General features: G+C 42.4%; 6 protein-coding genes across 6 annotated transcripts; all 6 read right to left on the bottom strand.

Moving 5' to 3' along the window:
* Positions 1-5,105: 5,105 nt before the first annotated feature.
* LOC110259120 (olfactory receptor 5AN1-like) lies at positions 5,106-6,044 on the bottom strand. The gene has a single exon (XM_021082433.1). The coding sequence runs from the start codon at positions 6,042-6,044 to the stop codon at positions 5,106-5,108; it is 939 nt and encodes a 312-aa protein (XP_020938092.1).
* Positions 6,045-14,778: 8,734 nt separating this feature from the next.
* On the bottom strand, positions 14,779-15,717 carry LOC100516417 (olfactory receptor 5AN1-like). The gene has a single exon (XM_003122694.3). The coding sequence runs from the start codon at positions 15,715-15,717 to the stop codon at positions 14,779-14,781; it is 939 nt and encodes a 312-aa protein (XP_003122742.1).
* An 8,764-nt stretch (positions 15,718-24,481) lies between these two features.
* LOC100623139 (olfactory receptor 5AN1-like) lies at positions 24,482-25,420 on the bottom strand. Its single transcript, XM_003353847.1, has one exon. It carries the CDS (start codon positions 25,418-25,420, stop codon positions 24,482-24,484), a length of 939 nt encoding a protein of 312 aa, XP_003353895.1.
* A 7,257-nt stretch (positions 25,421-32,677) lies between these two features.
* On the bottom strand, positions 32,678-33,616 carry LOC100523228 (olfactory receptor 5AN1-like). Its single transcript, XM_021082437.1, has one exon. The coding sequence runs from the start codon at positions 33,614-33,616 to the stop codon at positions 32,678-32,680; it is 939 nt and encodes a 312-aa protein (XP_020938096.1).
* An 8,699-nt stretch (positions 33,617-42,315) lies between these two features.
* Positions 42,316-46,930, bottom strand: LOC100523589 (olfactory receptor 5AN1-like). Its single transcript, XM_021082436.1, has 3 exons — positions 46,845-46,930; positions 44,364-44,484; positions 42,316-43,263 (listed from the first exon to the last, which is right to left on the bottom strand). Exons 1-3 carry the CDS (start codon positions 46,928-46,930, stop codon positions 42,316-42,318), a joined length of 1,155 nt encoding a protein of 384 aa, XP_020938095.1.
* Positions 46,931-50,473: 3,543 nt separating this feature from the next.
* LOC110259124 (olfactory receptor 5AN1-like) lies at positions 50,474-55,250 on the bottom strand. The gene is made up of 2 exons (XM_021082435.1): positions 55,149-55,250; positions 50,474-51,421 (listed from the first exon to the last, which is right to left on the bottom strand). The coding sequence occupies exons 1-2, from the start codon at positions 55,248-55,250 to the stop codon at positions 50,474-50,476; spliced, it is 1,050 nt and encodes a 349-aa protein (XP_020938094.1).
* Positions 55,251-57,250: the final 2,000 nt, after the last annotated feature.

Genomic DNA, 57,250 nt, shown 5'->3' with positions numbered 1-57,250 from the left:
AGAAGTCAACAGGTGTCCCTCACTCCAGAGTGACACCTGACATTCAGGTCACAGATTCATATTTCCAGACAGAAACTCCGAGGAAGAGCCGAAGTGGAGGGTGTGGAATAAGGGAGAAGGGATAGTGGAAGAAGGAGAAAGAGACTGAGGATGACAAACCTGGCTCCTTGAACTCCAGCTGGAAGACTCACATTAGAGCTTTCCTTTAACACCCTGGGAGTTCATTTGAGCTGAAGGGACATAGTGATGACTTAGGCCAAATACCTTCAATTTCCAAGGTTTGGAGGACCTGAAGCCAGTGGAGTGGAGTTAAGAGACTTGCCCAGGTGAAACAGCTAGCTGGTGTAGTGTGATATACTAAATCAGATTGTGGACACACCCTGCTTACACGGCACCTTTCATTTTTATATATATCCATACACATATCTCCTTTTTTAATGTTCTATTGATTTTTAATTTTTCCCATTATACTTGGTTTACAGTGTTCTGTCAAGTTCTATGTACAGCAAAGTGAACCAATCTCACACACATGCTCATACATATATATATATATATGTATAATATATAATGTATATATTCTTTTTCTTTTCTCACATTTTCTTCCAACATGTTCCATCACAGGTGACTAATATAGTTTCCTATGCTATACAGCAGGATCATATTGCTTCTCCTCTCCAAATGCAGTAGTTTGCATCTATGAACCCCAAGCTCCCAGTCCATCCCACTCCCTCCCGTCCCCCTTGACAACCACAAGTCTGTTCTCCAAGCCCATGAGTTCTTTTCTGTGGAAGATTCATTTGTGTCGTATATGAGATCCAGATAAAACGATATCATATGGTATTTGTCTTGCTCTTTTGACTGCTTCACTTAGGATGAGAGTCTCTCGTTCCATCCATGGTGCTGCAAGTGGCACTATTTTGTTCTTTTTATGGCTGAGTAGCATTCCATTGCCATACACATATCTTCTTAATTACCTGATCTAAATCAATCATCACTGCAGCCATGAGGCAAACATGCATTACTTCTATGCTACGTGAACAAATCAAGGCAATAAGGACTACAGTGAACTATTCATGAGAAGGCCACAATTTATTGTGCTTACATCATGTGCTTTTGTTCAGAAAATGGATCGAATAGTATCTCTTCCACTTGAGGATTCTGAGCTTGACCAAATGTGCTTCTCCAAACCTTGGTATTGTCACCTATAAAATAGGACCGATAATGGGGTTGAATTTCAGATCCCTTTTTAGGCTATTGTCAGAATATGCAGTCCACGCCTTGCCTTCTATTAATACCAGGTGTAATTTATGTGTTCTGAATTGGAGTTCAATCCAACATATTCTGCAGCATTACTAATTCTCCATTAAAAATGTCAAAGATCATTCCAAAAATTGTCATTTTGGGGGGTCCTTTTTAAATTGGGCTCAGGTACCCCGCCATTACTATGGATATTGAGGTGTTCAGGAAGGTCTCGTTCTTGATTGGATCAACCTCAGCTAACCTTACTGCCAGGGAGAAACAAGTGTGTGTGGACAATGAGTGAATTACATGATTTAACTCCGGCTAATAGGCTGGTACTTACATGTTCTTCTGATGAAAACTATAATACTTTCATCTGTTAAACGGAAAAGATTCTTAAAATAGTGTTGCAGATATCAGACCAAAACATAGAAGTGGTGCTTCACAGGCAAGCCATAGAGGATATGTTTTCTGGTCAGTTCGAAAAAAACATTTAGTTCCACAAATCGCATTTTGTGAAATTGAAGACGAGCTGTTGCTGCACGAAGAAGAATATGGCAGACTTCAATATGCCTAAAAGTTCTATCTGTAAAAGGCATAATTTGAACCTGCCAACCCCATATGCTAATAGAAAGAAGTCACATCTTTGCAATGTAACTCTATGAATACAAAATGTAGTATAAATACCAACATGATATGTATGAAATCTAGTCCATAATATCCTATCTGAAAAAAAAAAGAAAGCTTTCTTTAAAACTCTTTTTTAACTCTCTTGATTGAACTCTGGGATTCCATGGTAATTCCATGTCAGGTGGCTCTATTCCTCCTGGTCAGACTTAAGTCCTGGATCCTCTGAGGGATGCAGATCACTGGACTTCACGCCCAACCCACGAGACACACCACAAGAGCCTTTATTTCCAAGGTCTTGCCTGGTCTCTGGGAAGCTACCAGAGAGCATGCTCCAACCGGTCCAACGTATGCCCAGGAATTGATGACTTTGACGTCTTTCTAACCCTCTGAACATTTCCCTAATCTCAACCTTGAAGGTTGAGACATGTGGCGATGAGGTTAAAGGGTACAAACTTGCAATTAGAAGATGAATAAGTTCTGGAGGTCTAATGCATAGCATAGGAGTTATCACAAACTAGATGGTGTTATAAAAACACAGCAGAGGCTTCTCTCAACTGAAGCGCTCAGAGCCTGTTAGAAACAGATGTCTGATGTTGCCAAAATCGGATCTGGCTCCCTGCTGCAGGGATATCTGCTCTTTCTGTTGTTGTTGTTGTTGGCTTCTCCAGGGCCACACCGTGGCATGTAGAGGTTCCCAGGCTAGGGGTCTAATAGGAGCTGTAGTTGCCGGCCTACAGCACAGCCCAGCAACGCCAGATCTGAGCCGTGGCAACGCCAGACCCTTAACCCACTGAGCAAGGCCAGGGATTGAACCCTCAACCTCATGGTTCCTAGTCAAATTCATTAACCGCTGAGCCACGATGGGAACTCCAAGGGTAGCTGCTTTTATTCAGAATGCCAGCCATCTTAGGGAGATGGTGATTTGGGTCAGTCCAAAAACCAGATCTGTAGACTCTGCTTGACCATGAAAGGTTTTAAAGGGAAAAAGGGAAGTAATCTCAGTTAATCCTTCAGATACGGAATCAGACTCCTTTGGTTCAGGGGAGGGCCACACATGTAGCACGTGGACGTTCCCTGGCCATGGATTGAACCCTCACCACAGCAGCGACCCAAGCCACTGCAGTGACAACACTGGATCCTTAACCTGCTGCACCACAAGGGAACTCCAGAGACCAGACTCCTCACCATCTCCCACTGCATGCATCTCCTGACCTTCAGGCTTGTCAACATCTTGTGATCTTTCCTTCGATGTGATCTCGTTCGCACAGCTGATTCGTGAGATTGCTGCAATGTGGAAGCTAAGGAAGAGATCTGATCATCTTCTAAGTTCTTCTTCTTCAGTTCTACCTCTTTGATCTATGGAAAGAAACTACAGGCTAGGCAAGGTATTGCTTGATCAAAAGATGTGAAAGGTGTGCTTGGGCCTGAGATGAGTAGAACGGGAAGGGGCCTGCTTTAAGGTTACTTATAATACATCTCTGCTACAAGGATGAAACAAAGGGGCTTCCTGCTGAGGGCCGCTTCCTGCAAAGAGCTTCTTACACACACACACACACACACACACACACACACACACACACACACACACACACATTCTCACACATTGTTAAAGAGCAATGCTTAAGAAGATGTACCTATACCTGGGTGGGGGTGAGGTGGGCACACGACTTTCATTCACATTGCACTATTTCTTTGGCAGGTACTAACCCCTCACACACGCTCCCAGGTGTTCAACAATTCCTCTTCTCTCAACTGTGTCCCCGTGCAAACTCATGGAGAATTTGAAAAAGGCTTCAAATGTCTCTCCAGTTACAGTTGCTCAACAGAATGATTCATGTGACCTTGAAACTGAGACCCCCAAACAACTCTAAGAATCCAATGGCTCTCAAAGGGTAATATGTAAGCTAATAATATGCTTGAATCAGTGGGTCAAAGTTGGGAAATCTGGAAACTCAGCAGTCAGGAACACACCTTACTCTGTTTCTTAACCAAACAGCAAGGACCACAAATTTACATCCTCTTTCTGAAGACAAAAATTGGCGAGCCTTGACAACACTGCTGAGCCCACAGTCTGTTTCCTCTCCTACCCCTTCAGGTTACCTGGAAAGCATCAGCATTCCAATATCTCTAACCATTCTACTCAAGCCATTATATAATGCCCATACCACCGTAAATTTCTAGGACATAAAACGTTGGCCACATTCTCTAGGAAGGAAAGTGCATTAGTTTTCCATCTTAGCTCTTTCTCTGCAACATGGACTATAAGTAAAGAATTCCATGTGGCCATGAATTCTCACGCAAATCTCATCACATGGAAAATGTTAATGTTTGAAGGGGCCAAAGCAATTTGGTAGGATGCTCCTGTTGGGTATGTTCCCCAGCGGTAAATATTCCAAATTTAATGGGAGCGAGGCTTGAATCCCACAATATGAGAGATTACCAGGGACTGTGACATGGGTATTTGGATACCATCTCCAACAGAAATCCCCACTGGACACTAGAGGCAAAAAATTACACCGGCGAACTCATAAGTAAATACCCCTGAAGGGACTGCATATATCATTCCATTCCTCGTCATGATTCAGATCACCTCCTCCCCCTTCCTCAGACTGCAGCTGGTGGAGATTCGGAGGTGACCAGAGACTTAGCAGACAATAACCACTGAAAGAGCCCTTAACACAAATGTAGGCTATCTCAGAGGAACCTCCACCGGAGGCACGATCAGGCCAATTGAACACTTTGTTTCTGTCCAATGGTATACTCCCTCTCTGGGTTCATTCTCATTCTGGTCAGAAACACAGAATGAACATTGGTCACAGTCATGTCTAGGTTATGCTGCATCACAGTATTTGGGAGGAAAGTCTTCTACAATCCTGGGACTTCTGTCACGTGGCTCTCTTTAAGGTCATATCTAAGATTGAACAGACGTCATCTTGGGGATAAAAAGGAAGCAACAAAGTTCTAAATCATAATGACTCATGAATACTTGCTGACAGATGAGTAAATGTTGAAGCCACGTCACAAATAGAATGAAAATAATGGGCCTCAAGGACTGAAAGATATTTTGATTGTGCACTGTGATTCCGCTGTGGGTCCATTTTCGTATATTATCTGTGTCAAATTCAAACTTTTCTCCAAGGCAGTGTGAATTTTGATATTCTCCACTCATATGAATATCATTGCATGGTAAAGTGATTCTAACAGGACAAACGTGTCAGACATCACAATCTGTTACCTCAGCAACACTCTTTCCTCTTTTTCAGTCGCTTCAAGGCATCTTTGATGTCTTTGTTCCTCAGACTGTATATCAAAGGGTTCAACATGGGAATCACCACAGTGTAGAACACTGCGGCAAATCTGTCAAGGCCAGAGGACCCACCAGAGCTGGAACTTAAATAGACAAAGATACCTGAGGTGTAGAAGAGGGTAACTGCTGTCAAGTGAGAAGCACAGGTGTTGAAAGCCTTGGACCAGCCTTTTGCGGAAGTGATCTTCATGATGGAGATGACAATGTAGACATAGGACATCATGATAACCAGGGCATTTATTATCCCAAAGATCATAGTTAATACAATAGTCAAGAGTTGTAAGAAGAACGTGTCAGAGCAGGAAAGAACCAATAGCTGAGGCATGTCACAGAAGAAGTGGTGGATGACATTAGGCCCACAGAAGTGGAGCTGAAGCATGGCACACACTTGGGACAGAGAAGCAGAAAGTCCAGCCATATAGGACCCCAGCACCATCCGACCACAGAGAGAGGGTGACATGATGGATGAATAGAGGAGTGGGTTACAAATGGCAGCATAGCGGTCATAAGCCATGACTGTCATGAGACCACACTCGCTCAGTCCCATGGTTGAACACACAAAGTATTGAATGGCACAACCCACAACGGTGATAGTTGGCTTTGCCTGGAAGAAGTCGTAGAGCATCTTGGGGGCTGTAGAGCTCACATAGCAGATGTCTATAAAGGACAGATTACTGAGGAAGAAGTACATGGGTGTGTGGAGGTGGGAATCCATCCTTATCAGGACAATGAGACACAGATTCCAAGTCAGAGTCAAAATATATATCACCAGGAACACCACAAAGAGGGCTGCTCTGATATGGGGAAAATCTGAGAATCCCAAGAGGACAAAATCGGTGATATTCGTAGTATTGTCTCCCCCGGTCATTGGCTTTGTAGTCCTGAAGTCAGAAAAGAGACAAGAGAATGCACTGCTGACTCAGGTGAAAGGGTAACTTTACAAAGCTAATACATACCATGCATTCCCTCCATGGAGAACTGGAAAAGAAGAAAATGCTTCACGGTCTTCAGGTCAAGACTTCAGGTTTTTATCTTGAATTGTCAGCAAGAACCTTCTCAGTGCTTCGGGTTCTCCGTTATTTCATGAGGTCTCATGATCATTTATAAAGAGATTTTAAAGTTTGACTGAAAAGCTTTAAGAAAGCAATATGAATTCTGTGATTATTATATAAAAGACTACATCATTGATTAAAATTATAGGTTTCAAAAAAGAGTGTATATATACATATGACTGAGTCACTCTGCTGTACAGCAGAAATTGGCACAACATTATACCTCATAGATATGATAAAATTAAATAATTAAGAGATTTTTTAAGGACCTCTGATAATTCAGGGGATAACTGCTGCATTATAAAAGTACTCCATAAGTAGCATCATTTCACAATAATTTTGAAAGAGCTCTTCTCTCCCAAATGACCATCTAGATATAGTCTTATATTCTCTTCTTTTACTCATAAGAAAAATTACTCTGTTTATACTACCTTCTCAAGATTCCTGCAAATGTATTCAATCAAACAGTTCCTAGGTGGCCTAGGAAATTACAACTAGATTTAGAATCCTTATAATATTTTGGAGGGGCACAGTCTGTCTGCCCCAATATGTTATGAAAAAAGTCTTCTTAGGGAAGACTTCATACAAAATATCCCAAAGGGAAGCCAGTATGACTCACTACTGGCCTCAACTTTTGATCTAATTGCAGGAATTTTTCATTTTACGAAGCAACATCAAACTCTGGTTAAGGGTTAAGAGTTTAGATTTTAAGTTCTGAGTGTCATAATCAATATAGCAACATAGACTATTCCTGAATTCAGTCCTCCTCACCAGAAAAAAAAAAAAAAAAAAAACTCTAGCAACTATTCATAGGCAAGATACCAATGTTAAAATTCTAAAACAAAGGATGAAGGTAGAGCATCCCCCCTGGGCCACAGAGACCACCAAGGACCACATGAAAAGAATAGAGGAGCAGCTACACTCTGACCTCACTGCCCCTCCCCTCTGCTGCTTCAGGGCTCCACCAGAGTGGCCCCTCAGTGCCCAAGGTTTTCCACCACATTGGACAGCACAGAAGAAGCAGATACATTTCTAGACACATACAACCTAGGAAAACTGAATCAGAAAAACAGAATAGACAGTCTGAACAGAACAACAACTAGCAAGGAGACTGAATGAGTAATCAGAAACCTCCCCACAAAGAAAAGCCCTGGACAAGAAGGCTTCATCGTAAATTGCACCCAACATTTAAGGAAGAATTAATGCCAATCCTTTTCAAACTCTTCCCAAAAAACTGAAGAGAAAGGAACCTTTCCAAAGGCATTTTACAAAGCCAATATTACTTTGACGGCAAAGCAAGATAAGGACACTACCAGGGAAGAAAACTACGGGTCATTATCCTTGGTTACTACAGATTTTTAAAGTCTCAGTGAAATACTAGCAAACAAAATTCAGCAGCACATACAAAGGATCATACCATGACCAGGTAGGGTTCGTTCTTGGGATGCAAGAATGGGTCAACATACACAAAGCAATAAATGTGACACATTACATCAACAGAATGAAATATAAAAAATCATAAAATCCTCTCAATAAATGCACTAAAAGCTTTGGACAAATTCAACTTGCAATCATGATCAAAACTCTCAGCAGTGAGGTAGGAGGAATTTACCTCAACATAGTAAAGGCCATGAGAACATGCCTGCATCTAACACCACACTCAGTGGTAAATGATTGAAAGCTTTTCTCCTAAGACAGGAGATAAGACAAGGGTGACCACTGTACACATTCCTACACAACATTGTACTAGAAGTCCAAGCCAGGCCAATCCAGCAAGAAGGAAGGAAGGAAGGAAGGAAGGAAGGAAGGAAGGAAGGAAGGAAGGAAGGAAGGAAGGAAGGAAGGAAGGGATAGATGGCATCAGAATTGAAATTTCTCCTGCTTGCAGATGATATGATTTTTTAATATAGACAGTCTTAAAGACTCCACTCAAAACCTGTCAGATTAAACAAGCCAAATATTGTCATGGAATCACAAATACCCTAAACAGACTAAATAATCCTGAGAAAGAGAACACAGCTGGAGGCATTAAGCTTCCTGACTTCTACCTCCTGGCTCTGTGACCCTTAGCAAGTTATTCACATTTCTGTGCCTTCGTTGCCTCATTTATCAATAGGCGTAATAGGATTTACCACCTCGGAGTTCCTGCTGAGACTCAGTGATAACACACCCATGAGGATGTGGGTATCCATGAGGATGTGGGTTCGATCCTTGGCCCTTCTCAGTGGTTAAGGATCCTGTGTTGCCAAGAGCTGCAGTGTATGTCACAGACATGCCATTGCTGTGGTGTAGGCTGACATCTGCAGCTCCGATGCCCTAGACCAGGATGTTCCATATGCCACAGCTGCATTCCTAAAAAACAAAGATTTACCACCACATGGGGGGTGGTGTTTCAGGGACTCAATTACCTAAAGACCTTAGCAAAACCTTTTCCAAATCGGACCTACTAAGGACATGGTCACTTGTGAGGTTGTGCAGGGCACAAAATCAGCTCAAGAAAGCCAGGAATGTTGCTGGATGAAAATAAACAATATTAGATAAAAGAAGATTTAAAGGGACGGGTATACCAACACTACCTGGGCTCAGAATGGGGGCTTCTCTGATATCTGTGTTACCCACGGTAGAGTCTCCAGACACCCACGTTCTCCAAAGATAATTTCTTTAAGAGGTCAATGAAATTCTACATATTTGTTCATATCGTTATCAGCAACCTGCTTGACTTAGCTGTACAAAAATTATGAATCAAAGCTGTATGTTTAAATGGAAATCAGATGAATGATTAGTACATAAAAACAGATCTGCAACTAAACATATTGAATTCTAAGTGTCCTTGGGATGAATAAAGATGAACAGTGTAAATAAGCATGATTTGGTTTATTCTCCTGAAATTCAGTACATTCTTAATCTTAACATTCAGTTAGCTTTTACCATACATTAAGCTATACAGACATGTCCTTCGATTCTAAATAATGACTTACCCCCATTTTACACGTGGAAAACAGAAGGCTGCACAGGTCAAGATTACATCCCCAAGACACTGCAGAACCAGACGTCAACATGTGAACCTCACTCCAGAGTGACACCTGACATTTCAGGTCACAGATTCTTATTTTCCAGGAAAGTGGGAGACAGAAAACTCCAGGAAGAGCCCGAAGTGGAGGGTGTGGACATAAGGGAGAAGGGATAGTGGAAGAAGGAGAAAGAGACTGAGGACGACCAACCTGGCTCCATGAAGGTCCAGCTGGAAGAATCACATAGCTATAGAGATAGCACAGAATCCACTGTTCTCTATGAATCTTGCCCTCTCACCTTGACTCAGGGCCCAGGAAGGCAGAGTTCTTGACAAAGGGTAAAATTGTGGATGTCTTTTGCAAAGAGATTTTCCAGGTGGGCATGCTGCACTTCAGTATGGAGACTTTGGACCATGGACTTGGCTGTCCACTCAGCCAGAGGGATGCCCATATGAGAGCCTCTTCTATGTGTCATCAAGGGCAGAGTGAACAGAAACAAACAGTTCGGCAAGAACGCTCTCCAGGTACTTGTTCTCTGGAGTCAGGGTTGTCATGGAGATTTTGTCCCTTCTAATTTCATGTCCCACTTTGCCATGCCCCTCCTGATTGAGTTCCCCACTCCCCTGTGGTCCTATCAAGATCTGATAATTAGAGCTTTTCCTTTAACACCCTGGGAGTCATTTGAGCTGGAAGGGACATAGTGATCACCTCGGCCAATACCTTCAATTTCCAGGTGGGGACCTGAACTTAGTGGAGTAACGAGACTTGCCCAAGGTGAAACAGCTAGCTGGTGAGAGTGTGAATATACTAAATCAGGTATGTGGACACACCCTGCTTACAAGGCACCTTCATTTATAAATATCCATATGCATATCTTCTTTTGTTAATGTTTTAATGACTTTTATTTTTTCCATTATAGTTGGTTTACAGTGTTCTGTCAGTTTTCTACTATATAGCAAAGTGACCCAGTCTCACACACACACACACACGTATATATATTCTTTTTCTTTTTCTCACATTTTCTTCCATCAAGTTCCATCACAGGTGACTAATATAGTTTCCTATGCTATACAGCAGGATCATTGCTTCTCCTCTCCAAATGCAGTAGTTTGCATCTATGAACCCCAAGCTCCCAGTCCATCCCACTCTCTTCCCTTCCCCCTTGCCAACCACAAGTCTGTTCTCCAAGCCCATGAGTTTCTTTTCTGTGGAAAGATTCATTTGTGTCGTATATGAGATCCCAGATATAAGCGATATCATATGGTATTTGTCTTGCTCTTTCTGACTTGCTTCACTTAGGATGAGAGTCTCTCGTTCCATCCATGGTGCTGCAAGTGGCACTATTTTGGTCTTTTTATGGCTGAGTAGCGTTCCATTGCCATACATGCATCTTCTTAAATACCTGATCTAAATCAATCATCACTGCAGCCATGAGGCAAACATGGCGTTACTTCCTATGCTACGTGAACAAATCAAGGCAATAAGGACTACAGTAAAACTATTCATGAGAAGGCCACAATTGTGGTTACAACCACACACTTTCGTGTCAGAAAACCTGGATTGAGTAGCATCCTTCTACTTGAGGATTCTATGATCTTGACCAAAGGCACTTCTCTAAACCTTGGTATTGTCACCTATAAAATAGAACCGATAATGGGGTTGAATTTCAGATCCCTTTTTAGGCTATTGTCAGAATATGCAGTCCACGCCTTGCCTTCTATTAATACCAAGTGTAATTTATGTGTTCTGAATTGGAGTTCAATCCAACATATTCTGCAGCATTACTAATTCTTCATTTAAAATGTCTAAGATCATTCCAAAAATTGTCATTTTGGGGGGTCCTTTTTAAATTGGGCTCAGGTACCCCACCATTACTATGGATATTGAGGTGTTTCAGGAAGGTCTCGTTCTTGATTGGATCAACCTCAGCTAACCTTACTGCCAGGGAGAAACAAGTGTGTGTGGACAATGAGTGAATTACATGATTTAACTCCGGCTAATAGGCTGGTACTTACATGTTCTTCTGATAAAAACTATAATACTTTCATCTGTTAAACGGAAAAGATTCTTAAAATAGTGTTGCAGATATCAGACCAAAACATAGAAGTGGTGCTTCACAGGCAAGCCATAGAGGATATGTTTCTGGTCAGTTCGAAAAAAACATTTAGTTCCACAAATCGCATTTTGTGAAATTGAAGACGAGCTGTTGCTGCACGAAGAAGAATATGGCAGACTTCAATATGCCTAAAAGTTCTATCTGTAAAAGGCATAATTTGAACCTGCCAACCCCGTATGTTAATAGAAAGAAGTCACATCTTTGCAATGTAACTCTATGAAATACAAAATGTAGTATAAATACCAATACGATATGTATGAAATCTAGTCCATAATATCCTATCTGAAAAAAAAAAAGAAAGCTCTCTTTAAAACTCTTTTTTTAACTCTCTTGATTGGTATCTGAGATTCCACGGTAACTGCATGTCAGGTGGCTCTATTCCTCCTGGTCAGACTTAAGTCCTGGATCCTCTGAGGGATGCAGATCACTGGAGTTCAGGCCCAACCCCACGAGACACACCACAAGAGCCTTTATTTCCAAGGTCTTGCCTGGTCTCTGGGAAGCTACCAGAGAGCATGCTCCAACCGGTCCAACGTATGCCCAAGAATTGATGACTTTGACGTCTTTCTAACCCTCTGAACATTTCCCCTAATCTCAACCTTGAAGGTTGAGACATGTGGCGATGAGGTTAAAGGGTACAAACTTGCAATTAGAAGATGAATAAGTTCTGGAGGTCTAATGCATAGCATAGGAGTTATCACAAACTAGATGGTGTTATAAAAACACGGCAGAGGATTCTCTCCAACTGAAGCACTCGGAGCCTGTTAGAAACAGATTTCTGATGTTGCCAAAATCGGGTCTGGCTCTCTGCTGCAGGGATAGCTGCTCTTTCTGATGTTGTTGTTGTTGTTGTTGTCTTTTCTAGGGACACACCGTGGCATGTAGAGGTTCCCAGGCTAGGGGTCTAATAGGAGCTGTAGTTGCCGGCCTACACCACAGCCCCAGCAACGCCAGATCTGAGCCGTGGCAACGCCAGACCCTTAACCCACTGAGCAAGGCCAGGGATTGAACCCTCAACCTCATGGTTCCTAGTCAAATTCATTAACCACTGAGCCAAGATGGGAACTCCAAGGGTAGCTGCTTTTAATCAGAATGCCAGCCATCTTAGGGAGACGGTGATTTGGGTGTGTCCAAAAACCAGATCTGTAGACTCTGCTTGGCCATGAAAGGTTTTAAAGGGAAAAAGGGAAGTAATCTCAGTTAATCCTTCAGATACGGAATCAGACTCCTTTGGTTCAGGGGAGGGCCACACATGTGGCACGTGGACGTTCCCTGGCCATGGATTGAACCCTCACTACAGCAGTGACCAAAGCCACGGCAGTGACAACACTGGATCCTTAACCTGCTGCACCACAAGGGAACTCCAGAGACCAGACTCCTCACCATCTCCCACTGCATGCATCTCCTGACCTTCAGGCTTGTCAACATCTTGTGATCTTTCCTTCGATGTGATCTCGTTCGCACAGCTGATTCGTGAGATTGCTGCAATGTGGAAGCTAAGGAAGAGATCTGATCATCTTCTAAGTTCTTCTTCTTCAGTTCTACCTCTTTGATCTATGGAAAGAAACTACAGGCTAGGCAAGGTATTGCTTGATCAAAAGATGTGAAAGGTGTGCTTGGGCCTGAGATGAGTAGAACGGGAAGGGGCCTGCTTTAAGGTTACTTATAATACATCTCTGCTACAAGGATGAAACAAAGGGGCTTCCTGCTGAGGGCCGCTTCCTGCAAAGAGCTTCTTACACACACACACACACACACACACACACACACACACACACATTCTCACACACTGTTAAAGAGCAATGCTTAAGAAGATGTACCTATACCTGGGTGGGGGTGAGGTGGGCACATGACTGTCATTCACATTGCACTATTTCTTTGGCAGGTACTAACCCCTCACACACGCTCCCAGGTGTTCAACAATTCCTCTTCTCTCAACTGTGTCCCCGTGCAAACTCATGGAGAATTTGAAAAAGGCTTCAAATGTCTCTCCAGTTACAGTTGCTCAACAGAATGATTCATGTGACCTTGAAACTGAGACCCCCAAACAACTCTAAGAATCCAATGGCTCTCAAAGGGTAATATGTAAGCTAATAATATGCTTGAATCAGTGGGTCAAAGTTGGGAAATCTGGAAACTCAGCAGTCAGGAACACACCTTACTCTGTTTTTTAACCAAACAGCAAGGACCACAAATTTACATCCTCTTTCTGAAGACAAAAATTGGCGAGCCTTGACAACACTGCTGAGCCCACAGTCTGTTTCCTCTCCTACCCCTTCAGGTTACCTGGAAAGCATCAGCATTCCAATATCTCTAACCATTCTACTCCAGCCATTATATAACGCCCATACCACCGTAAATTTCTAGGACATAAAACGTTGGCCACATTCTCTAGGAAGGAAAGTGCATTAGTTTTCCATCTTAGCTCTTTCTCTGCAACATGGACTATAAGTAAAGAACTCCATGTGGCCATGAATTCTCACGCAAATCTCATCACATGGAAAATGTTAACGTTTGAAGAGGCCAAAGCAATTTGGTAGGATGCTCCTGTTGGGCATGTTCCCCAGCGGTAAATATTCCAAATTTAATGGGAGCGAGGCTTGAATCCCACAATATGAGAGATTACCAGGGACTGTGACATGGGTATTTGGATACCATCTCCAACAGAAATCCCCACTGGACACTAGAGGCAAAAAATTACACCGGCGAACTCATAAGTAAATACCCCTGAAGGGACTGCATATATCATTCCATTCCTCGTCATGATTCAGATCACCTCCTCCTCCTTCCTCAGACTGCAGCTGGTGGAGATTCGGAGGTGACCAGAGACTTAGCAGACAATAACCACTGAAAGAGCCCTTAACACAAATGTAGGCTAGCTCAGAGGAACCTCCACCGGAGGCACGATCAGGCCAATTGAACACTTTGTTTCTGTCCAATGGTATACTCCCTCTCTAGGTTCATTCTCTTTCTGGTCAGAAACACAGAATGAACATTGGTCACAGTCATGTCTAGGTTATGCTGCATCACAGTATTTGGGAGGAAAGTCTTCTACAATCCTGGGACTTCTGTCACGTGGCTCTCTTTAAGGTCATATCTAAGATTGAACAGACGTCATCTTGGGGGTAAAAAAGAAGCAACAAAGTTCTAAATCATAATGACTCATGAATACTTGCTGACAGATGAGTAAATGTTGAAGCCACATCACAAATAGAATGAAAATAATGGGCCTCAAGGACTGAAAGATATTTTGATTGTGCACTGTGATTCCGCTGTGGGTCCATTTTCGTATATTATCTGTGTCAAATTCAAACTTTTTCTCCAAGGCAGTGTGAATTTTGATATTCTCCACTCATATGAATATCATTGCATGGTAAAGTGATTCTAACAGGACAAACCTGTCAGACATCACAATCTGTTACCTCAGCAACACTCTTTCTTTTTTTTCAGTCTCTTCCAGGCATCTTTGATGTCTTTGTTCCTCAGACTGTATATCAAAGGGTTCAACATGGGAATCACCACAGTGTAGAAGACTGCAGCAAATCTGTCAAAGCTGGAGGAACCACCAGAGCTGGAACTCAAATAGACAAACATACTTGAGGTGTAGAAGAGGGTAACTGCTGTCAAGTGAGAAGCACAGGTGTTGAAAGTCTTGGACCAGCCTTTTGCGGAAGTGATCTTCATGATGGAGATGACAATGTAGACATAGGACATCATGATAACCAGGGCATTTATTATCCCAAAGATCACAGTTAATATAATAGTCAAGAGTTGTAAGAAGAACGTGTCAGAGCAGGAAAGAACCAATAGCTGAGGCATGTCACAGAAGAAGTGGTGGATGACATTAGGCCCACAGAAGTGGAGCTGAAGCATGGCACACACTTGGGACAGAGAAGCAGAAAGTCCAGCCATATAGGACCCCAGCACCATCCGACCACAGAGAGAGGGTGACATGATGGATGAATAGAGGAGTGGGTTACAAATGGCAGCATAGCGGTCATAAGCCATGACTGTCATGAGACCACACTCGCTCAGTCCCATGGTTGAACACACAAAGTATTGAATGGCACAACCCACAACGGTGATAGTTGGCTTTGCCTGGAAGAAGTCGTAGAGCATCTTGGGGGCTGTAGAGCTCACATAGCAGATGTCTATAAAGGACAGATTACTGAGGAAGAAGTACATGGGTGTGTGGAGGTGGGAATCCATCCTTATCAGGACAATGAGACACAGATTCCAAGTCAGAGTCAAAATATATATCACCAGGAACACCACAAAGAGGGCTGCTCTGATGTGGGGAAAATCTGAGAATCCCAAGAGGACAAAATCGGTGATATTCGTAGTATTTTCTCCCCTGGTCATTGGCTTTGTACTCCTGAAGTCAGAAAAGAGACAAGAGAATGCACTGCTGACTCAGGTGAAAGGGTAACTTTACAAAGCTAATACATACCATGCATTCCCTCCATGGAGAACTGGAAAAGAAGAAAATGCTTCACGGTCTTCAGGTCAAGACTTCAGGTTTTTATCTTGAATTGTCAGCAAGAACCTTCTCAGTGCTTCGGGTTCTCCGTTATTTCATGAGGTCTCATGATCATTTATAAAGAGATTTTAAAGTTTGACTGAAAAGCTTTAAGAAAGCAATATGAATTCTGTGATTATTATATAAAAGACTACATCATTGATTAAAATTATAGGTTTCAAAAAAGAGTGTATATATACATATGACTGAGTCACTCTGCTGTACAGCAGAAATTGGCACAACATTATACCTCATAGATATGATAAAATTAAATAATTAAGAGATTTTTTAAGGACCTCTGATAATTCAGGGGATAACTGCTGCATTATAAAAGTACTTCATAAATAGCATCATTTCACAATAATTTTGAAAGAGCTCTTCTCTCCCAAATGACCATCTAGATATAGTCTTATATTCTCTTCTTTTACTCATAAGAAAAATTGCACTGTTCATTATACCTTACCAAGAGTTTTGCAAATGTATTCAATCAAACAGCTCCTAGGTAGCCTAGGAAATTACACCATGATTTAGAATCCTGTTAATATTTTGGAGGGGCACAGTCTGTTTGCCCCAATATGTTATGAAAAAGTCTTCTTAGGGAAGACTTCATACAAAATATCCCAAAGGGAAGCCAGTATGACTCACTACTGGCCCCAACTTTTGATCTAATTGCAGGAATTTTTCATTTTACGAAGCAGCATCAAACTCTGGTTAAGGGTTAAGCGTTTAGGTTTTTAGTTCAGAGTGTCATAATCAATATAGCAACATAGACTATTCCTGAATTCAGTCCTCCTCACCAGAAAATAAAAAAAACTCTAGCAACTATTCATAGGCAAGATACCAATGTTAAAATTCTAAAACAAAGGATGAAGGTAGAGCATCCCCCCTGGGCCACAGAGACCACCAAGGACCACATGAAAAGAATAGAGGAGCAGCTACACTCTGACCTCACTGCCCCTCCCCTCTGCTGCTTCAGGGCTCCACCAGAGTGGCCCCTCAGTGCCCAAGGTTTTCCACCACATTGGACAGCACAGAAGAAGCAGATACATTTCTAGACACATACAACCTAGGAAAACTGAATCAGAAAAACAGAATAGACAGTCTGAACAGAACAACAACTAGCAAGGAGACTGAATGAGTAATCAGAAACCTCCCCACAAAGAAAAGCCCTGGACAAGAAGGCTTCATCGTAAATTGCACCCAACATTTAAGGAAGAATTAATGCCCAATCCTTTTCAAACTCTTCCAAAAAAACTGAAGAGAAAGGAACCTTTCCAAAGGCATTTTACAAAGCCAATATTACTTTGACGGCAAAGCAAGATAAGGACACTACCAGGGAAGAAAACTACGGGTCATTATCCTTGGTTACTACAGATTTTTAAAGTCTCAATGAAATACTAGCAAACAAAATTCAGCAGCACATACAAAGGATCATACCATGACCAGGTAGGGTTCGTTCTTGGGATGCAAGAATGGGTCAACATACACAAAGCAATAAATGTGACACATTACATCAACAGAATGAAATATAAAAAATCATAAAATCCTCTCAATAAATGCACTAAAAGCTTTGGACAAATTCAACTTGCAATCATGATCAAAACTCTCAACAAGTGAGGTAGGAGGAATTTACCTCAACATAGTAAAGGCCATGAGAACATGCCTGCATCTAACACCACACTCAGTGGTAAATGATTGAAAGCTTTTCTTCCTAAGACAGGAGATAAGACAAGGGTGACCACTGTGCACATTCCTACACAACATTGTACTAGAAGTCCAAGCCAGGCCAATCCAGCAAGAAGGAAGGAAGGAAGGAAGGAAGGAAGGAAGGAAGGAAGGAAGGAAGGAAGGAAGGAAGGAAGGAAGGAAGGAAGGAATAGATGGCATCAGAATTGAAATTTCTCCTGCTTGCAGATGATATGATTTTTTAATATAGACAGTCTTAAAGACTCCACTCAAAACCTGTCAGATTAAACAATCCAAATATTGTCATGGAATCACAAATACCCTAAACAGACTAAATAATCCTGAGAAAGAGAACACAGCTGGAGGCATTAAGCTTCCTGACTTCTACTTCCTGGCTCTGTGACCCTTAGCAAGTTATTAACATTTCTGTGCCTTCGTTGCCTCATTTATCAATAGGGCTAATAGGATTTACCACCTATGAGTTCCTGCTGAGACTCAGTGATAACACACCCATGAGGATGTGGGTATCCATGAGGATGTGGGTTCGATCCTTGGCCCTTCTCAGTGGGTTAAGGATCTTGCATTGCCAAGAGCTGCAGTGTATGTCACAGACATGCCATTGCTGTGGTGTAAGCTGATAGCTACAACTCTGATGCCCTAGACCAGGATGTTCCATATGCCACAACTGCATTCCTAAAAAACAAAGATTTACCACCACATGGGGGGTGGCATTTCAGGAACACAATGACCTAAAGAGCTTATCCAAACCTTTTCCAAATCAGACCTACTAAGGACATGGTCACTTGTGAGGTCGTGCAGGGCACAAAAACAGGTCAGAAAAACCATAAAAGTTGTTGGATGAAGACTAACAATGTTAAGCAAAAGAAGATTAAAAGGGACACTTAGACCAACACTACCTGAGCTCGGACGGGGGCATCTCTGATATCTCTGACACCCACCTTCGAGTCTCCAGACACCCACATTCTCTAAGGATAATTACTGTAAAGGGCCAATGGAATTATATATGATATTTGTTCATATCTTTATCAGCAACCTGTGTGGCTTACCTGTACGGAAATTATGAATCAAAGCTATATGTTTAAATGGAAATCAGATGAATGATTAGTACATAAAAACAGATCTGCAACCAAACATATTGAATTCTAAGTGTCCTTGGGATGAATAAAGATGAACAGTGTAAATAAGCATGATTTGGTTTATTCTCCTGAAATTCATAAATTCTTAATCTTAACATTCAGTTAGCTTTTACCATACATTAAGCTATACAGACATGTCCTTCGATTCTAAATGATGATTTACCCTCATTTTACACGTGGAAAACAGAAGGCTGCACAGGTCAAGATTAATTCCCCAAGACACGGCAGAACCAGAAGTCAACAGGTGTCCCTCACTCCAGAGTGACACCTGACATTTCAGGTCACAGATTCATAGTTTCCAGGAAAGTGGGAGACAGAAAACTCCAGGAAGAGCCCAAAGTGGAGGGTGTGGACATAAGGGAGAAGGGATAGTGGAAGAAGGAGAAAGAGACTGAGGATGACAAACCTGGCTCCTTGAAAGTCCACCTGGAAGAATCACATGGCTATAGAGATAGCACAGAATCCACTATCTCTATGAGTCTTGCCCTCTCACCTTAACTCAGGGCCCAGGAAGGCAGAGTTCTTGACAAAGGGTAAAATTGTGGATGTCTTTTGCAAACAGATTTTCCAGGTGGGCATGCTGCACTTCAGTATGGAGACTTTTGACCATGGACTTGGCTGTCCACTCAGCCAGAGAGATGCCCATATGAGAGCCTCTTCTATGTGTCATCAAGGGCAGAGTGAAAGCAAAAAGACAGTTGGGCAAGAACGCTCTCCAGGTACTTGCTCTCTGGAGTCAGGGTTGTCATGGAGATTTTGTCCCTTCTAATTTCATGTCCCACTTTGCCATGTCCCTCCTGATTCAGTTCCCCACTTCCCCTGTGGTCCTATCAAGATCTGATAATTAGAGCTTTTCCTTTAACACCCTGGGATTCATTTGAGCTGGAAGGGACATAGTGATCACCTAGGCCAATACCTTCAATTTCCAGGTGGAGACCTAAAGCCAGTGGAGTTAAGAGACTTGCCCAAAGTGAAACAGCTAGCTGGTGAGAGTGTGAATATACTAAATCAGATATGTGGACACACCCTGCTTACAAGGCACCTTCATTTTAGATATATTCATACAGATATCTCCTTTTTTAATGTTTTATTGATTTTTATTTATTCCCATTATACTTGGTTTACAGTGTTCTGTCAAGTTCCTACTGTACAGCAAAGTGAACCAATCTCACACACACGCTCATATATATATATATATATATATATATATATATATATATATATATATATATTCTTTTTCTTTTTCTCACATTTTCTTCCATCATGTTCCATCACAGGTGACTAATATTGTTTCCTATGCTATACAGCAGGATCATATTCCTTGTACTCTCCAAATGCAGCAGTTTGCATCTATGAACCCCAAGCTCCCAGTCCATCCCACTCCCTTCCCTTCCCCCTTGGCAACCACAAGTCTGTTCTCCAAGCCCATGAGTTTCTTTTCGGTGGAAAGATTCATTTGTGTCGTATATGAGATCCCAGATATAAGCGATATCATATGGTATTTGTCTTGCTCTTTCTGACTTGCTTCACTTAGGATGAGAGTCTCTCGTTCCATCCATGGTGCTGCAAGTGGCACTATTTTGGTCTTTTTATGGCTGAGTGGTGTTCCATTGCCATACACGCATCTTCTTAAATACCTGATCTAAATCAATCATCACTGCAGCCACGAGGCAAACATGGCATTACTTCCTATGCTACGTGAACAAATCAAGGCAATAAGGACTACAGTGAAACTTTTCACGAGAAGGCCACAATTTATTGTGCTTACATCCATGTGCTTTTGTGTCAGAAAAACTGGATTGAATAGTATCTCTTCCACTTGAGGATTCTGAGCTTGACCAAATGCACTTCTCTAAACCTTGGTATGGTCACCTATAAAATAGGACTGATAATGGGGTTGAATTTCAGATCCCTTTTTAGGCTATTGTCAGAATATGCAGTCCACGCCTTGCCTTCTATTAATACCAAGTGTAATTTATGTGTTCTGAATTGAAGTTCAATCCAACATATTCTGCAGCATTACTAATTCTTCATTTAAAATGTCTAAGATCATTCCAAAAATTGTCATTTTGGGGGGTCCTTTTTAAATTGGGCTCAGGTACCCCGCCATTACTATGGATATTGAGGTGTTTCAGGAAGGTCTCGTTCTTGATTGGATCAACCTCAGCTAATCTTACTGCCAGGGAGAAACAAGTGTGTGTGGACAATGAGTGAATTACATGATTTAACTCCGGCTAATAGGCTGGTACTTACATGTTCTTCTGATAAAAACTATAATACTTTCATCTGTTAAACGGAAAAGATTCTTAAAATAGTGTTGCAGATATCAGACCAAAACATAGAAGTGGTGCTTCACAGGCAAGCCATAGAGGATATGTTTCTGGTCAGTTCGAAAAAAACATTTAGTTCCACAAATCGCATTTTGTGAAATTGAAGACGAGCTGTTGCTGCACGAAGAAGAATATGGCAGACTTCAATATGCCTAAAAGTTCTATCTGTAAAAGGCATAATTTGAACCTGCCAACCCCGTATGTTAATAGAAAGAAGTCACATCTTTGCAATGTAACTCTATGAAATACAAAATGTAGTATAAATACCAATACGATATGTATGAAATCTAGTCCATAATATCCTATCTGAAAAAAAAGAAAGCTCTCTTTAAAACTCTTTTTTTAACTCTCTTGATTGATATCTGAGATTCCATGGTAACTGCATGTCAGGTGGCTCTATTCCTCCTGGTCAGACTTAAGTCCTGGATCCTCTGAGGGATGCAGATCACTGGACTTCACGCCCAACCCCACGAGACACACCACAAGAGCCTTTATTTCCAAGGTCTTGCCTGGTCTCTGGGAAGCTACCAGAGAGCATGCTCCAACCGGTCCAACGTATGCCCAGGAATTGATGACTTTGACGTCTTTCTAACCCTCTGAACATTTCCCCTAATCTCAACCTTGAAGGTTGAGACATGTGGCGATGAGGTTAAAGGGTACAAACTTGCAATTAGAAGATGAATAAGTTCTGGAGGTCTAATGCATAGCATAGGAGTTATCACAAACTAGATGGTGTTATAAAAACATGGCAGAGGATTCTCTCCAACTGAAGCCTTCAGGGCCTATTAGAAACAGATTTCTGATGTTGCCAAAATTAGGTCTGGCTCTCTGCTGCAGGGATAACTGCTCTTTCTGATGTTGTTGTTGTTGTTTTTTCTAGGGCCACACCGTGGCATGTGGTGGTTCCCAGGCTAGGGATCTAATAGGAGCTGTAGTCGCCAGCCTACGCCACAGCCCCTGCAATGCCAGATCCGAGCCGTGGCAACGCCAGACCCTTAACCCACTGAGCAAGGCCAGGGATTGAACCCTCAACCTCATGGTTCCTAGTCAAATTCATTAACCACTGAGCCAAGATGGGAACTCCAAGGGTAGCTGCTTTTAATCAGAATGCCAGCCATCTTAGGGAGACGGTGATTTGGGTGTGTGCAAAAACCAGATCTGTAGACTCTGCTTGGCCATGAAAGGTTTTAAAGGGAAAAAGGGAAGTAATCTCAGTTAATCCTTCAGATACGGAATCAGACTCCTTTAGTTCAGGGGAGGGCCACACATGTGGCACGTGGACGTTCCCTGGCCATGGATTGAACCCTCACTACAAGAGTGACCAAAGCCACTGTAGTGACAACACTGGATCCTTAACCTGCTGCACCACAAGGGAACTCCAGAGACCAGACTCTTCACATCTCCCACTGCATGCATCTCCTGACCTTGTCAACATCTTGTGATCTTTCCTTAGATATGATCTCGTTCGCACAGCTGATTCGTGAGATTGCTGCAATGTGGAAGCTAAGGAAGAGATCTGATCATCTTCTAAGTTCTTCTTCTTCAGTTCTACCTCTTTGATCTATGGAAAGAAACTACAGGCTAGGCAAGGTATTGCTTGATCAAAAGATGTGAAAGGTGTGCTTGGGCCTGAGATGAGTAGAACGGGAAGGGGCCTGCTTTAAGGTTACTTATAATACATCTCTGCTACAAGGATGAAACAAAGGGGCTTCCTGCTGAGGGCCGCTTCCTGCAAAGAAGCAGGAAGAGCTTCTTACACACACTCACACACACACACACACACACACACATTCTCACACATTGTTAAAGAGCAATGCTTAAGAAGATGTACCTATACCTGGGTGGGGGTGAGGTGGGCACACGACTTTCATTCACATTGCACTATTTCTTTGGCAGGTACTAACCCCTCACACACGCTCCCAGGTGTTCAACAATTCCTCTTCTCTCAACTGTGTCCCCGTGCAAACTCATGGAGAATTTGAAAAAGGCTTCAACTGTCTCTCCAGTTACAGTTGCTCAACAGAATGATTCATGTGACCTTGAAACTGAGACCCCCAAACAACTCTAAGAATCCAATGGCTCTCAAAGGGTAATATGTAAGCTAATAATATGCTTGAATCAGTGGGTCAAAGTTGGGAAATCTGGAAACTCAGCAGTCAGGAACACACCTTACTCTGTTTCTTAACCAAACAGCAAGGACCACAAATTTACATCCTCTTTCTGAAGACAAAAATTGGCGAGCCTTGACAACACTGCTGAGCCCACAGTCTGTTTCCTCTCCTACCCCTTCAGGTTACCTGGAAAGCATCAGCATTCCAATATCTCTAACCATTCTACTCCAGCCATTATATAACGCCCATACCACTGTAAATTTCTAGGACATAAAACGTTGGCCACATTCTCTAGGAAGGAAAGTGCATTAGTTTTCCATCTTAGCTCTTTCTCTGCAACATGGACTATAAGGAAATAACTCCATGTGGCCATGAATTCTCACGCAAATCTCATCACATGAAAAATGTTAATGTTTGAAGAGGCCAAAGCAATTTGGTAGGATGCTCCTGTTGGGTATGTTCCCCAGCGGTAAATATTCCAAATTTAATGGGAGCGAGGCTTGAATCCCACAATATGAGAGATTACCAGGGACTGTGACATGGGTATTTGGATACCATCTCCAACAGAAATCCCCACTGGACACTAGAGGCAAAAAATTACACCGGCGAACTCATAAGTAAATACCCCTGAAGGGACTGCATATATCATTCCATTCCTCGTCATGATTCAGATCACCTCCTCCTCCTTCCTCAGACTGCAGCTGGTGGAGATTCGGAGGTGACCAGAGACTTAGCAGACAATAACCACTGAAAGAGCCCTTAACACAAATGTAGGCTATCTCAGAGGAACCTCCACCGGAGGCACGATCAGGCCAATTGAACACTTTGTTTCTGTCCAATGGTATACTCCCTCTCTGGGTTCATTCTCATTCTGGTCAGAAACACAGAATGAACATTGGTCACAGTCATGTCTAGGTTATGCTGCATCACAGTATTTGGGAGAAAAGTCTTCTACAATCCTGGGACTTCTGTCACGTGGCTCTCTTTAAGGTCATATCTAAGATTGAACAGACGTCATCTTGGGGGTAAAAAAGAAGCAACAAAGTTCTAAATCGTAATGACTCATGAACACTTGCTGACAGATGAGTAAATGTTGAAGCCACACCACAAATAGAATGAAAATAATGGGCCTCAAGGACTGAAAGATGTTTTGATTGTGCACTGTGATTCCGCTGTGGGTCCATTTTGGTATATTATCTGTGTCAAAATCAACCTTTTTCTCCAAGGCAGTGTGAATTTTGATATTCTCCACTCATGTGAATATCATTGCGTGGTAAAGTGATTCTAACAGGACAAACCTGTCAGACATCACAATCTGTTACCTCAGCAACACTCTTTCCTCTTTTTCAGTCGCTTCAAGGCATCTTTGATGTCTTTGTTCCTCAGACTGTATATCAAAGGGTTCAGCATGGGAATCACCAGAGTGTAGAACACTGCAGCAAATCTGTCAAGGCCAGAGGACCCACCAGAGCTGGAATTCAAATTGACAAAGATACCTGAGGTGTAGAAGAGGGTAACTGCTGTCAAGTGAGAAGCACAGGTGTTGAAAGCCTTGGACCAGCCTTTTGCGGAAGTGATCTTCATGATGGAGATGACAATGTAGACATAGGACATCATGATAACCAGGGCATTTATTATCCCAAAGATTACTGTAAATACAGCAGTCAAGACTCGAACAAAGAATGTGTCAGAGCAGGAAAGACCTAACATCAAGGGCATGTCACAGAAGAAGTGGTGGATGACATTAGGCCCACAGAAGTGGAGCTGAAGCACGGCACACACTTGGGACAGAGTAGCCGAGAGTCCAGCCATATAGGACCCCAGCACCATCCGACCACAGAGAGAGGGTGACATGATGGATGAATAGAGGAGTGGGTTACAAATGGCAGCATAGCGGTCATAAGCCATGACTGTCATGAGACCACACTCGCTCAGTCCCATGGTTGAAAACACAACGTATTGAATGGCACAACCCACAACGGTGATAGTTGGCTTTGCCTGGAAGAAGTCGTAGAGCATCTTGGGGGCTGTAGAGCTCACATAGCAGATGTCTATAAAGGACAGATTACTGAGGAAGAAGTACATGGGTATGTGGAGGTGGGAATCCATCCTTATCAGGACAATGAGACACAGATTCCAAGTCAGAGTCAAAATATATATCACCAGGAACACCACAAAGAGGGCTGCTCTGATGTGGGGAAAATCTGAGAATCCCAAGAGGACAAAAGCAGTGATATTCGTAGTATTTTCTCCCCCGGTCATTGGCTTTGTAGTCCTGAAGTCAGAAAAGAGACAAGAGAATGCACTGCTGACTCAGGTGAAAGGGTAACTTTACAAAGCTAATACATACCATGCATTCCCTCCATGGAGAACTGGAAAAGAAGAAAATGCTTCACGGTCTTCAGGTCAAGACTTCAGGTTTTTATCTTGAATTGTCAGCAAGAACCTTCTCAGTGCTTCGGGTTCTCCGTTATTTCATGAGGTCTCATGATCATTTATAACGAGATTTTAAAGTTTGACAGAAAAGTTTTAAGAAAGCAATATGAATTCTGTGATTATTATATAAAAAACTATATCATTGATTAAAATTATAGGTTTCAAAAAAGAGTGTGTATATATATATATATACATACATACATATGACATAGTCACTGTGCTGTACAGCAGAAATTGGCACATTATACCTCAAATATATGATAATATTAACTAATTAAGAGGTTTTTAATGACCTCTGATAATTCAGGGGATAACTGCTGCATTATAAAAGTACTGCATAAATAGCATCATTTCACAATAATTTTGAAAGAGCTCTTCCCTCCCAAATGACCATCTAGTTATAGTCTTATATTCTCTTCTTTTACTCATAAGAAAAATTGCACTGTTCATTATAACTTACCAAGAGTTTTGAAAATATATTCAATCAAACAGCTCCTACGTGGCCTAGGAATTTACACCATGATTTAGAATCCTGATAATATTTTGGAGGGACACAGTCTGTCTGCCCCAATAAGTTATGAAGAATTTCTTCTTAGGGAAGACTTCATACAAATTATCCCAAAGGGAAGCCAGTACAAATCACTATTGGCCCCAACTTTTGTCCTAATTGCAGGAATTTTTCATTTTACGAAGCAGCATCAAACTCTGGTTAAGGGTTAAGCATTTAGGTTTTTAGTTCAGAGTGTCATAATCAATACAGCAACATAGATTTCTCCTGACGTCAGTCCAACTCACCAGAAAATTAAAAAAAAAAACTAGTAACTATTCATAGGCAAGATACGAATGTTAAAATTCTAAAGCAAAGGATGAAGGTAGAGCATCCCCCCTGGGCCACAGAGTCCACGAAGGACCACATGAAAAGAATAGAGGAGCAGCTACACTCTGACCTCACTGCCCCTCCCCTCTGCTGCTTCAGGGCTCCACCAGAGTGGCCCCTCAGTGCCCAAGGTTTTCCACCAGATTGGACAGCACAGAAGAAGCAGATACATTTCTAGACACATACAACCTAGGAAAAATGAATCAGAAAAAAAAAAAAAACAGAACAGAAAGTCTGAACAGAACAATAACTAGCAAGGAGACTGAATCAGTAATCAGAAACCTCCCCACAAAGAAAAGCCCTGGACAAGAAGGCTTCATCGTAAATTGCACCCAACATTTAAGGAAGAATTAATGCCCAATCCTTTTCAAACTCTTCCCAAAAAACTGAAGAGAAAGGAACCTTTCCAAAGGCATTTTACAAAGCCAATATTACTTTGACGGCAAAGCAAGATAAGGACACTACCAGGGAAGAAAACTATGGGTCGTTATCCTGGGTTACTAGAGAAGTTTAAAGTCTCAACGAAATACTAGCAAACAAAATTCAGCAGCACATACAAAGGATCATACCATGACCAGGTAGGGTTCGTTCTTGGGATGCAAGAATGGGTCAACATACGCAAAGCAATAAATGTGACACATTACATCAACAGAATGAAATATAGAAAATCATAAAATCCTCTCAATAAATGCACTAAAAGCTTTGGACAAATTCAACTTGCAATCATGATCAAAACTCTCAACAAGTGAGGTAGGAGGAATTTACCTCAACATAGTAAAGGCCGTGAGAACATGCCTGCATCTAACATCACACTCAGTGGTAAATGATTGAAAGCTTTTCTCCTAAGACCAGAAATAAGACAAGGGTGACCACTGTGCACATTCCTACACAACATTATACTAGAAGTCCAAACCAGGCCAATCCAGCAAGAAGGAAGGAAGGAAGGAAGGAAGGAAGGAAGGAAGGAAGGAAGGAAGGAAGGAAGGAAGGAAGGAAGGAAGGAAAGAAGGGAGGAAGGGAGGGAGGGAGGAAGGAAGGAAGGAAGGAAGGAAGGAAGGAAGGAAGGAAGGAAGGAAGGAAGGAAGGGATAGATGGCATCAGAATTGAAATTTCTCCTGCTTGCAGATGATATGATTTTTTAATATAGACAGTCTTAAAGACTCCACTCAAAACCTGTCAGATTAAAGAATCCAAATATTGTCATGGAATCACAAATACCCTAAACAGACTAAATAATCCTGAGAAAGAGAACACAGCTGGAGGCATGAAGCTTCCTGACTTCTACCTCCTGGCTCTGTGACCCTTAGCAAGTTATTCACATTTCTGTGCCTTCGTTGCCTCATTTATCAATAGGGCTAATAGGATTTACCACCTCGGAGTTCCTGTTGAGACTCGCTGGTAACAAACCCATGAGGATGTGGGTTTCCATGAGGATGTGGGTTCGATCCTTGGCCCTTCTCAGTGGTTAAGGATCCTGTGTTGCCAAGAGCTGCAGTGTATGTCACAGACATGCCATTGTTGTGGTGTAGGCTGACAGCTGCAGCTCCAATGCCCTAGACCAGGATGTTCCATATGCCACAACTGCAGTCCTAAAAAATCAAAGATTTACTACCACATTAGGGGGTGGTGTTTCAGGGACTCAATGACCTAAAGACCTTAGCAAAACCTTTTCCAAATCGGACCTACTAAGGACATGGTCACTTGTGAGGTCATGCAGGGCACAAAATCAGCTCAAGAAAGCCAGGAATGTTGCTGGATGAAATAAACAATATTAGGTAAAAGAAGATTTAAAGGGACGGTTAGACCAACACTACCTGGGCTCAGAAGGGGGCTTCTCTGATATCTGTGTTACCCACGGTAGAGTCTCCAGACACCCACGTTCTCCAAAGGTAATTTCTTTAAGAGGTCAATGAAATTCTACATATTTGTTCATATTTTTATCAGCAACCTGTGTGTCTTAGCTGTACAGAAATTATGAATCAAAGCTGTATGTATAAATGGAAATCAGATGAATGATTAGTACATAAAAACAGATCTGCAACTAAACATATTGAATTATAAGAGTCCTTGGGTTGAATAAAGATGAACAGTGTAAATAAGCATGATTTGGTTTATTCTCCTGAAATTCATAAATTCTTAATCTTAACATTCAGTTAGCTTTTACCATACATTAAGCTATACAGACATGTCCTTCGATTCTAAATGATGACTTACCCCCAATTCACAGGTGGAAAACAGAAGGCTGCAGAGGTCAAGATTACATCCCCAAGACATGGCAGAACCAGAAGTCAACTGGTGTCCCTCACTCCAGAGTGACACCTGACATTTCAGGTCACAGATTCATATTTTCCAAGAAAGTGGGAGACAGAAAACTCCAGGAAGAGCCCGAAGTGGAGGGTGTGGACATAAGGGAGAAGGGATAGTGGAAGAAGGAGAAAGAGACTGAGGACGACCAACCTGGCTCCATGAAGGTCCAGCTGGAAGGCTCACATGGCTACAGAGAGAGCACAGAATCCACTATCTCTATGAATCTTGCCCTCTCACCTTGACTCAGGGCCCAGGAAGGCAGAGTTCTTGACAAAGGGTAAAATTGTGGATGTCTTTTGCAAACAGATTTTCCAGGTGGGCATGCTGCACTTCAGTATGGAGACTTTGGACCATGGACTTGGCTGTCCACTCAGCCAGAGAGATGCCCATATGAGAGCCTCTTCTATGTGTCATCAAGGGCAGAGTGAAAGCAAAAAGACAGTTGGGCAAGAACGCTCTCCAGGTACTTGCTCTCTGGAGTCAGGGTTGTCATGGAGATTTTGTCCCTTCTAATTTCATGTCCCACTTTGCCATGTCCCTCCTGATTCAGTTCCCCACTTCCCCTGTGGTCCTATCAAGGTCTCATAATTAGAGCTTTTCCTTTAACACCCTGAGAGTCATTTGAGCTGGAAGGGACATAGTGATCACCTAGGCCAATACCTTCAATTTCCAGGTGGAGACCTGAAGCCAGTGGAGTTAAAAGACTTGCCCAAGGTGAAACAGCTAGCTGGTGATAGTGTGAATATACTAAATCAGATATGTGGACACACCCTGCTTACAAAGCACCTTCATTTTAGATATATTCATACACATATCTCCTTTTTTTAATGTTTTATTGACTTTTGTTTTTTTCCCATTATACTAGGTTTACACTGTTCCGTCAAGTTCCTACTGTACAGCAAGTTGAACCAATCTCACACATGCTTATATATATATATATATATATATATATATATATATATATATATATATTCTTTGTCTTTTTCTCACATTTTCTTCCATCATGTTCCATCACAGGTGACTAATATTGTTTCCTATGCTATACCGCAGGATCATATTCCTTGTCCTCTCCAAATGCAGCAGTTTGCATCTATGAACCCCAAGCTCCCAGTCCATCCCACTCTCTTCCCTTCCCCCTTGGCATCCACAAGTCTATTCTCCAAGCCCATGAGTTTCTTTTCTGTGGAAAGATTCATTTGTGTCGTATAAGAGAACCCACATATAAGAGATATCATATGGTATTTGTCTTGCTCTTTCTGACTTGCTTCACTTAGGATGAGAGTCTCTCGTTCCATCCATGGTGCTGCAAGTGGCACTATTTTGGTCTTTTTACAGCTGAGTAGTGTTCCATTGCATGTGGAGGTTCCCAGGCTAGGGGTCTAATAGGAGCTGTAGTTGCCAGCCTACGCCACAGCCCCAGCAACGCCAGATCCGAGCCGTGGCAACGCCAGACCCTTAACCCACTGAGCAAGGCCAGGGATTGAACCCTCAACCTCATGGTTCCTAGTCAAATTCATTCACCGCTGAGCCACGATGGGAACTCCAAGGGTAGCTACTTTTAATCAGAATGCCATCCATCTTAGGGAGATGGTGATTTGGGTGTGTCCAAAACCCAGCTCTGTAGACTCTGCTTGGCCATGAAAGGTTTTAAAGGGAAAAAGGGAAGTAATCTCAGTTAATCCTTCAGATACGGAATCAGACTCCTTTGGTTCAGGGGAGGGCCACACATGTGGCACGTGGACGTTCCCTGGCCATGGATTGAACCCTCACCACAGCGGCGACCCAAGCCACTGCAGTGACAACACTGGATCCTTAACCTGCTGCACCACAAGGGAACTCCAGAGACCAGACTCCTCACCATCTCCCACTGCATGCATCTCCTGACCTTCAGGCTTGTCAACATCTTGTGATCTTTCCTTAGATGTGATCTCGTTCGCACAGCTGATTCGTGAGATTGCTGCAATGTGGAAGCTAAGGAAGAGATCTGATCATCTTCTAAGTTCTTCTTCTTCAGTTCTACCTCTTTGATCTATGGAAAGAAACTACAGGCTAGGCAAGGTATTGCTTGATCAAAAGATGTGAAAGGTGTGCTTGGGCCTGAGATGAGTAGAACGGGAAGGGGCCTGCTTTAAGGTTACTTATAATACATCTCTGCTACAAGGATGAAACAAAGGGGCTTCCTGCTGAGGGCCGCTTCCTGCAAAGAGCTTCTTACACACACACACACACACACACACACAAACACACACACACATTCTCACACACTGTTAAAGAGCAATGCTTAAGAAGATGTACCTATACCTGGGTGGGGGTGAGGTGGGCACACGACTTTCATTCACATTGCACTATTTCTTTGGCAGGTACTAACCCCTCACACACTCTCCCAGGTGTGCAACAATTCCTCTTCTCTCAACTGTGTCCCCGTGCAAACTCATGGAGAATTTGAAAAAGGCTTCAACTGTCTCTCCAGTTACAGTTGCTCAACAGAATGATTCATGTGACCTTGAAACTGAGACCCCCAAACAACTCTAAGAATCCACTGGCTCTCAAAGGGTAATATGTAAGCTAATAATATGCTTGAATCAGTGGGTCAAAGTTGGGAAATCTGGAAACTCAGCAGTCAGGAACACACCTTACTCTGTTTCTTAACCAAACAGCAAGGACCACAAATTTACATCCTCTTTCTGAAGACAAAAATTGGCGAGCCTTGACAACACTGCTGAGCCCACAGTCTGTTTCCTCTCCTACCCCTTCAGGTTACCTGGAAAGTATCGGCATTCCAATATCTCTAACCATTCTACTCCAACCATTATATAACGCCCATACCACCGTAAATTTCTAGGACATAAAACGTTGGCCACATTCTCTAGGAAGGAAAGTGCATTAGTTTTCCATCTTAGCTCTTTCTCTGCAACATGGACTATAAGTAAAGAACTCCATATGGCCATGAATTCTCATGCAAATCTCATCACATGAAAAATGTTAACGTTTGAAGAGGCCAAAGAAATTTGGTAGGATGCTCCTGTTGGGTATGTTCCCCAGCGGTAAATATTCCAAATTTAATGGGAGCGAGGCTTGAATCCCACAACATGAGAGATTACCAGGGACTGTGACATGGGTATTTGGATACCATCTCCAACAGAAATCCCCAATGGACACTAGATGCAAAAAATTACACCGGCGAACTCATAAGTAAATACCCCTGAAGGGACTGCATATATCATTCCATTCCTCGTCATGATTCAGATCACCTCCTCCTCCTTCCTCAGACTGCAGCTGGTGGAGATTCGGAGGTGACCAGAGACTTAGCAGACAATAACCACTGAAAGAGCCCTTAACACAAATGTAGGCTATCTCAGAGGAACCTCCACCGGAGGCACGATCAGGCCAATTGAACACTTTGTTTCTGTCCAATGGTATACTCCCTCTCTGGGTTCATTCTCATTCTGGTCAGAAACACAGAATGAACATTGGTCACAGTCATGTCTAGGTTATGCTGCATCACAGTATTTGGGAGGAAAGTCTTCTACAATCCTGGGACTTCTGTCACGTGGCTCTCCTTTAAGGTCATATCTAAGATTGAACAGACGTCATCTTGGGGGTAAAAAGGAAGCAACAAAGTTCTAAATCGTAATGACTCATGAATACTCGCTGACAGATGAGTAAATGTTGAAGCCACACCACAAATAGAATGAAAATAATGGGCCTCAAGGACTGAAAGATGTTTTGATTGTGCACTGTGATTCCGCTGTGGGTCCATTTTGGTATATTATCTGTGTCAAATTCAAACTTTTTCTCCAAGGCAGTGTGAATTTTGATATTCTCCACTCATATGAATATCATTGCATGGTAAAGTGATTCTAACAGGACAAACCTGTCAGACCTCACAATCTGTTACCTCAGCAACACTCTTTCCTCTTTTTCAGTCTCTTCCAGGCATCTTTGATGTCTTTGTTCCTCAGACTGTATATCAAAGGGTTCAACATAGGAATCACCACAGTGTAGAAGACTGCGGCAAATCTGTCAAGGCCAGAGGAACCACCAGAGCTGGAACTCAAATAGACAAAGATAATTGAGGTGTAGAAGAGGGTAACTGCTGTCAAGTGAGAAGCACAGGTGTTGAAAGCCTTGGACCAGCCTTTTGTGGAAGTGATCTTCATGACGGAGATGACAATGTAGACATAGGACATCATGATAACCAGGGCATTTAGTATCCCAAAGATCACTGTTAATACAAGAGTCAAGAGTTGTAAGAAGAACGTGTCAGAGCAGGAAAGAACCAATAGCTGAGGCATGTCACAGAAGAAGTGGTGGATGACATTAGGCCCACAGAAGTGGAGCTGAAGCATGGCACACACTTGGGACAGAGAAGCAGAGAGTCCAGCCATATAGGACCCCAGCACCATCCGACCACAGAGAGAGGGTGACATGGTTGATGAATAGAGGAGTGGGTTACAAATGGCAGCATAGCGGTCATAAGCCATGACTGTCATGAGACCACACTCGCTCAGTCCCATGGTTGAACACACAAAGTATTGAATGGCACAACCCACAACGGTGATAGTTGGCTTTGCCTGGAAGAAGTCGTAGAGCATCTTGGGGGCTGTAGAGCTCACATAGCAGATGTCTATAAAGGACAGATTTCTGAGGAAGAAGTACATGGGTGTGTGGAGGTGGGAATCCATCCTTATCAGGACAATGAGACACAGATTCCAAGTCAGAGTCAAAATATATATCACCAGGAACACCACAAAGAGGGCTGCTCTGATTTGGGGAAAATCTGAGAATCCCAAGAGGACAAAATCGGTGATATTCGTAGTATTTTCTCCCCTGGTCATTGGCTTTGTACTCCTGAAGTCAGAAAAGAGACAAGAGAATGCACTGCTGACTCAGGTGAAAGGGTAACTTTACAAAGCTAATACATACCATGCATTCCCTCCATGGAGAACTGGAAAAGAAGAAAATGCTTCACGGTCTTCAGGTCAAGACCTCAGGTTTTCATCTTGAATTGTCAGCAAGAACCTTCTCAGTGCTTCGGGTTCTCCGTTATTTCATGAGGTCTCATGATCATTTATAAAGAGATTTTAAAGTTTGACTGAAAAGTTTGAAGAAAGCATTATGAATTCTGTGATTATTATATAAAAGAATATATCATTGATTAAAATTATAGGTTTCAAAAAAGAGTGTATATATACATATGACAGAGTCACTGTGCTGTACAGCAGAAATTGGCACAACATTATACCTCATAGATATGATAAAATTAAATAATTAAGAGATTTTTTAAGGACCTCTGATAATTCAGGGGATAACTGCTGCATTATAAAAGTACTCCATAAGTAGCATCATTTCACAATAATTTTGAAAGAGCTCTTCTCTCCCAAATGACCATCTAGATATAGTCTTATATTCTCCTCTTTTACTCATAAGAAAAATTACTCTGTTTATACTACCTTCTCAAGATTCCTGCAAATGTATTCAATCAAACAGCTCCTACGTGGCCTAGGAAATTACAACTAGATTTAGAATCCTGATAATATTTTGGTGGGGCACAGTCTGTTTGCCCCAATATGTTATGAAAAAAGTCTTCTTAGGGAAGACTTCATACAAAATATCCCAAAGGGAAGCCAGTATGACTCACTACTGGCCTCAACTTTTGATCTAATTGCAGGAATTTTTCATTTTAGGAAGCAGCATCAAACTCTGGTTAAGGGTTAACAGTTTAGATTTTAAGTTCTGAGTGTCATAATCACTATAACAACATAGACTATTCCTGAATTCAGTCCTCCTCACCAGAAAATAAAAAAAAAAAAACTCTAGCAACTACTCATAGACAAGATACCAATGTTAAAATTCTAAAACAAAGGATGAAGGTAGAGCATCCCCCCTGGACCACAGAGTCCACGAAGGACCACATGAAAAGAATAGAGGAGCAGCTACACTCTGACCTCACTGCCCCTCCCCTCTGCTGCTTCAGGGCTCCACCAGAGTGGCCCCTCAGTGCCCAAGGTTTTCCATCACATTGGACAGCACAGAAGAAGCAGATACATTTCTAGACACATACAACCTAGGAAAACTGAATCAGAAAAACAGAATAGACAGTCTGAACAGAACAACAACTAGCAAGGAGACTGAATCAGTAATCAGAAACCTCCCCACAAAGAAAAGCCCTGGACAAGAAGGCTTCATCGTAAATTGCACCAAATATTTAAGGAAGAATTAATGCCAATCCTTTTCAAACTCTTCCCAAAAAACTGAAGAGAAAGGAACCTTTCCAAAGGCATTTTACAAAGCCAATATTACTTTGACGGCAAAGCAAGCTAACGACACTACCAGGGAAGAAAACTACGGGTCATTATCCTTGGTAACTAGAGATTTTTAAAGTCTCAGTGAAATACTAGCAAACAAAATTCAGCAGCACATACAAAGGATCATACCATGACCAGGTAGGGTTCGTTCTTGGGATGCAAGAATGGGTCAACATACGCAAAGCAATAAATGTGACACATTACATCAACAGAATGAAATATAGAAAATCATAAAATCCTCTCAATAAATGCACTAAAAGCTTTGGACAAATTCAACTTGCAATCATGATCAAAACTCTCAACAAGTGAGGTAGGAGGAATTTACCTCAGCATAGTAAAGACCGTGAGAACATGCCTGCATCTAACACCACACTCAGTGGTAAATGATTGAAAGCTTTTCTCCTAAGACCAGAAATAAGACAAGGGTGACCATGTACACATTCCTACACAACATTGTACTAGAAGTCCAAGCCAGGCCAATCCAGCAAGAAGGAAGGAAGGAAGGAAGGAAGGAAGGAAGGAAGGAAGGAAGGAAGGAAGGAAGGGATAGATGGCATCAGAATTGAAATTTCTCCTGCTTGCAGATGATATGATTTTTTAATATAGACAGTCTTAAAGACTCCACTCAAAACCTGTCAGATTAAACAAGCCAAATATTGTCATGGAATCACAAATACCCTAAACAGACTAAATAATCCTGAGAAAGAGAACACAGCTGGAGGCATGAAGCTTCCTGACTTCTACCTCCTGGCTCTGTGACCCTTAGCAAGTTATTCACATTTCTGTGCCTTCGTTGCCTCATTTATCAATAGGCGTAATAGGATTTACCACCTCGGAGTTCCTGCTGAGACTCAGTGATAACACACCCATGAGGATGTGGGTATCCATGAGGATGTGGGTTCGATCCTTGGCCCTTCTCAGTGGTTAAGGATCCTGTGTTGCCAAGAGCTGCAGTGTATGTCACAGACATGCCATTGCTGTGGTGTAGGCTGACATCTGCAGCTCCAATGCCCTAGACCAGGATGTTCCATATGCCACAGCTGCATTCCTAAAAAACAAAGATTTACCACCACATGGGGGGTGGTGTTTCAGGGACTCAATGACCTAAAGAGCTTATCAAACCTTTTCCAAATCGGACCTACTAAGGACATGGTCACTTGTGAGGTTGTGCAGGGCACAAAATCAGCTCAAGAAAGCCAGGAATGTTGCTGGATGAAAATAAACAATATTAGATAAAAGAAGATTTAAAGGGACGGGTATACCAACACTACCTGGGCTCAGAATGGGGCTTCTCTGATATCTGTGTTACCCACGGTAGAGTCTCCAGACACCCACGTTCTCCAAAGATAATTTCTTTAAGAGGTCAATGAAATTCTACATATTTGTTCATATCGTTATCAGCAACCTGCTTGACTTAGCTGTACAGAAATTATGAATCAAAGCTGTATGTTTAAATGGAAATCAGATGAATGATTAGTACATAAAAACAGATCTGCAACTAAACATATTGAATTCTAAGTGTCCTTGGGATGAATAAAGATGAACAGTGTAAATAAGCATGATTTGGTTTATTCTCCTGAAATTCAGTACATTCTTAATCTTAACATTCAGTTAGCTTTTACCATACATTAAGCTATACAGACATGTCCTTCGATTCTAAATAATGACTTACCCCCATTTTACAGGTGGAAAACAGAAGGCTGCACAGGTCAAGATTAATTCCCCAAGACACTGCAGAACCAGACGTCAACATGTGAACCTCACTCCAGAGTGACACCTGACATTTCAGGTCACAGATTCATATTTTCCAGGAAAGTGGGAGACAGAAAACTCCAGGAAGAGCCCGAAGTGGAGGGTGTGGACATAAGGGAGAAGGGATAGTGGAAGAAGGAGAAAAAGACTGAGGATGACAAACCTGGCTCCATGAAGGTCCAGCTGGAAGAATCACATGGCTACAGAGATAGCACAGAATCCACTGTTCTCTATGAATCTTGCCCTCTCACCTTGACTCGGGGCCCAGGAAGGCAGAGTTCTTGACAAAGAGTAAAATTGTGGATGTCTTTTGCAAACAGATTTTCCAGGTGGGCATGCTGCACTTCAGTATGGAGACTTTGGACCATGGACTTGGCTGTCCACTCAGCCAGAGAGGTGCCCACATGAGAGCCTCTTCTATGTGTCATCAAGGGCAGAGTGAACGGAAAAAAACAGTTGGGCAAGAACGCTCTCCAGGTACTTGCTCTCTGGAGTCAGGGTTGTCATGGAGATTTTGTCCCTTCTAATTTCATGTCCCACTTTGCCATGTTCCTCCTGATTCAGTTCCCCACTTCCCCTGTGGTCCTATCAAGGTCTCATAATTAGAGCTTTTCCTTTAACACCCTGAGAGTCATTTGAGCTGGAAGGGACATAGTGATCACCTAGGCCACTACCTTCAATTTCCAGGTGGGGACCTGAACTTAGTGGAGTAAAGAGAGTTGCCCAACGTGAAACCGCTAGCTGGTAAGAGTGTGAATATACTAAATCAGATATGTGGACACACCCTGCTTACAAGGCACCTTCATTTATAAATATCCATACACATATCTTATTTTGTTAATGTTTTAATGATTTTTATTTTTTCCATTATAGTTGGTTTACAGTGTTCTGTCAGTTTTCTACTATATAGCAAAGTGACCCAGTCTCACACACACACACACACATATATATATTCTTTTTCTTTTTCTCACATTTTCTTCCATCAAGTTCCATCACAGGTGACTAATATAGTTTCCTATGCTATACAGCAGGATCATATTGCTTCTCCTCTCCAAATGCAGTAGTTTGCATCTATGAACCCCAAGCTCCCAGTCCATCCCACTCTCTTCCCTTCCCCCTTGGCAACCACAAGCCTGTTCTCCAAGCCCATGAGTTTCTTTTCTGTGGAAAGATTCATTTGTGTCGTATATGAGATCCCAGATATAAGCGATATCATATGGTATTTGTCTTGCTCTTTCTGACTTGCTTCACTTAGGATGAGAGTCTCTCGTTCCATCCATGGTGCTGCAAGTGGCACTATTTTGGTCTTTTTATGGCTGAGTAGCGTTCCATTGCCATACATGCATCTTCTTAAATACCTGATCTAAATCAATCATCACTGCAGCCATGAGGCAAACATGGCGTTACTTCCTATGCTACGTGAACAAATCAAGGCAATAAGGACTACAGTAAAACTATTCATGAGAAGGCCACAATTGTGGTTACAACCACACACTTTCGTGTCAGAAAACCTGGATTGAGTAGCATCCTTCTACTTGAGGATTCTATGATCTTGACCAAAGGCACTTCTCTAAACCTTGGTATTGTCACCTATAAAATAGAACCGATAATGGGGTTGAATTTCAGATCCCTTTTTAGGCTATTGTCAGAATATGCAGTCCACACCTTGCCTTCTATTAATACCAAGTGTAATTTATGTGTTCTGAATTGGAGTTCAATCCAACATATTCTGCAGCATTACTAATTCTTCATTAAAAATGTCTAAGATCATTCCAAAAATTGTCATTTTGGGGGGTCCTTTTTAAATTGGGCTCAGGTACCCCACCATTACTATGGATATTGAGGTGTTTGAGGAAGGTCTCATTCTTGATTAGATCAACCTCAGCTAACCTTACTGCCAGGGAGAAACAAGTGTGTGTGGACAATGAGTGAATTACATGATTTAACTCCGGCTAATAGGCTGGTACTTACATGTTCTTCTGATAAAAACTATAATACTTTCATCTGTTAAATGGAAAAGATTCTTAAAATAGTGTTGCAGATATCAGACCAAAATATAGAATTGGTGCTTCACAGGCAAGCCATAGAGGATATGTTTCTGGTCAGTTCGAAAAAAACATTTAGTTCCACAAATCACATTTTGTGAAATTGAAGACGAGCTGTTGCTGCACGAAGAAGAATATGGCAGACTTCAATATGCCTAAAAGTTCTATCTGTAAAAGGCATAATTTGAACCTGCCAACCCCGTATGTTAATAGAAAGAAGTCACATCTTTGCAATGTAACTCTATGAAATACAAAATGTAGTATAAATACCAACATGATATGTATGAAATCTAGTCCATAATATCCTATCTGAAAAAAAAAAAGAAAGCTCTCTTTAAAACTCTTTTTTTAACTCTCTTGATTGAACTCTGGGATTCCATGGTAATTCCATGTCAGGTGGCTCTATTCCTCCTGGTCAGACTTAAGTCCTGGATCCTCTGAGGGATGCAGATCACTGGAGTTCAGGCCCAACCCCACGAGACACACCACAAGAGCCTTTATTTCCAAGGTCTTGCCTGGTCTCTGGGAAGCTACCAGAGAGCATGCTCCAACCGGTCCAACGTATGCCCAGGAATTGATGACTTTGACGTCTTTCTAACCCTCTGAACATTACCCCTAACCTCAACCTTGAAGGTTGAGACATGTGGCGATGAGGTTAAAGGGTACAAACTTGCAATTAGAAGATGAATAAGTTCTGGAGGTCTAATGCATAGCATAGGAGTTATCACAAACTAGATGGTGTTAAAAAACACGGCAGAGGATTCTCTCAAACTGAAGCACTCGGAGCCTGTTAAAAACAGATTTCTGATGTTGCCAAAATCGGATCTGGCTCTCTGCTGCAGGGATAGCTGCTCTTTCTGATGTTTTTGTTGTTGTTGTTGTCTTTTCTAGGGACACACCGTGGCATGTAGAGGTTCCCAGGCTAGGGGTCTAATAGGAGCTGTAGTCGCCGGCCTACGCACAGCCCCAGCAAAGCCAGATCCGAGCCATGGCAACGCCAGACCCTTAACCCACTGAGCAAGGCCAGGGATTGAACCCTCAACCTCATGGTTCCTAGTCAAATTCATTAACCACTGAGCCAAGATGGGAACTCCAAGGGTAGCTGCTTTTAATCAGAATGCCAGCCATCTTAGGGAGACGGTGATTTGGGTGTGTCCAAAAACCAGCTCTGAAGATTTGGCTTGGCCATGAAAGGTTTTAAAGGGAAAAAGGGAAGTAATCTCAGTTAATCCTTCAGATACGGAATCAGACTCCTTTGGTTCAGGGGAGGGCCACACATGTGGCACGTGGACGTTCCCTGGCCATGGATTGAACCCTCACCACAGCGGCGACCCAAGCCACTTCAGTGACAACACTGGATCCTTAACCTGCTGCACCACAAGGGAACTCCAGAGACCAGACTCCTCACCATCTCCCACTGCATGCATCTCCTGACCTTCAGGCTTGTCAACATCTTGTGATCTTTCCTTAGATGTGATCTCGTTCGCACAGCTGATTCGTGAGATTGCTGCAATGTGGAAGCTAAGGAAGAGATCTGATCATCTTCTAAGTTCTTCTTCTTCAGTTCTACCTCTTTGATCTATGGAAAGAAACTACAGGCTAGGCAAGGTATTGCTTGATCAAAAGATGTGAAAGGTGTGCTTGGGCCTGAGATGAGTAGAACGGGAAGGGGCCTGCTTTAAGGTTACTTATAATACATCTCTGCTACAAGGATGAAACAAAGGGGCTTCCTGCTGAGGGCCGCTTCCTGCAAAGAAGCAGGAAGAGCTTCTTACACACACACACACACATTCTCACACACTGTTAAAGAGCAATGCTTAAGAAGATGTACCTATACCTGGGTGGGGGTGAGGTGGGCACACGACTTTCATTCACATTGCACTATTTCTTTGGCAGGTACTAACCCTCACACACGCTCCCAGGTGTTCAACAATTCCTCCTCTCTCAACTGTGTCCCCGTGCAAACTCATGGAGAATTTGAAAAAGGCTTCAAATGTCTCTCCAGTTACAGTTGCTCAACAGAATGATTCATGTGACCTTGAAACTGAGACCCCCAAACAACTCTAAGAATCCACTGGCTCTCAAAGGGTAATATGTAAGCTAATAATATGCTTGAATCAGTGGGTCAAAGTTGGGAAATCTGGAAACTCAGCAGTCAGGAACACACCTTACTCTGTTTTTTAACCAAACAGCAAGGACCACAAATTTACATCCTCTTTCTGAAGACAAAAATTGGCGAGCCTTGACAACACTGCTGAGCCCACAGTCTGTTTCCTCTCCTACCCCTTCAGGTTACCTGGAAAGTATCAGCATTCCAATATCTCTAACCATTCTACTCCAGCCATTATATAACGCCCATACCACCATAAATTTCTAGGACATAAAACGTTGGCCACATTCTCTAGGAAGGAAAGTGCATTAGTTTTCCATCTTAGCTCTTTCTCTGCAACATGCACTATAAGGAAATAACTCCATGTGGCCATAAATTCTCACGCAAATCTCATCACATGAAAAATGTTAATGTTTGAAGGGGCCAAAGCCATTTGGTAGGATGCTCCTGTTGGGTATGTTCCCCAGCGGTAAATATTCCAAATTTAATGGGAGCGAGGCTTGAATCCCACAATATGAGAGATTACCAGGGACTGTGACATGGGTATTTGGATACCATCTCCAACAGAAATCCCACTGGACACTAGAGGCAAAAAATTACACCGGCGAACTCATAAGTAAATACCCCTGAAGGGACTGCATATATCATTCCATTCCTCGTCATGATTCAGATCACCTCCTCCTCCTTCCTCAGACTGCAGCTGGTGGAGATTCGGAGGTGACCAGAGACTTAGCAGACAATAACCACTGAAAGAGCCCTTAACACAAATGTAGGCTAGCTCAGAGGAACCTCCACCGGAGGCACGATCAGGCCAATTGAACACTTTGTTTCTGTCCAATGGTACACTCCCTCTCTGGGTTCATTCTCATTCTGGTCAGAAACATAGAATGAACATTGGTCACAGTCATGTCTAGGTTATGCTGCATCACAGTATTTGGGAGAAAAGTCTTCTACAATCCTGGGACTTCTGTCACGTGGCTCTCTTTAAGGTCATATCTAAGATTGAACAGACGTCATCTTGGGGGTAAAAAAGAAGCAACAAAGTTCTAAATCGTAATGACTCATGAATACTTGCTGACAGATGAGTAAATGTTGAAGCCACACCACAAATAGAATGAAAATAATGGGCCTCAAGGACTGAAAGATGTTTTGATTGTGCACTGTGATTCCGCTGTGGGTCCATTTTGGTATATTATCTGTGTCAAAATCAACCTTTTTCTCCAAGGCAGTGTGAATTTTGATATTCTCCACTCATGTGAATATCATTGCGTGGTAAAGTGATTCTAACAGGACAAACCTGTCGGACCTCACAATCTGTTACCTCAGCAACACTCTTTCCTCTTTTTCAGTCTCTTCAAGGCATCTTTGATGTCTTTGTTCCTCAGACTGTATATCAAAGGGTTCAGCATGGGAATCACCACCGTGTAGAACACTGCGGCAAATCTGTCAAGGCCAGAGGACCCACCAGAGCTAGAACTTAAATAGACAAAGATACCTGAGGTGTAGAAGAGGGTAACTGCTGTCAAGTGAGAAGCACAGGTGTTGAAAGCCTTGGACCTGCCTTTTGCGGAAGTGATCTTCATGACGGAGATGACAATGTAGACATAGGACATCATGATAACCAGGGCATTTATTATCCCAAAGAAGACTGTAAATATAGCAGTCAAGACTTGAACAAAGAACGTGTCAGAGCAGGAAAGACCTAACATCAAGGGCATGTCACAGAAGAAGTGGTGGATGACATTAGGCCCACAGAAGTGGAGCTGAAGCACGGCACACACTTGGGACAGAGTAGCAGAGAGTCCAGCCATATAGGACCCCAGCACCATCCGACCACAGAGAGAGGGTGACATGATGGATGAATAGAGGAGTGGGTTACAAATGGCAGCATAGCGGTCATAAGCCATGACTGTCATGAGACAACACTCGCTCAGTCCCATGGTTGAACACACAAAGTATTGAATGGCACAACCCACAACGGTGATAGTTGGCTTTGCCTGGAAGAAGTCGTAGAGCATCTTGGGGGCTGTAGAGCTCACATAGCAGATGTCTATAAAGGACAGATTACTGAGGAAGAAGTACATGGGTGTGTGGAGGTGGGAATCCAGCCTTATCAAGACAATGAGACACAGATTCCACGTCAGAGTCAAAATATATATCACCAGAAACACCACAAAGAGGGCTGGTCTGATGTGGGGAAAATCTGAGAATCCCAAGAGGACAAAATGGATGATAGTTGTAGTATTGTCTCCCCCATTGGCTTTGTACTCCTGAAGTCAGAAAAGAAAGAGAATGCACTGCTGACTCAGGTGAAAGGGTAACTTTACAAAGCTAATACATGCATTCCCTCCATGGAGAACTGGAAAAGAAGAAAATGCTTCACGGTCTTCAGGTCAAGACTTCAGGTTTTTATCTTGAATTGTCATCAAGAACCTTCTCAGTGCTTCGGGTTCTCCGTTATTTCATGAGGTCTCATGATCATTTATAAAGAGATTTTAAAGTTTGACTGAAAAGTTTTAAGAAAGCAATATGAATTCTGTGATTATTATATAAAAGACTATATCATTGATTAAAATTATAGGTTTCAAAAAAGAGTGTGTATATATATATATACATACATACATATGACAGAGTCACTGTGCTGTACAGCAGAAATTGGCACATTATACCTCAAATATATGATAATATTAAATAATTAAGAGGTTTTTAATGACCTCTGATAATTCAGGGGATAACTGCTGCATTATAAAAGTACTGCATAAATAGCATCATTTCACAATAATTTGAAAGAGCTCTTCCCTCCCAAATGACCATCTAGATATAGTCTTATATTCTCTTCTTTTACTCATAAGAAAAATTGCACTGTTCATTATAACTTACCAAGAGTTTTGAAAATATATTCAATCAAACAGCACCTACGTGGCCTAGGAATTTACACCATGATTTAGAATCCTGATAATATTTTGGAGGGACACAGTCTGTCTGCCCCAATAAGTTATGAAGAACATCTTCTTAGGGAAGACTTCATACAAAATATCCCAAAGGGAAGCCAGTATGACTCACTACTGGCCCCAACTTTTGTCCTAATTGCAGAATTTTTCATTTTAGGAAGCAGCATCAAACTCTTGTTAAGGGTTAAGCACTTAGGTTTTTAGTTCAGAGTGTCATAATCAATACAGCAACATAGATTTCTCCTGACATAAGTCCAACTCACCAGAAAATTAAAAAAAAAACTAGTAACTATTCATAGGCAAGATACGAATGTTAAAATTCTAAAACAAAGGATGAAGGTAGAGCATCCCCCCTGGGCCACAGAGTCCACGAAGGACCACATGAAAAGAATAGAGGAGCAGCTACACTCTGACCTCACTGCCCTCCCCTCTGCTGCTTCAGGGCTCCACCAGAGTGGCCCCTCAGTGCCAAGGTTTTCCACCACATTGGACAGCACAGAAGAAGCAGATACATTTCTAGACACATACAACCTAGGAAAACTGAATCAGAAAAAAAAAAAAAAAACACAGAACAGAAAGTCTGAACAGAACAATAACTAGCAAGGAGACTGAATCAGTAATCAGAAACCTCCCCACAAAGAAAAGCCCTGGACAAGAAGGCTTCATCGTAAATTGCACCCAACATTTAAGGAAGAATTAATGCCAATCCTTTTCAAACTCTTCCAAAAAACTGAAGAGAAAGGAACCTTTCCAAAGGCATTTACAAAGCCAATATTACTTTGATGGCAAAGCAAGATAAGGACACTACCAGGGAAGAAAACTATGGGTCGTTATCCTGGGTTACTAGAGAAGTTTAAAGTCTCAATGAAATACTAGCAACCAAAATTCAGCAGCACATACAAAGGATCATACCATGACCAGATAGGGTTCGTTCTTGGGATGCAAGAATGGGTCAACATACGCAAAGCAATAAATGTGACACATTACATCAACAGAATGAAATATAGAAAATCATAAAATCCTCTCAATAAATGCACTAAAAGCTTTGGACAAATTCAACTTGCAATCATGATCAAAACTCTCAACAAGTGAGGTAGGAGGAATTTACCTCAACATAGTAAAGGCCGTGAGAACATGCCTGCATCTAACATCACACTCAGTGGTAAATGATTGAAAGCTTTTCTCCGAAGACCAGAAATAAGACAAGGGTGACCACTGTGCACATTCCTACACAACATTGTACTAGAAGTGCAAACCAGGCCAATCCGGCAAGAAGGAAGGAAGGAAGGAAGGAAGGAAGGAAGGAAGGAAGGAAGGAAGGAAGGAAAGAAGGAAGGAAGGAAGGAAAGAAGGGAGGAAGGGAGGGAGGGAGGGAGGGAGGGAGGGAGGAAGGAAGGAAGGAAGGAAGGAAGGAAGGAAGGAAGGAAGGAAGGAAGGAAGGGATAGATGGCATCAGAATTGAAATTTCTCCTGCTTGCAGATGATATGATTTTTTAATATAGACAGTCTAAAAGACTCCACTCAAAACCTGTCAGATTAAACAATCCAAATATTGTCATGGAATCACAAATACCCTAAACAGACTAAATAATCCTGAGAAAGAGAACACAGCTGGAGGCATTAAGCTTCCTGACTTCTACCTCCTGGCTCTGTGACCCTTAGCAAGTTATTCACATTTCTATGCCTTCGTTGCCTCATTTATCAATAGGGCTAATAAGATTTACCACCTCGGAGTTCCTGTTGAGACTCGCTGGTAACAAACCCATGAGGATGTGGGTATCCATGAGGATGTGGGTTCGATCCTTGGCCCTTCTCAGTGGTTAAGGATCCTGTGTTGCCAAGAGCTGCAGTGTATGTCACAGACATGCCATTGCTGTGCTGTAGGCTGACAGCTGCAGCTCCAATGCCCTAGACCAGGATGTTCCATATGCCACAACTGCAGTCCTAAAAATCAAAGATTTACTACCACATTAGGGGGTGGTGTTTCAGGGACTCAATGACCAAAAGACATTAGCAAAAAATTTTCCAAATCGGACCTACTAAGGACATGGTCACTTGTGAGGTCATGCAGGGCACAAAATCAGCTCAAGAAAGCCAGGAATGTTGCTGGATGAAAATAAACAATATTAGGTAAAAGAAGATTTAAAGGGACGGTTAGACCAACACTACCTGGGCTCAGAATGGGGCTTCTCTGATATCTGTGTTACCCACGGTAGAGTCTCCAGACACCCACGTTCTCCAAAGATAATTTCTTTAAGAGGTCAATGAAATTCTACATATTTGCTCATATCTTTATCAGCAACCTGTGTGTCTTAGCTGTACAGAAATTATGAATCAAAGCTGTATGTTTAAATGGAAATCAGATGAATGATTAGTACATAAAAACAGATCTGCAACTAAACATATTGAATTCTAAGTGTCCTTGGGTTGAATAAAGATGAACAGTGTAAATAAGCATGATTTGGTTTATTCTCCTGAAATTCAGTACATTCTTAATCTTAACATTCAGTTAGCTTTTACCATACATTAAGCCATACAGACATGTCCTTTGATTCTAAATGATGACTTACCCCCAATTCACAGGTGGAAAACAGAAGGCTGCCAAGGTCAAGATTACATCCCCAAGACATGGCAGAACCAGAAGTCAACTGGTGTCCCTCACTCCAGAGTGACACCTGACATTTCAGGTCACAGATTCATATTTTCCAAGAAAGTGGGAGACAGAAAACTCCAGGAAGAGCCCGAAGTGGAGGGTGTGGACATAAGGGAGAAGGGATAGTGGAAGAAGGAGAAAGAGACTGAGGACGACAAACCTGGCTCCTTTAACGTGCAGCTGGAAGACTCACATGGCTCTAGAGATAGCACAGAATCCACTATCTCTATGAATCTTGCCCTCTCACCTTGACTCAGGGCCCAGGAAGGCAGAGTTCTTGACAAAGAGTAAAATTGTGGATGTCTTTTGCAAACAGATTTTCCAGGTGGGCATGCTGCACTTCAGTATGGAGACTTTGGACCATGGACTTGGCTGTCCACTCAGCCAGAGAGGTGCCCACATGAGAGCCTCTTCTATGTGTCATCAAGGGCAGAGTGAACGGAAAAAAACAGTTGGGCAAGAACGCTCTCCAGGTACTTGCTCTCTGGAGTCAGGGTTGTCATGGAGATTTTGTCCCTTCTAATTTCATGTCCCACTTTGCCATGTCCCTCCTGATTCAGTTCCCCACTTCCCCTGTGGTCCTATCAAGATCTGATAATTAGAGCTTTTCCTTTAACACCCTGAGAGTCATTTGAGCTGGAAGGGACATAGTGATGACTTGGGCCAATACTTTGAATTTCCAGGTGGAGACCTGAAGCCAGTGGAGTTAAGAGACTTGCCCAAGGTGAAACAGCTAGCTGGTGGTAGTGTGAATATACTAAATCAGATATGTGGACACACCCTGCTTACAAAGCACCTTCATTTTAGATATATCCATACACATATCTCCTTTTTTTAATGTTTTATTGACTTTTGTTTTTTTCCATTATACTTGGTTTACACTGTTCCGTCAAGTTCCTACTGTACAGCAAGTTGAACCAATCTCACACATGCTCATATATATATATATATATATATATATATATATATATTCTTTGTCTTTTTCTCACATTTTCTTCCATCATGTTCCATCACAGGTGACTAATATTGTTTCCTATGCTATACCGCAGGATCATATTACTTATCCTCCCCAAATGGAGGTGTTTGCATCTATGAACCCCAAGCTCCCAGTCCATCCCACTCCCTTCCCTTCCCCCTTGGCATCCACAAGTCTGTTCTCCAAGCCCATGAGTTTCTTTTCTGTGGAAAGATTCATTTGTGTTGTATATGAGAACCCACATATAAGCGATATCATATGGTATTTGTCTTGCTCTTTCTGACTTGCTTCACTTAGGATGAGAGTCTCTCGTTCCATCCATGGTGCTGCAAGTGGCACTATTTTGGTCTTTTTACAGCTGAGTAGTGTTCCATTGCATGTGGAGGTTCCCAGGCTAGGGGTCTAATAGGAGCTGTAGTTGCCAGCCTACGCCACAGCCCCAGCAACGCCAGATCCGAGCCGTGGCAACGCCAGACCCTTAACCCACTGAGCAAGGCCAGGGATTGAACCCTCAACCTCATGGTTCCTAGTCAAATTCATTCACCGCTGAGCCAAGATGGGAACTCCAAGGGTAGCTGCTTTTAATCAGAATGCCAGCCATCTTAGGGAGATGGTGATTTGGGTGTGTCCAAAACCCAGCTCTGTAGACTCTGCTTGGCCATGAAAGGTTTTAAAGGGAAAAAGGGAAGTAATCTCAGTTAATCCTTCAGATACGGAATCAGATCCTTTGGTTCAGGGGAGGGCCACACATGTGGCACGTGGACGTTCCCTGGCCATGGATTGAACCCTCACCACTGCGGCGACCCAAGCCACTTCAGTGACAACACTGGATCCTTAACCTGCTGCACCACAAGGGAACTCCAGAGACCAGACTCCTCACCATCTCCCACTGCATGCATCTCCTGACCTTCAGGCTTGTCAACATCTTGTGATCTTTCCTTAGATGTGATCTCGTTCGCACAGCTGATTCGTGAGATTGCTGCAGTGTGGAAGCTAAGGAAGGGATCTGATCATCTTCTAAGTTCTTCTTCTTCAGTTCTACCTCTTTGATCTATGGAAAGAAACTACAGGCTAGGCAAGGTATTGCTTGATCAAAAGATGTGAAAGGTGTGCTTGGGCCTGAGATGAGTAGAACGGGAAGGGGCCTGCTTTAAGGTTACTTATAATACATCTCTGCTACAAGGATGAAACAAAGGGGCTTCCTGCTGAGGGCCGCTTCCTGCAAAGAGCTTCTTACACACACACACACACACACACGTTCTCACACACTGTTAAAGAGCAATGCTTAAGAAGATGTACCTATACCTGGGTGGGGGTGAGGTGGGCACACGACTTTCATTCACATTGCACTATTTCTTTGGCAGGTACTAACCCTCACACACGCTCCCAGGTGTTCAACAATTCCTCCTCTCTCAACTGTGTCCCCGTGCAAACTCATGGAGAATTTGAAAAAGGCTTCAAATGTCTCTCCAGTTACAGTTGCTCAACAGAATGATTCATGTGACCTTGAAACTGAGACCCCCAAACAACTCTAAGAATCCACTGGCTCTCAAAGGGTAATATGTAAGCTAATAATATGCTTGAATCAGTGGGTCAAAGTTGGGAAATCTGGAAACTCAGCAGTCAGGAACACACCTTACTCTGTTTTTAACCAAACAGCAAGGACCACAAATTTACATCCTCTTTCTGAAGACAAAAATTGGCGAGCCTTGACAACACTGCTGAGCCCACAGTCTGTTTCCTCTCCTACCCCTTCAGGTTACCTGGAAAGTATCAGCATTCCAATATCTCTAACCATTCTACTCCAGCCATTATATAACGCCCATACCACCATAAATTTCTAGGACATAAAACGTTGGCCACATTCTCTAGGAAGGAAAGTGCATTAGTTTTCCATCTTAGCTCTTTCTCTGCAACATGCACTATAAGGAAATAACTCCATGTGGCCATAAATTCTCACGCAAATCTCATCACATGAAAAATGTTAATGTTTGAAGGGGCCAAAGCCATTTGGTAGGATGCTCCTGTTGGGTATGTTCCCCAGCGGTAAATATTCCAAATTTAATGGGAGCGAGGCTTGAATCCCACAATATGAGAGATTACCAGGGACTGTGACATGGGTATTTGGATACCATCTCCAACAGAAATCCCCACTGGACACTAGAGGCAAAAAATTACACCGGCGAACTCATAAGTAAATACCCCTGAAGGGACTGCATATATCATTCCATTCCTCGTCATGATTCAGATCACCTCCTCCTCCTTCCTCAGACTGCAGCTGGTGGAGATTCGGAGGTGACCAGAGACTTAGCAGACAATAACCACTGAAAGAGCCCTTAACACAAATGTAGGCTAGCTCAGAGGAACCTCCACCGGAGGCACGATCAGGCCAATTGAACACTTTGTTTCTGTCCAATGGTATACTCCCTCTCTGGGTTCATTCTCATTCTGGTCAGAAACATAGAATGAACATTGGTCACAGTCATGTCTAGGTTATGCTGCATCACAGTATTTGGGAGAAAAGTCTTCTACAATCCTGGGACTTCTGTCACGTGGCTCTCTTTAAGGTCATATCTAAGATTGAACAGACGTCATCTTGGGGGTAAAAAAGAAGCAACAAAGTTCTAAATCGTAATGACTCATGAATACTTGCTGACAGATGAGTAAATGTTGAAGCCACACCACAAATAGAATGAAAATAATGGGCCTCAAGGACTGAAAGATGTTTTGATTGTGCACTGTGATTCCGCTGTGGGTCCATTTTGGTATATTATCTGTGTCAAAATCAACCTTTTTCTCCAAGGCAGTGTGAATTTTGATATTCTCCACTCATGTGAATATCATTGCGTGGTAAAGTGATTCTAACAGGACAAACCTGTCGGACCTCACAATCTGTTACCTCAGCAACACTCTTTCCTCTTTTTCAGTCTCTTCAAGGCATCTTTGATGTCTTTGTTCCTCAGACTGTATATCAAAGGGTTCAGCATGGGAATCACCACCGTGTAGAACACTGCGGCAAATCTGTCAAGGCCAGAGGACCCACCAGAGCTAGAACTTAAATAGACAAAGATACCTGAGGTGTAGAAGAGGGTAACTGCTGTCAAGTGAGAAGCACAGGTGTTGAAAGCCTTGGACCTGCCTTTTGCGGAAGTGATCTTCATGACGGAGATGACAATGTAGACATAGGACATCATGATAACCAGGGCATTTATTATCCCAAAGAAGACTGTAAATATAGCAGTCAAGACTTGAACAAAGAACGTGTCAGAGCAGGAAAGACCTAACATCAAGGGCATGTCACAGAAGAAGTGGTGGATGACATTAGGCCCACAGAAGTGGAGCTGAAGCACGGCACACACTTGGGACAGAGTAGCAGAGAGTCCAGCCATATAGGACCCCAGCACCATCCGACCACAGAGAGAGGGTGACATGATGGATGAGTAGAGGAGTGGGTTACAAATGGCAGCATAGCGGTCATAAGCCATGACTGTCATGAGACAACACTCGCTCAGTCCCATGGTTGAACACACAAAGTATTGAATGGCACAACCCACAACGGTGATAGTTGGCTTTGCCTGGAAGAAGTCGTAGAGCATCTTGGGGGCTGTAGAGCTCACATAGCAGATGTCTATAAAGGACAGATTACTGAGGAAGAAGTACATGGGTGTGTGGAGGTGGGAATCCAGCCTTATCAAGACAATGAGACACAGATTCCACGTCAGAGTCAAAATATATATCACCAGAAACACCACAAAGAGGGCTGGTCTGATGTGGGGAAAATCTGAGAATCCCAAGAGGACAAAATGGATGATAGTTGTAGTATTGTCTCCCCCATTGGCTTTGTACTCCTGAAGTCAGAAAAGAAAGAGAATGCACTGCTGACTCAGGTGAAAGGGTAACTTTACAAAGCTAATACATGCATTCCCTCCATGGAGAACTGGAAAAGAAGAAAATGCTTCACGGTCTTCAGGTCAAGACTTCAGGTTTTTATCTTGAATTGTCATCAAGAACCTTCTCAGTGCTTCGGGTTCTCCGTTATTTCATGAGGTCTCATGATCATTTATAAAGAGATTTTAAAGTTTGACTGAAAAGTTTTAAGAAAGCAATATGAATTCTGTGATTATTATATAAAAGACTATATCATTGATTAAAATTATAGGTTTCAAAAAAGAGTGTGTATATATATATATACATACATACATATGACAGAGTCACTGTGCTGTACAGCAGAAATTGGCACATTATACCTCAAATATATGATAATATTAAATAATTAAGAGGTTTTTAATGACCTCTGATAATTCAGGGATAACTGCTGCATTATAAAAGTACTGCATAAATAGCATCATTTCACAATAATTTTGAAAGAGCTCTTCCCTCCCAAATGACCATCTAGATATAGTCTTATATTCTCTTCTTTTACTCATAAGAAAAATTGCACTGTTCATTATAACTTACCAAGAGTTTTGAAAATATATTCAATCAAACAGCACCTACGTGGCCTAGGAATTTACACCATGATTTAGAATCCTGATAATATTTTGGAGGGACACAGTCTGTCTGCCCCAATAAGTTATGAAGAACATCTTCTTAGGGAAGACTTCATACAAAATATCCCAAAGGGAAGCCAGTATGACTCACTACTGGCCCCAACTTTTGTCCTAATTGCAGAATTTTTCATTTTAGGAAGCAGCATCAAACTCTTGTTAAGGGTTAAGCACTTAGGTTTTTAGTTCAGAGTGTCATAATCAATACAGCAACATAGATTTCTCCTGACATAAGTCCAACTCACCAGAAAATTAAAAAAAAAAACTAGTAACTATTCATAGGCAAGATACGAATGTTAAAATTCTAAAACAAAGGATGAAGGTAGAGCATCCCCCTGGGCCACAGAGTCCACGAAGGACCACATGAAAAGAATAGAGGAGCAGCTACACTCTGACCTCACTGCCCCTCCCCTCTGCTGCTTCAGGGCTCCACCAGAGTGGCCCCTCAGTGCCCAAGGTTTTCCACCACATTGGACAGCACAGAAGAAGCAGATACATTTCTAGACACATACAACCTAGGAAAACTGAATCAGAAAAAAAAAAAAAAAACACAGAACAGAAAGTCTGAACAGAACAATAACTAGCAAGGAGACTGAATCAGTAATCAGAAACCTCCCCACAAAGAAAAGCCCTGGACAAGAAGGCTTCATCGTAAATTGCACCCAACATTTAAGGAAGAATTAATGCCAATCCTTTTCAAACTCTTCCAAAAAACTGAAGAGAAAGGAACCTTTCCAAAGGCATTTTACAAAGCCAATATTACTTTGATGGCAAAGCAAGATAAGGACACTACCAGGGAAGAAAACTATGGGTCGTTATCCTGGGTTACTAGAGAAGTTTAAAGTCTCAATGAAATACTAGCAACCAAAATTCAGCAGCACATACAAAGGATCATACCATGACCAGATAGGGTTCGTTCTTGGGATGCAAGAATGGGTCAACATACGCAAAGCAATAAATGTGACACATTACATCAACAGAATGAAATATAGAAAATCATAAAATCCTCTCAATAAATGCACTAAAAGCTTTGGACAAATTCAACTTGCAATCATGATCAAAACTCTCAACAAGTGAGGTAGGAGGAATTTACCTCAACATAGTAAAGGCCGTGAGAACATGCCTGCATCTAACATCACACTCAGTGGTAAATGATTGAAAGCTTTTCTCCGAAGACCAGAAATAAGACAAGGGTGACCACTGTGCACATTCCTACACAACATTGTACTAGAAGTGCAAACCAGGCCAATCCGGCAAGAAGGAAGGAAGGAAGGAAGGAAGGAAGGAAGGAAGGAAGGAAGGAAGGAAGGAAGGAAAGAAGGAAGGAAGGAAGGAAAGAAGGGAGGAGGGAGGGAGGGAGGAGGGAGGGAGGAGGAAGGAAGGAAGGAAGGAAGGAAGGAAGGAAGGAAGGAAGGAAGGAAGGGATAGATGGCATCAGAATTGAAATTTCTCCTGCTTGCAGATGATATGATTTTTTAATATAGACAGTCTAAAAGACTCCACTCAAAACCTGTCAGATTAAACAATCCAAATATTGTCATGGAATCACAAATACCCTAAACAGACTAAATAATCCTGAGAAAGAGAACACAGCTGGAGGCATTAAGCTTCCTGACTTCTACCTCCTGGCTCTGTGACCCTTAGCAAGTTATTCACATTTCTATGCCTTCGTTGCCTCATTTATCAATAGGCTAATAAGATTTACCACCTCGGAGTTCCTGTTGAGACTCGCTGGTAACAAACCCATGAGGATGTGGGTATCCATGAGGATGTGGGTTCGATCCTTGGCCCTTCTCAGTGGTTAAGGATCCTGTGTTGCCAAGAGCTGCAGTGTATGTCACAGACATGCCATTGTTGTGGTGTAGGCTGACAGCTGCAGCTCCAATGCCCTAGACCAGGATGTTCCATATGCCACAACTGCAGTCCTAAAAAATCAAAGATTTACTACCACATTAGGGGGTGGTGTTTCAGGGACTCAATGACCAAAGACATTAGCAAAAATTTTCCAAATCGGACCTACTAAGGACATGGTCACTTGTGAGGTCATGCAGGGCACAAAATCAGCTCAAGAAAGCCAGGAATGTTGCTGGATGAAAATAAACAATATTAGGTAAAAGAAGATTTAAAGGGACGGTTAGACCAACACTACCTGGGCTCAGAATGGGGCTTCTCTGATATCTGTGTTACCCACGGTAGAGTCTCCAGACACCCACGTTCTCCAAAGATAATTTCTTTAAGAGGTCAATGAAATTCTACATATTTGCTCATATCTTTATCAGCAACCTGTTGTCTTAGCTGTACAGAAATTATGAATCAAAGCTGTATGTTTAAATGGAAATCAGATGAATGATTAGTACATAAAAACAGATCTGCAACTAAACATATTGAATTCTAAGTGTCCTTGGGTTGAATAAAGATGAACAGTGTAAATAAGCATGATTTGGTTTATTCTCCTGAAATTCAGTACATTCTTAATCTTAACATTCAGTTAGCTTTTACCATACATTAAGCCATACAGACATGTCCTTTGATTCTAAATGATGACTTACCCCCAATTACAGGTGGAAAACAGAAGGCTGCCAAGGTCAAGATTACATCCCCAAGACATGGCAGAACCAGAAGTCAACTGGTGTCCCTCACTCCAGAGTGACACCTGACATTTCAGGTCACAGATTCATATTTTCCAGAAAGTGGGAGACAGAAAACTCCAGGAAGAGCCCGAAGTGGAGGGTGTGGACATAAGGGAGAAGGGATAGTGGAAGAAGGAGAAAGAGACTGAGGACGACAAACCTGGCTCCTTAACGTGCAGCTGGAAGACTCACATGGCTCTAGAGATAGCACAGAATCCACTATCTCTATGAATCTTGCCCTCTCACCTTGACTCAGGGCCCAGGAAGGCAGAGTTCTTGACAAAGGGTAAAATTGTGGATGTCTTTTGCAAACAGATTTTCCAGGTGGGCATGCTGCACTTCAGTATGGAGACTTTGGACCATGGACTTGGCTGTCCACTCAGCCAGAGAGTGCCCACATGAGAGCCTCTTCTATGTGTCATCAAGGGCAGAGTGAACGGAAAAAACAGTTGGGCAAGAACGCTCTCCAGGTACTTGCTCTCTGGAGTCAGGGTTGTCATGGAGATTTTGTCCCTTCTAATTTCATGTCCCACTTTGCCATGTCCCTCCTGATTCAGTTCCCCACTTCCCCTGTGGTCCTATCAAGATCTGATAATTAGAGCTTTTCCTTTAACACCCTGAGAGTCATTTGAGCTGGAAGGGACATAGTGATGACTAGGCCAATACTTTCAATTTCCAGGTGGAGACCTGAAGCCAGTGGAGTTAAGAGACTTGCCCAAGGTGAAACAGCTAGCTGGTGGTAGTGTGAATATACTAAATCAGATATGTGGACACACCCTGCTTACAAGCACCTTCATTTTAGATATATCCATACACATATCTCCTTTTTTTAATGTTTTATTGACTTTTTTTTTTTCCCATTATACTTGGTTTACAGTGTTCCGTCAATTCCTACTGTACAGCAAGTTGAACCAATCTCACACATGCTCATATATATATATATATATTATATATATATATATTCTTTGTCTTTTTCTCACATTTTCTTCCATCATGTTCCATCACAGGTGACTAATATTGTTTCCTATGCTATACCGCAGGATCATATTGCTTTCCTCCCCAAATGGAGGTGTTTGCATCTATGAACCCCAAGCTCCCAGTCCATCCCACTCCCTTCCCTTCCCCCTTGGCACCACAAGTCTGTTCTCCAAGCCCATGAGTTTCTTTCTGTGGAAAGATTCATTTGTGTTGTATATGAGACCCACATATAAGCGATATCATATGGTATTTGTCTTGCTCTTCTGCTTGCTTCACTTAGGATGAGAGTCTCTCGTTCCATCCATGGTGCTGCAAGTGGCACAATTTTGGTCTTTTTACAGCTGAGTAGTGTTCCATTGCATGTGGAGGTTCCCAGGCTAGGGGTCTAATAGGAGCTGTAGTTGCCGCCTACGCCACAGCCCCAGCAACGCCAGATCCGAGCCGTGGCAACGCCAGACCCTTAACCCACTGAGCAAGGCCAGGGATTGAACCCTCAACCTCATGGTTCCTAGTCAATTCATTCACCGCTGAGCCACGATGGGAACTCCAAGGGTAGCTGCTTTTAATCAGAATGCCAGCCATCTTAGGGAGATGGTGATTTGGGTGTGTCCAAAACCCAGCTCTGTAGATTTGCTTGGCCATGAAAGGTTTTAAAGGGAAAAAGGGAAGTAATCTCAGTTAATCCTTCAGATACGGAATCAGATCCTTTGGTTCAGGGGAGGGCCACACATGTGGCACGTGGACGTTCCCTGGCCATGGATTGAACCCTCACCACAGCAGCGACCCAAGCCACTCAGTGACAACACTGGATCCTTAACCTGCTGCACCACAAGGGAACTCCAGAGACCAGACTCCTCACCATCTCCCACTGCATGCATCTCCTGACCTTCAGGCTTGTCAACATCTTGTGATCTTTCCTTAGATGTGATCTCGTTCGCACAGCTGATTCGTGAGATTGCTGCAGTGTGGAAGCTAAGGAAGGGATCTGATCATCTTCTAAGTTCTTCTTCTTCAGTTCTACCTCTTTGATCTATGGAAAGAAACTACAGGCTAGGCAAGGTATTGCTTGATCAAAAGATGTGAAAGGTGTGCTTGGGCCTGAGATGAGTAGAACGGGAAGGGGCCTGCTTTAAGGTTACTTATAATACATCTCTGCTACAAGGATGAAACAAAGGGGCTTCCTGCTGAGGGCCGCTTCCTGCAAAGAGCTTCTTACACACACACACACACACACACGTTCTCACACACTGTTAAAGAGCAATGCTTAAGAAGATGTACCTATACCTGGGTGGGGGTGAGGTGGGCACACGACTTTCATTCCATTGCACTATTTCTTTGGCAGGTACTAACCCCTCACACACGCTCCCAGGTGTTCAACAATTCCTCCTCTCTCAACTGTGTCCCCGTGCAAACTCATGGAGAATTTGAAAAAGGCTTCAAATGTCTCTCCAGTTACAGTTGCTCAACAGAATGATTCATGTGACCTTGAAACTGAGACCCCCAAACAACTCTAAGAATCCAC

The sequence above is a fragment of the Sus scrofa genome, unplaced genomic scaffold (assembly GCF_000003025.6).
Source record: "Sus scrofa isolate TJ Tabasco breed Duroc unplaced genomic scaffold, Sscrofa11.1 Contig874, whole genome shotgun sequence".
Taxonomy (NCBI): Eukaryota; Metazoa; Chordata; class Mammalia; order Artiodactyla; family Suidae; genus Sus; species Sus scrofa.
Note: the sequence above shows the minus strand (reverse complement) of the source record. Positions and strands in the feature narration are given on the sequence as shown.

Bases quoted from the DNA above. Each gene is read 5' to 3' on its own strand.
- LOC100623139 (XM_003353847.1), bottom strand. From the start codon at position 25,420: ATGACCGGGGGAGAAAATACTACGAATATCACTGCTTTTGTCCTCTTG.
- LOC100523228 (XM_021082437.1), bottom strand. From the start codon at position 33,616: ATGACCAGGGGAGAAAATACTACGAATATCACCGATTTTGTCCTCTTG.
- LOC100523589 (XM_021082436.1), bottom strand. From the start codon at position 46,930: ATGCCCACCTGGAAAATCTGTTTGCAAAAGACATCCACAATTTTACTC. The intron at 44,485-46,844 runs GTGAGAGGGCAA...TTTCTGATTCAG, and splicing joins TTCCTGGGCCCTGAGTCAAG to TTTTCCTAGGTTGTATGTGT. The intron at 43,264-44,363 runs GTGAGGTCAGAG...TTCTGACTTCAG, and splicing joins AAGCAGCAGAGGGGAGGGCA to GAGTACAAAGCCAATGGGGG.
- LOC110259124 (XM_021082435.1), bottom strand. From the start codon at position 55,250: ATGACAACCCTGACTCCAGAGAGCAAGTACCTGGAGAGCGTTCTTGCC. The intron at 51,422-55,148 runs GTGGGCACTCTC...TTCTGACTTCAG, and splicing joins CACATAGAAGAGGCTCTCAT to GAGTACAAAGCCAATGGGGG.
- LOC100516417 (XM_003122694.3), bottom strand. From the start codon at position 15,717: ATGACCAGGGGAGAAAATACTACGAATATCACCGATTTTGTCCTCTTG.
- LOC110259120 (XM_021082433.1), bottom strand. From the start codon at position 6,044: ATGACCGGGGGAGACAATACTACGAATATCACCGATTTTGTCCTCTTG.